The sequence below is a fragment of the Lactuca saligna genome, chromosome 7 (genome assembly GCF_052625555.1).
Source record: "Lactuca saligna cultivar CGN05327 chromosome 7, ASM5262555v1, whole genome shotgun sequence".
Lineage (NCBI taxonomy): Eukaryota > Viridiplantae > Streptophyta > Magnoliopsida > Asterales > Asteraceae > Lactuca > Lactuca saligna.
Window position 1 is genome coordinate 85,285,786 of NC_136423.1, and position 72,089 is coordinate 85,357,874.

General features: G+C 37.2%; 2 protein-coding genes across 2 annotated transcripts; both read left to right on the forward strand.

The window, feature by feature from the left end:
• The first annotated feature begins 15,497 nt into the window (after positions 1 to 15,497).
• On the forward strand, positions 15,498 to 16,058 carry LOC145007102 (uncharacterized). The gene has a single exon (XM_078966091.1). It carries the CDS (start codon positions 15,498 to 15,500, stop codon positions 16,056 to 16,058), a length of 561 nt encoding a protein of 186 aa, XP_078822217.1.
• A 3,426-nt stretch (positions 16,059 to 19,484) lies between these two features.
• Positions 19,485 to 20,531, forward strand: LOC145007103 (uncharacterized). The gene has a single exon (XM_078966092.1). It carries the CDS (start codon positions 19,485 to 19,487, stop codon positions 20,529 to 20,531), a length of 1,047 nt encoding a protein of 348 aa, XP_078822218.1.
• The last annotated feature ends 51,558 nt before the right edge of the window (positions 20,532 to 72,089 follow it).

A 72,089-nucleotide genomic window follows, 5' to 3' on the forward strand; every position in this document is an offset into this window, starting at 1 on the left:
GTCATTGTCCTACCCGTTCGGCTAACGACCCTCCACCGATGAAGGAAGCGGTGGGTGAGAGTGGACACCTATTAAGCTGCCATTTTATAAGCAACAACCTTATACCCCCTTATAGACCGACTTCGTGAATGAGGCCTACTAATGGTAGAACAACTTATTCTTATACATATATATAATAATTAACCATTAATCTTATAATATAAGGGTAGAATTTTAACTTTTAAAACTTCTAGGGTATGGAATTAAAGTTTGTGTGAGACTTTACAAATTCCAAAACTTAAGGGAATGTTTTGAACAATTCAAAACCTTTTGAATATTCATAACTTATGAGTTTTAATTAAGTGTTTAAAACTTTTAATGAAGAGTCTCTTGGAAATCCATAACTTGAGGACAAGTTATGGAGTCCATAAAAACATTTATTAGAAAAAAAAACTCTTCAAAAGTGTAACTTATGACTTCTTAAAAAAGATTTAAAAGAAAAAACTTTTGGAATTCCATAACTTCAGGACAAGTTATGGAGTTCATTCAATGTCATGAAGATCAAGAATTATACTATCAAACAATTTGCACATAATTCCTATGATCTATCAAAACTCATAAGTTCATGCACATTCATAATCAAAAACTTTCAAGAATCATGTAAGCATATACATAAACGTGAAACATTGATTGTAACTTTGAAATTGGTCCACCATCATCATTACCACATCAAAAACAGGTTTTATAAGTTTACAACCCGAAAATCTGCACTCAGGCCTGCCAACTCGTCGAGTGCATGAACTGACTCGAAGAGTTGGTTGAATATACACATGGACTCGGCGAGTACCATGAAGGACTTAGCGAGTCAACTGTGCAGAATGCAATTTTTCGATATTTTTCAGCAATTTGCATCAAGTATTCAAGAAAACAAGCCTAGGCTCTGATACCAATGTTGGGTTTTCAGCATTCTAACACTCCTAAGTGTACATGCAACCTTAATAAACCTTGGATCTATGTTTTTTCTAAAATACATGAAAATAATAATTTCCAAGGTTTACATCCTAGCTAGCATTGCATGAAGAACTAGAATCATAAAACACTAGAAGAATGACACACCTTTTGATAGTGATTGATTGCTTGGAGTTTGAGAGCCTAGCACCAATAATATGAATGCCTCAAGTGGAATCACAAATCACCACAAACTTGGAAAAACCTTGAGAGAATAATATGCTATATAGAAATCGGCCACCACAAAGTCTCACACAACTAGTTGCCATTTCTTGGAATATGTACATCTTTATATAGTGTGGAGGATTGGGGTAAACCTTAATAATCCATATCTTTTCCTTTCCAAGGATCCATGGGTTAAAAGCTCCATGGATCATCCATGGACCCCCATGCATGTTTAGCCCATTCCTAATGAGTTTAAGCCCACATTATATAAAATGCAATAGCCCATGTTTAATTAGTCTTCCTTTTAATCACTAAATTAATTCATAATTAATTTAAGACTAAAACTAATTAAATAACATGACTTCGTATTAATATATTATAACTTATAATATATTAATAAATCATAAACATACTAGTCTCATAAGATTATCCATATAAATTGTACGGGTGAAGTGCAACCCAAATGGATAATGCCGGGTCGGGTCAAGTATATACCAAATAAGTTATGGACTTAGACACCTTATCCAACAGAATTCAGTTCCTTGCATGGTGTTCCAACGGAACTTTGCTATTGGTATTTGACTTTGCTCTTTTGGTTTCCCTGTCCATGATCCCCACATGTTCCTCTTTGGGATGTAATTTCTCGTTTACCTGGATTTCGTCAAGTGGGATTACAAGAGTTCTAGTGGTCAGACACTTCTTAGGGTTGGGAACGTGGAATGTGGGATGTATGATGATGAGTTTTTGTGGTAACCGAAGTCTATGGGCTACCAGACCGATCCTAGCGAGGATCTCGAATGGTATAATGTAAACTGTGTACTTGATACCCTAGGGTTAGTAACTTTAGACGTTGAGACGAACACTATTACCACTAAGGGTTAAGGTTGTGTAAGGTACAACTGGCCTTATGAATCTTAGGGTATCTTGGGAGTTTCTTCCTATGGAATTTTGGGCTAGTGGTATGTTGACCTTTTCTTATTCCTTGAAGTCGGTCAAATAGGTAGTTGATTCAGAATAAGGGATATTGATCCTTGATGATGATTTGATTTGACTTGGTAGTCAAAGATCCTATAGACAATTCGCGCTTCCTCTTTACAAGTCAGACGAACGAGCTTTGAGGTTAGAGGCTCGGTCTAATAATTTCCTTACTTGTTAGTGTTGGGTTTTAAGTACTATAACACTCATATGGTGCACATACAACCCTAATAACTTTGGGTCTATGTTTTCTCTAGTTATACAAATACCATACAATTTTGACATTAAAATCATAAAATCAAGTTAGAAGAATACCTCTTTATTGTAGCTTGTAGTTTTGGCCTTTCAAGAGCTTAACACCTCAAGTGTGATGCCTCAAATGGTTTACAAACACCATGAACAAATAAAGACTTTAAAAGAGAGGCTAGACACTTCAAAATTGGCTATATCTCTTCCTAGAAGACTTAGGGCCGATTTTAGGTTGAGGGATAACACATATATAGTGTAGGATTCCAAGGGTCATGTGTAAACCCTAATCCATACACATAGGCTTATGATCCATAACTCATGTGGACTAACTCTTCATTACTCTTGCATAAACTTAGTCCATCATGGATCAAAAGCCCAAAACCATATGTATTACTAACTTACATAATTAGTCTCCATTAATTTAATTATTCTCTTTTGATCACTAAATTAATTCCAAATTATTTCTTGATCAATACTAATTAAATACTATGATTTCTCAATTAATATATTATACTTATAACATATTAGTAAATCATAAATAGCCTTTTTCTCAAATATCCATCCAATTCAGATTGTTCTGTTGAAGGCAACCCAAATGGACCATGCTACTCTCATGTAAAGTACATATAAATTATAGTTATGGTCCTAGAAACCTAATCCAGTAGTCTCCCACTTGGATAACTCTAATAACTATAATTGCAAGTATGGCTTCAAAATCCGACTAGCAATCGTAGCTCTCAAAAGTTGCTATCGAACTCTAACATAGTGAATGACACGTCCATTAGATAAGGGATCATATATTCCTCCATTCTAGATATCGTATGAACTGAGACATGGATTATAATCATTGTCTTTGTTCATGTGTTGTTTCCCGAATTCTAGTTTATGACGATTGACTAGTTAAACAAATTAAATCAGTCCAGGCTTAGCCAAGCGCTTAGGGTTGTCATCACTAAATTCGACTTATATGCTTGCTCTTTTTACTCATCAAATCACACACAACAATGAATTTTATAACACCAAGTTACTGGTGTGTTTTCATATCATCAATGTGGAAACGATTTGTAAACTACAACTTATATCTCTCCATTTCAAGAATATAAGATATTATCATCTCACAATCACTCATGATAAAATCATGAAGTGATTCAGATAAGCGTAGGTTTAGTCCAATACTCAAATCTTATTACAGGAGTACTCATGAATACTGCAGCAAACTTGATCTATATCTAACACTTTAGACAATCTACAGGCAGATTCATGACAGTCTTGCCTCAATACCTATTTCCAAAGTATGACCGACTATGGATATTTGAATAATCTTATTATTCGGGAAGTCAAAACATACGAACTGAAAGACAAGAATAATTGAATCCAATATGGTCTCAAAACTATTACATATAAATAAAATACCTTTATTTAATCATCATACTGATTACACATTATTCATTGTATAATGTTTCGATTAATCAACTTAATACTTGAGTTAAAACAATAGTCATCCCATGCTCCAAGCATGCACACTATGTTTACCTATGGTCCTTACTATGTTTACCTATGGTCCTTACTTTGTGAAATAGATAAACTGTAAACATTTTCGATGACACTCATTTCACAATTCTAAATCCTTATCATAAGTGTGAGTATACCAAGTCCTTTCCACTTACTGTAATCGGTTAGATTCTAAGCTTATATGCAGTGATCCTTTTGTAATGACTATGTACACAAGTAATAGAGACTTTTCCAATTACAAAAGTTTCCATTGGAGATTTTTATAAGACTATTCCATAGATACAAAGTCTTAAATTCAAAACACATTCCTTTGAACATCCTTCTTGCATAAAAGTTTCTAACATACTCATAGATTTCTGATATCCAACTCCCATTATGGAAACCTTTCCATAATGGCCATATGACTTTACATTCTTAATAGAATCCTATCTATTCAGAATTATATCAATATGGTCCATTCATTACTATACTTTCAACTATCCACAAGCAACCAATACTTGGTAAACCTCATATTGTCATCGACGGTTGCTTAATAGATTTAGTCATATCCGGTTCTGGTCCTTTTTCCATCTTAATGCCCTAGGCATTTGTAAAATTCAGAACACATAAATATTATAGCATATGCAATCGATCCTATATCTGAAGCAAGTAGAACAATACATAATGTCTTAAATAGAGGCACGATGCTTGACTAGTCTTTTGCTATAATATTTCCATATATGGAATTTCCTTATCTTGAATCATTTCAACATAGCATTCACATATGTTTATGACAGAATTAAAATTTCAATCCAGGCTTTTAGATTCAAATTGAAGTATAAGTATCCTCTCCCTTACTATAGCGAAATAACTTTTCAAATTCTATAATTTTGCAAAATTCTTACCCTTTGTTTCTTATAACTAGTATTGCTAACTTGCAATACTTCACATAATAATCATGCTTCGACTATCATGATAATTATATTCTAATTAGCATAACACTTATGCTCCCACTAGCTTTGGCATGTACTCAGAAATCAGTTGGACTTCTAGAAATATGTACTTATTGACTTTCTTACCAAAGTTTAGATTTCTGATACAAGATGATTTGATAAGCCTTTATCTAAGTTTATACACCTTTTATTATAAAGCTCATATGTGTGTCTAAACTATTCAGAACTTACAACAATAAGTTTCGAATGTTCAAACTATTTTCCATTTCTCATAATTCGAACTATGAAGAGGGATGTTGTAATCATAATCAAAATTTAGAATGAAAATATCACAATAGCTAACTTTTTAAAATTTACTTAGTGAAGGTGTTTCCTCACAATTATTTTCATAAATTAGAGAGAAACTTTATCACACTTAGATTTTTTGGTATATGTGTTCCTATCTATGTGAATTTGTCATAACCATAATCATAAGACAAGGTTAGTGACAAATCCAAACTCATATGGACTGAACTTGGTCAATCTTAATTTCTTGCCACCTGGCAGGACAAGGACCTACCATTGCTTATAATTTGTTATGCAAACAATTGAGTACTCATAGAACTCACACGCATAGTCAACCAACTAGAATGGGCACAAAAAATAAGAATATGACAACACGATAGGTTACAAACCTCAAGTCATGTGCTAGTGATTAACAATAGGTTTACTCTTGATTAGTTCTTGAAACTTTCAAGATCCTTAAGATTCTCACTGACCTCTTCACATATAAGACTCTCTTTGTCATGAAAAATTACTTGACAAACAAATATTCAAGACTTAGTGCGGTTTCTTATCAAGACAAACGCTTTTGACAATCGGTCTTAGTTGATCTTTGTTTTATCCAAAACATCACAACATACCAATTTCAAATGTACAAGAGTAGAAAACATTTTACTCTACATTTGATAATTGTTATAAACCTTTCTTAAGATTATGTCACTCAAGGCACAATCACGGAGTATGACTCTAAGACTTGATTATGGAACGAAGTATGACTCTCGTTAATTGATTTAACTATATCAACAAGTCCTGATACCTCTTCTTAGCAATGAAAATGCACTAAGGTTTCCTTAGAGTATCAATTGTGATATGGTTTTCATAATCATTAAGATGATCATAAAACACGATACTAAAGTACTCTCATTTCCTTTCAGATTGGAGAAACTTTTATCTTTCTGCCTAATTGATTCTTCTTATTCGATCTACTGTACATTGAATCTTTTCCAATGATTCAGAAGTATACTTAATCTTGTAAGCATAACCATATTTACTAAACTTTAGTAAATCATGACGAATAGTCTTATCATTCTTTGTGGTGGACATGACCAATGCACATATATATGTACTAGATCTCCTAATCCTTCACTTGACTCACATATACATGTACACAAGGAATTAGTCTTAATTTCCCAAATATGAAGGTTCTCATTCATCATAAAATACAAGTTGCATGATTCCAAGTTTCTATCCAATTGAAACTTGGGTGATGAGAATATCTCCTTATTTGGTAAATTATTACACTACCACAAACGAAAAAATCAAATCCATTTTCAATATAGCTAACATTATTTAAACACCAATTTTCACAAATTCCATTGTAAGGAAGTATAAAACAAGATAAATTTCAAAATTTTATTTATTTATAAAAATGCAGAAAAACTTTTCCTTACAATGAAACTACAAACTATGTTTCCTAAGCAATCTATCACGATTACTAGCATCAGCTCAAATATCCAATCATCAAACCATGTGATCGAAATCCATCTCTTCGCGATCAAACTCAACATGCTTTTCCTTTAAGCTTCCTTTGATCCTACAAAATATCAAAATGTAATCTTATCACATCATGTATTAAGAATCTTCAAATAGGAACTTAATAGAGTTAGATAGTTAACTTACCTGATGCAGATTCGTACATTTTGATTTTACCATCCTTGTGGTTCTTCAGGTAGATACAGCAGCTTCGCAACCAATGCCCCTTCTCTTGGCAATAGAAACAAACAGATTCTTTTGGAATGGTACACACGACAATCTCAGACTTAGCCTTTCCCTTTCCTTTGGAAAGAGAAATCATTTTTGGACTTCCAAAGTTTCCATTGTCAATGTCCATGTAAGTTTGGGAAGTAGATCTTCCAATCAAATTTACATTACCAATGCGCCAAATCATTGCTGATTCAACAACATTTAGCAAATATATAAGATCGATAACGGACATGTCACGGTCTGTCATATAGTAATCTTTAATGAAATCACCATATAACTCAGGAAGTGATTGAAGAACCCATTCAACATCCAACTTCCTCGAGACAATGATTCCTAACATTCCCAGTATGTCAATATGCCGCTTCATGTCCAAGACGTGAGCACATATGTACTTTCCATCTTGGTGTTTTCTAGCCAATAGGGCTTGAGTGACCTTCAAATTTTCAAGTCTATGAACATGTGGGTTATGAAGAATAATTGGAGGAGGGTTAGGAAGTGAAGTATGATTTCCATTTCCGCGATCAATCGTGCGACATCATCTTCATAAGGAAATCTTTTTCCAAAAGATTCGGGAAGACCATAGTTGTCAGAACTAGACATCTACAAGGGAGAAATTCGAGTTAGTTGAGTTAAGTCCTTAATATAACACCCAAAATGAAATGTTATGGCTAGGACAAAACACAATATTCTACAATTCGGAAGAGGGATGCCCCAATCCAATTGTAAAATATTTTAGGGTAGGTAAATGACGATTTACCAATTTCCACCATGAAAAACAAAATTGATTATTAAGTTTTGAATGAATTAAAATTCCTAGATTCTTTTGAGATTCATTGAACTTTTCAATGACATGTTTAATCTCGATTATACCCTTCAAGTTTGTGAATGGGATATCGATGATCACAAAAAAAGGTGTAAATAATCATGCAAATTAGCTTGGTACTCTCGAAGTGATTTATCACCTAATCAATGTGCTGGTTAACCACACTCACTCCATTGATCTATGATAATCTCCAAGCTACTCTTTTCCATCCTGCATTAGTCTCGGATTAGTGTGCCAGTTAACCACACATGCTTGCATTAATGGGTAATAAGGTGCAATGTGCAATTTCATTTGTTAGTATTTGATTCATATTTTTCCTAAAGTAACCCAGATTGGGAATTTATAAGGGTTTAGTTACTTTATATTTCATTATACTTTTAATGAGGGTTTAGTGTCCCATCCTACCCGTTCGGCTAAACCCTCTACCAGTCAAGGAAGCGGTGGGTGAGAGTGGGGATCCATTAAACCACCATTTTATAGGCAGTAAACTTATACCCCCTTATAGACCGACTTCGTAAATAAGGTCTACTAATGGTAAGACCGACCTTTTACTTATACATATATAATATATTAAACTTTAAAGTTTATATAGTGTAAGGGTGTATTTTAAAATTTTAAAATACTTGATGGTTTAATCTATTCATAAATTATACTCTTAATTTAATTAAACATAAACCATATGATTATGGATTTAATAATAATCTTTTAATTAAATATTTAATTAACTATTAATAAAGTCCATAAGAGTTAATTGAACTATTTAAAAAACATCAAGATGCTAAATCAAATTAAAACTATTTAATTAATTTTATGTTATGAACCCATGAGTTACATTTTTTAAAACTTTTCAAATTACTAGGGTTTTTATGAATTCAATGTTTGTTAATTGAGACTTTTCAACTTTTAAAACTTGAGGCCATATTTTGTAATTCTTGAAAAACATTTGAACTCCATAACTTAAGGAGTTAATTTGTTTTATGAAGATGAGACTTTTCAAGTTTCATAACTTATGGAACTCTTCAAAAAACATTAAGATCAATTTAACTAATATTTATTTGTAATTCCTTAAAAAACCTTTTAGTTCCAAATTTGATAACAAAAATTGCAACTCCTTAAATAATTTAGATCTAACTTTAAACTAATAAAACAATCATCTCATTTTATCTTTTACTAAATTGATCTAATTCAACTCTTGTAGCAAGATGATTCAAAATTTACAAATAATTAGTTTTTCACAAAATCAAGTAATTATCTTAAAATTTTGGCAATCATCATGTTATTGGATGAGGATAATCATTATCATATCAACACCATCAAATTTTATGAAATAAAATTTTTTGTGGTAATGATCCGAATCTAAGTAGTTAATATTGGCGATTTCCAGGTGATTTCCATGTGGGATATCGGTTATCGGTACTTTTCAAAATAGCGGTGTCAAATATCGATCCAAAATATCGGACCGCAAAAATCAGTGACATTTACCGATATTTACAGGCGATTGCCAGTTGGGATATCGGTTAAGTAATTTTACTTGCTTTTTTTTAGTGTTAAGTCATTGCCTTAAGTCTTATGGACTTAACTTAACTCAACTTTCTATTATGTTAAATACTTAATTGTTAGTTTTAGGTCATAGACTCATGCTTTAAGTATTAACCGATCTTATTGTTATGTTAGCTGTTACATACTTTAGTGTTAAATTACTAGTTTCTATGGGTTTGATCATCTTGGTGTGTTAAGTACATAATTATTAAATGATGATGATGAGATTAGAGATGTGGATGATCTAGATAAACTAATTGGATGCCTTGGTTAATGTGGACTTGGTGGAAGATTCCATGGCTCACGTAAAATTATGTTTCAAACATTGCCAGTTTTGAATTTTGACTTTTTATGTTAATTTTATGTATGATTTATGTTTGTGTGCGTGTGTGTGTGTGTGTGTATATATATATATATATATATATATATATATATATAATTACGCATGGTATAAAAATACCGATATCCCACCACGATAACCTATATCCCAAATATCGACCCTTGACTGATATTTGATTTTGGACTGCTATAACTTCCTAGATCCTAATACAAAACAGGCCAAAAACCCAAAAATCCCGCCAACTGATGATCCAGCTCGTCGAACTAGGCTATGGACTCGTCGAGTGCATGACCAAAATCATCCAACTTGTCAGGTCGATTAGTGGACTCATCGAGTTCATGCTAAAAGATTGTTTTTTTCATTTTTCTTCAACTTTGAACAACTATCTATGCATGAATATAACATAAAACTACATATGTCTCTAATATCACTATTGGGTTTTAAGTACTATAACACTCCTACGGTGCACATACAACCGTAATAGCTTTGGATATAAGTTTATTTATACATGCAATAAAATTTTCAAAGCATGAAGCCTACAACTACTATACAATTTTGACATATAAATCATAAAATCAAGTTAGAATAATACCTTTTTATTGTAGCTTGTAGTTATGGCCGTTCAAGAGCTTAGTACGTCAAGTGTGATGCCTCAGATGGTTCGCAAACACCATAAACAAAGGAAGACTTTGAGAGAGAGGCTAGACACTCCAAAATAGGCTATATCTCTTCCTAGGAGACTTAGGGGCCGATTTTAGGCTAAGGGATAACACATATATAGTGTGTTGGATTAGATGTCTAAGCCCATAACTATTATTAGTATGTGTTCAACCCGAGAGTAGCATCGTCCAGTTGGGTTGCATGTCATCATAAAAATTGGATAGAAAACTGAGAAAAGGTTATTTATGATTTATATTAATATATTTTAAGTTCAAATATATTAGTATGAAATCGTATTATTTTATTAGTATTGATCAAGAATTAATTTTGTTTTCAAAAGAGACTAATTAAATATATGTGGATTGATTATGTAAATCATTCATTCTTTTATATGTGGGCTTGTGATCCATTGTCCTACATGTTGTGCTGAACCCATGGATCATGAAGGAAATGGAAAGTCATGGGTTTACATGGTGTAACCCTAATGAGACACACTATATAAAGGACCCCATGGTTCATGAAATGGTGACTAGTGCATACACAAAAGATGGCAGCCAAATTTCATAAAGGGTGAACCAAATAACCTTCTCTTAAGTTATTCCAATTGATGGTGGTGTTGTGTGAACCATTTGAGGTGCAACACTTGTGGCATTAAGTTCTTAAAGGTTCAAGACTTGAAGTTCTATCAAAAGGTATGTCAACTAACTAGAATTTTGTAGTATAGTTGCTTCATAATATGCTAGTTAGGATGATTCTTTGGAATTTTGAATGTATGCGTGTATAATAGAGAAAACATAGATCCAGAGCACATAGGGTTACATGTACACTATAGGAGTGTTAGAATGCTCAAAACCCAACAATGGTATCAGAGCTTAGGGTTGTTTTCAATTATACTTGATGATACTTGCTTGAAAATGCTGTAAAAAATGATTTCCTACTGTTCTGGACAATTGAATCACTGAGTCCACTGATGGAATCGCCGAGTCCATGAAAAAATCCATCCACCTCGTCGAGTTGGTTCATGCAGTCGACAAGTTGGAGCCCCTGAAAGCGTATGTTAGAGTTTTAAGGCTGAAATTGGACTAGAATCATTACCCTAAGCTGTTTTCAACCTATAAACCTGTTTTTGATGCGGTAATGATCATTCTAATCCAATTCAATAGATAATTGTCAAAAGTTTCATGTTTTTTTATAAGTTTAATGGTTAGCCTAATTACATGAAAATTGGTTGATTTGAATTGTCTTGTTCATATGATTAAAATCTAGATCATAGTTTTTCTTGACATGCTTGTTAGTTGTATTGATGATCTTAATGATTTTTAACGGATTTCATAACTTGTCTTCATGTTATAGAAAACCAAAAGTTTTTGTGTCAAAACTTCATTAAAGCTATAGGTTACATAATTGAGAGTATTTTCTCATGAATAGTTTTATAGACTCCATAACTTGTCCTCAAGTTATGGATGTTCATTAAAGTCTTTAAAACCTATATTAAACTCATATGTTATGGATTCAAAAAGTTTTTAGAATTGTTTAAAACTTCCCCTCAAGTTTTGGAATTTGTAAAGTTTCCCCCCATGAATACTTTAATTCCAAGTTAAACCCTTAGAATTTTAAAAGTTAAAATTCAACCCTTATACTATTTTAATATTAATAGTTAATAGTTATATATATATATATATATATATATATATATATATATATATATATATATATATGTATGTATGTATAAGAACAAATTCAGTCTTACCGTTAGTAGGCCTCATTCACGAAGCCGGTCTATAAGGGTGGTATAAGGTTACTACCTATAAAATGGCAGTTTAATGGGTGTCCACTCTCACCCACCGCTTCCTTGACTGGTGGAGGGTCGTTAGCTGAACGGGTTTGACAGGACATTAATTCTACTTTCATTAAAAGTATAATGATAAATATAAAGTAACTAAACCTTATTAAATTCCGAATCTCAGTTACTTTAGGAAAATGTGAATTTGGTGCTAACCCATGAAATTATACTTTGTACCTTACCAAGTCATTGGTGGAGCGTGTGTGGGTAACCGGCACACTAACATGGACTAGTAAGAGTGGAAAAGGGTAACTAAGTATTTATCATAGATTGGTGGAGTGTATGTTGGTAACCGAAACATTGATTAGGAGATAAAAATTAAGGGTACCAATCACAAACTTGAGAGGGCACAACCGAGATTTAAACATGCCATTGAAAAGTTGAATGAATCTCAAAAGATATAGGAGTTTCAATCCAATTAAAACCCTATTAGGTTTTCATGGTGGAAATTGGTGAATCGTCATTTGCCTACCTTCAAATATTTTATAGCTTGGGTTACGACATCCCTCCTCCCAGTTATAAAATATTGTGCTGGGTCCTAGCCTTAAAATCTCATTTTGGGTTTTATATTAACAATTTAAATCAACTAACTTGAATTTGTCCCATTGTAGATGTCTAGTTCAGACAACTATAATCTTCCCAAATCCCTTGGAACAAGCTTTCCTAATAAAGATGATGTCCCGAGATTGGATCATGGAAATCACGTTCTCTTCCTCCACCTCCTCTAATTATTCTCATTAACCCACATGTTCTTGAAAAGTTCAAGGTCACTCAATCCCTATTGGTAAGCAATGTCTATATGTGCTCACATCTTGGAGATGAAGGCACATGTTGAAAAGATGGGAGAGTTGGGTGTCGAAGTCTTGAAGAAGTTAGCTATTGATTGGGTTCTTTAGTCACTACCTGATGACAAATCATGACATGACCTTTATTGATATTACCTATTTTCTTGTTACTGTTGAATCAACAATGATTTAGAGCACTGGTAAAGCAAATTTGATTTGAAGATCTACTTCCCAAACTTCCATGGACACTGACAATGGTGAAATTAGTAGTCTAGAAAATCTTTCTCTTCCCAATGGAAAGGGATCGACCGTGGTCAAGTTGTTTTGTCACACCCCCAAACCGAATTGGCGGAAACATTTGGGGGTGGAGGATGTCATGTACAGTATCACAACAATGCATAATAGTAAACATGCAACAACATCATCCATTGCATTAATAGTATAATTCAATACAAGTGTGTTCTGTGCAATAATAGTAAGGCACCAAAAATGAATACTCAAAATAAAGTTAAGTCTGAAAGTACTCTGCCTTCTCAAGACCTGCCATTGGTTATGAAACGAGACACAACAATATGATATCCCTCCAGGAGACTCTGGTTATGAAACGAGACACAACAATATGATACCATGCCCCAGAGTAGTGGCTCACATTTATGTTATAGTATACTTGTATGTGTATAGTATGCTCTATCTGTTATAGTGTATTGTATGTTCTCTTTGTATCGTATGTAGTATGTTCTCTTTGTATAGTGTATAGCATGTTCCTCCTTGTTTCTCATTATAGTATGTTCTTTTGTTTCTCGCTATAGTATATTTGAATTGACTCGTGTATGAACTGACTCTTGTATGTTTCAATGTACTAGAAATAGTAATTAATAATCTCCTAAATTGTACCTATTATAGTTTGCTAGTAATGTTGCCTGAATGACCATGTGTGTTTGTACACCCTTGTTATCTAAAAGTATAGAACTAATGTAATAAAATTTATATCTATACATATATACATAATATATAACTAAGATTCAAATGATATTCAGACAAACAACTGATACCCTAAGTCCACAACAAAACAAGGAACAAGAAATAAAACGAGTTATCAGTCCTAAGTCCTGTCAACCTTATTTATGTAACTATATCTGAATAGACATGATTTTGACAGTATATAAGTTTAAAAGAGTTTGATAAAGTTTTTTGAAATGGTTGTTTGATAACATAGCTTTGAAGTATAAGAAATCCATCTATTTGATAGTTATTAATCACATGTCATTGATATAATAAATTTAATGTTTCAACTTGTATTCCCCCCATAAAAGCATTTAAAATCATTTAAAAGGGTAGTTAGGGGTATAAACTCACATGCAGTGAGTGGTTAGACTAAATATCGGAAAAGGATGCTGAGTGCTAAGTGAAATCTCGGGCACCAACGGATCCTAATAAGCATATAATGACACATATGTTTATATAAATAGTGTATAAACAACTAATCATGTAAGGAACCACTTTAGGGATAAGGAAACACTTATATTGAAGTGTTACAACCATAAAGGATTGCATGTAAGGGTTTTATGGCCACACTAAGGTATGTACGGCCAGGAGTTTACGGCCAAAGAGGTATACAACCGAGGGAGTGTACGGCCCTTGGTGTATACGGTCCTAAAGTGTATGGTCAAGGAGTTTATGGCTGTACAATCATGGGAGGACTTGCAAATGAGGTGTTTTAAGGTCCTTACTTGCATTCCCAAGGTGTTCTAGGTCCTAGGTTTGGCCTTGAAGGAATTTGAAGCCAAAACATACACCAACACACAAGATTTTACGTCCATGCAAGGATTTATGGCCGTAAACTCTTGATGTTCATATGTTTTATGATGAATCGAAGGCTAAAATCAAGAGTTTAACAAGTCTAACTAGGAGGTAGAAGAGATACTCACGTTTTTTAAGCTTGAAAGGGGGTTCACGGTCCAAGAACAAGTGTGTTATTGGTGAAAGATGAAGAAGACTTGAAGATCTATTAACAGGGCTAAAAGATAGCCAAAAACAAGTCTGACTTTGTGAAGGGCCATGAAATGGTTTGGGCTAGGCTTTGTGTCTGAATTGTTTTGATTATGTGTCTGTATCTTAATTTCTGATGTTTATGGTGTTTAGGGCGTTTACGGCAATAAACCCTATTTGCAGTTCAGTTTAGTATAAATAGTGTCTGTGTTAGTCTTTTGGGGGTTGGTTGCCACTCTGTTTACGGTCTCTATTGAGTTGTACCTGACAATTTTGATATTCAATCGTGTGGAAGCTCTTTTGGTTTATCTTAATGTGTTATTTTAATCATATGTTTGTTTGATTACTAGTTTTAGATCCGTATTTGGACCTAACAATTGGTATCAGAGCAGTAAACTGGTATCAAACACATCTGATCGAGATTTTGGACGTTCATGGAATTTACTGTTGACCGTAAACTTCATTCGAGAAACTGTAATCAGTTAAAACACCATCACCGTAAAACATTTTTGAAGAACAGTAAACTATAAATACTCAAACACCGTAAATTGATTTGATCGTAAACTCCAAAACAACAAACACTCACCGTAAACTCCGTTTACGGCCGCAAACTCTTGTCTTGTCATACCAACCGTAAACACTTTTGGAATTGTTAAAACACTTTAATTTTAAAATGGATTCTCAAGCTCACTTTCATGAACATGATACTGTTATGGGAACTACTAATCGCATTCCGAGGTTGATGTCTGCTGAAGGATTTCCCGAATGGAAATACAGAATTGAGAAGTACATCAAGATAAAAGATTTCAAAATCTGGAGAAGCATACTTAGAGGTCCAGTTAGGGTGACCATGACTGTTGGAGGTCATTTGATTGACAAGGCCATTGAAGACTACACTGATGAAGAATTTGAACTGGTCGAAGAACAGGAAAGAGCTTTAGCTACATTAACCATGGCACTATCTTTTGACATTGCTCAAGGCTTTCGCGAATACACTTCAGCCAAGGATCTTTGGGAAGATCTAATTGAGGTCTATGAAGGAAATGAAGATATGAAAGAAAGTAGGCAGGACATGCTAAGACAAAAGTTTAACATTTTTAACTACATTCGAGGAGAAACTCTTGAGGCTCAACTGCAAAGATTCACTGCTCTCACAACTGACATGAACATTTCTGGGATTTTCTTAACCAAGTCAGAAATCAACAAGAAACTGCTGAATGCACTTCCTCGATAATGGGATATGAATGTGGCTGTGATTAAGAAAACCAAGGATTTGAATCGTCTCACTCTTGTAGAAATTATGGCTGTCATCAACACCTGTGACATTGATGACAAACAGAGAGAAATCATTCATATGAATTCATATTCTACTGCAAATCTTGGTACTACATCCAACAATGTTGCTCTGTCATCCTTCATGACCCACTCAAGTCACGCTTTCTAAATTCAACAACCTCAGAGTCAAACCCTCAATGCCACAACATTGATTCCACCACATCAAGTTCCAAGTGTATCAGTTCAACAAGCTGTACCGGTTTCCAATGTGTCAACCAAAGCCTCATCTTCCAACACCAAAGAATCCGATGAAAATCTCGCTCTAGTCACTCGGCTAGTCAACTGTTACAATGCCTTTGTAGCTGGAGATCTTCCACAACAACTATCTTTTGCTGATCTGGACCAGATACATCCTGAAGATGTGGAGGTAATGGACATCAATTGGCAAATTGCTATGGCTGTGTTCAGAGCCAAACAATTCGCCAAGAAAACAGGGAAAAACAATTGGGCTATGAATGCTGACAAAAAGGTGGGTTTCAACAAAAGCATGCTGAGATGTTTCAACTGTCACGAGCCGGGTCACTTGGCTCGTGATTGTCCAAAACCAGATCGAAGAGTCAACAACAACCGACAGGTGGTTGCAATGGCAAATAACCGTGTGGGAGCTATAACTAATGGAGAGACAGCTATGGTTGCTCAATCATTTGATTGGGAGGATCAGATTCAAGCTTTAAACATCTCAGGGCCAGAGAATGCTCACTTGGTTCAAATTGATGATGCAGATTCAAAGAACAATGATGCTGATCCAGAAGCTGAAATGATGGAGTTGCAGCTTTCCCTGATGGTTTCTACCTCCTCCTAATCCAAGAAAAATGAGGTAATCCTACCTTCTTGTTCTTTTTCTTGCAAGGAATATGTTACACTTCTTCGAAATGAAGTTCAACCCTTACGTAGGCAAGTAGAAGATCTTAAATATGAGGGTTATCAACTTAGGAAGGGACATAAAGCACTCAAAGCTCAACTAGAGGCCAAAATAAAAGACTTTAGAAAAGTACAAACACAATTCAGTAAAAAATGTGAAATTTATGATTATACTAAGAGACAACTAGATAGTGTGACCAAAGAACTTGATGAATTGACAATTAAAACTGGAAAAAATAATGTTAGTTTCAAAAATTACTCTGCTTCCAGTAAAACAATTGAATTTTTATGCGAAACACAATTGATATTAAAAGAAAATGAAAGTAAAGGCCTAGGGTATGATTGTGTTCCACTACCTTTTAATCATAATTACACATCATTCCCTTTGACTCAAAACGAAACTGATAGGGAGTCACATCTTCGATATGGCAAACCAGCCAATTTTGTTTCAAGAGGTTTTATTAACATTAAAAGTACTAATGTTTCTGCTTCCTCTGCAGATCCACTCTTAGATCAGGCCAAGTGTGAAGCTGGAGAATCTGTTTCTGTTATTAATTCTAATTTCTCTAGTGTGAACAAATCTGAGTATGTTAAGATTGAAAAAGTTCCTTGTGTTAGCACATTGTATGATACTGTGGAATTTAATTTTTTTGATATGTTTGATGAACTGTTTGGTAATTATGATGATTGTGAATTTCATGAAGAATCATCAACTCCACAAATCAAAATGACTGAGACACCTTCACTTATCTCACAATCTTCCTCTCATGCATATTCTCCTGAGAAAAGTAAGAGTGTCTGTAAAGAAAATAAACTTGAAAAATTCAATATCAATTCAAACAATAAACATATTTGCTTTAATTGTGGTGTTGGTGGACATATCGCTCGGAATTGTCAAAACAGGATGTTTATGCATTATTTGTCATTTAGAAGTGAAAATGAGTCTCGAGGAAGGTCTTTAACTAGAAAATCCTCAGGGTCTCATTCTCAAAATAATAATGGGAAAGGAGATAAAAACAAAACAAGGGCTATTTTACACAAGAATAAGAATGTTGTCAAAAATAATAAGCATTTTTAAAATTCAAACAAGGCTGCTTCAAAATCGGTTTCTTCAAAAGGTAGCACTGGGTCCTCTAACATCACTGGTAGAAAACCCAAATGCTCATACCAATCTGTTAAGAAACCCATTTCAAAGCCAACTGATTTTTTTGACAAAACCTAATTTTCAATGGAAGCCCAAATCTCTTTCCAGTTTATCCCTGATGTTTTCTGAAGAAAATACAAATAAAGATCATAATTTGAAAAAGATTAAAAGGGATTCAAAGAAACCATGTAGGAAACCCAGGTTTGTGATGACCTGGGTTCCTAAATGTAAATAATTCCGCTCATTTTGCAGGGGCAGTTGCGGAGGAATATCGTCCGTCCATGGTACGTCGATAGCGGCTGCTCCCGGCATATGACTGGAGACATCTCCCAGTTGAGCAAAATTCAAACTTTTAATGGGGGTTATGTTTCCTTTGCGGACGGAGATGGTGGAAAAATCACACAACGCGGAACTCTGTCAAATGGAGTGCTCAGCTTCGAAAATGTCAACTATGCACCCGAGTTAAAGCACAGTTGGTTGAGTGTCTCTCAGATATGTGACAAAGGCTATTCAACCCATTTTACTGATAAGGAGTGTTTGATTCTCAAGCCTGGCATCGTCATTCCAGAAAAATGGATTATAGTTAAATCGAAATGGGATGAAAATGCATACATCATTGACATGAACAGTAACCTACCTGATCAAGTCACTTGTCTATTCTCAAAGGTTTTCGAACACAATGCTATTCTATGGCATCGAAGACTTGGTCATGCTAATGCGAAAAACCTGAATCGTCTTGCGAAAAACGAAATGGTCCGAGGCCTTCCTGTCAAAGACTTTATTACTTTTGAAAAATGTGTTTCATGTGCTCAAGGCAAACATCATTGGAAACCACATCTGCCCAAGCAAATCAACTCAATTAGTCATGTTCTCCAGTTATTGCATATGGATTTGTTTGGTCCGGTCAACGTCCTGAGCATCAAAAAAAGCTCATACTATCTTGTTGTGATTGATGACTACTCTAGATTTACTTGGGTCTTCTTCTTATCCAACAAAGCAGGGGTTGCTGATCTGATAAAGAAGTTTGTTGTGATGATTGAAAAACAAACCAGTAATCAAGTGAAGGCGCTTTGAATTGATAACGGAACTGAATTCAAGAATGCTACTCTTGATCATTTTTGCGCAAAAAAGGGGATTGTGCGGTAATATAGCTCTGCTCACACACTACAACAAAATGGTGTTTCTGAAAGAAGGAATAGAACATTGAAAGATGCTGCGAGGACAACGCTTTGTGATTCCAAGCTTCCTATCTTCTTTTGGGCCGAGGCGATCAACACTTCTTGCTATGTGCAAAATCGTGTCCTAATCAACAAAGCTCAGATGAAGACACCATACGAAATTATTTATGGACACAAACCATCTGTAGGCCATTTCCGTGTATTTGGATGCCCTTGCACCCTTCTTCACTTAGATACCAACCCTAAATTTAATGCCAAAGCTGATGACTGTTACTTTGTGGGATATGCTGCGCGCACTGCATACAGGGTTTACAACAAAAGAACAAAGCAGATTGCTGAATCTTTTGATGTGCGCTGGGTGGAGGAGAATGAAACTGATGCTAGAGTGGGTCCTGATTGGTTGTTTGATTACACATCATTATTCAGATCTCTCAACGTGTTCTCAAATAATTCAAGTGGATCTTCCTCTGGTCTGAAGAATGTTCCTGTAATTGAAGACGAAGATGAAGAAGTTGTCTACAGACCCCAAACGGTTGAAAGGGAATCCTATGCATCACTTGAGGGGGAGTCTTCTGTTTACTTTGAGTGGGAGTTTTCTGAACAACCAATTAGTCCTGTGTCTGAAATTCCACCAGAAACTCCTAATGCTGATGCTACACCTCTAACACCCATTGAGAGAGAGTTCATGACTACAGATGCTTCCGCTGACAATCCAACATTTATGGAACTCCTCTTTCCTGAAGTAATAGCAAATGAGTTTGTAGCAGAGTCTTCTAATCGGACTCAACCAGCAGATGATGGAGGTGTCAATATTCACACTCTTCCTGTTTCTATCAATGAGATTAGCCAAGATATACCCTCCCAGACTCAACGCGATCATCTGATTGAAAATGTCATTGGCCGGTTGGATGATGGAGTCAAGACTAGGAGTCAGAGTGGGGATGTGAATGAATGTCTTTACTCTTGCTTTATCTCTCAAATAGAACCCACAAACATTGAATTGGCTCTAAATGATCCCAGTTGGGTAGACGCAATGCATGAAGAGCTAAATCAGTTTAAAAAGCTTGGGGTTTGGAAATTGGTTGAGTTACCGAAGGGCAAACGGTCTCTCGATACACGTTGGGTATATCGGAATAAGCAAGATGATTCTGGTGTAATCGTTCGTAATAAGGCACGATTAGTGGTCTGAGGGTTCCGTCAGATTGAGGGTCTTGATTATACTGAAGTGTATGTTCCCGTGGCTCATCTAGAGGCTATTCAAATTTTCCTCACGTATGCCTCTTACAAGAATTTCACGGTCTACTAGATGGACGTCAAGACTGCCTTCTTGTACGTCAAGGTCAAGGAGGAAATTTATGTTGATCAACCCCTGGGGTTTGTTGACTCAATGTTTCCTAATCATGTCTACAAGTTGGACAAGGCATTGTATGGGTTACATCAAGCTCCTCGAGCGTGGTATGCAACTCTAACGAAGAACTTGCTCGAACATGGCTATTCTCGCGGTACCATTGATCAAACTTTATTCATTAAGCATATGGGTGATGATCAAATATTGGTTCAAATCTATGTTGACGACATCATCTTCGGGTCCACATGTCCAAAGCTGTGCAAAGAGTTTGAAAGCGTGATGAAGATGAAATTTGAGATGAGCTCACTAGGTGAAATGACAATGTTTCTGGGGCTTCAAGTTAATCAGAATTCAACCGGAATCCTGCTGCATCAAGCAAAGTATGTTGACGATATTTTTGAGATGTTTGGATTTTCAGACACGAAGCCTGCTTCAACTCCCATGGCTGAAAGACCCTTGATGACTCTAGACACTGATGGTGAATCCGTAGATCAAACACATTACAGATCGATGATTGGTTCCTTGATGTATCTCACTGCAATTCGTCCTGACATCATGTTTGCAGTGTGTCAATGCGCTCGCTATCAGGCTAATCCTAAGCTTTCACATCTTATTGCTGTCAAAAGGATTTTTTGGTATATCAAAGGCAGTCCTCGACTGGGTCTTTGGTATCCGAAAACCCTGAATTTGATTTATATGCTTTTGCTTACAGTTATTATGGAGGTTGCGAGCATGACAGGAAATCAACATCAGGAGGGTGTCAGTTCCTTGGTGATAGACTAGTATCGTGGCAATGCAAGAAACAGCATACAATATTTACTTCTACAACATAAGCGGAATATGTTGATGCATCGGCGTGTTGCTCTCAAGTTATCTGGATCCAACATCAGCTGTTGGATTACGGTTTGAATTATCTAGAAACCCCAATTCATTATGATAATGAGGCATCTATTCAAATAACTAAAAGTCCAGTCCAACATTCCAAGACCAAGCACATTGACATCAAAATTCATTTCATCAGAGATTGTTATGAGCGCTTGCTCATTTGGCTAGAACAGGTCCCCACTGCTAATAATGTGGCGGATCTATTCACCAAGCCGTTTAACAAAGCTCGATTCGATGTGCTTGTGGAATTTTTGAAAATGATTCATTTTGAGGATTAATTAATTTTTTTTGTTCTAGGATAGTTTAAATTTGCACATTGTCTTTTTGTTTCTTTCCTATGCACAAATTTAGGGGAGAAATAAAACCAAAACAAAAAAAAAATCCAAAAACATTAGAAAAACAGAAAATCCAAAAACATAAAAAATTCAGAAAAATACAAAAATATGATATGTGTTTGAGGGAACTGGTTGGGGAAGTGATATGATAAAGTGATAACAGGCAACCTGAGTCTGCGTAACGTACCCGAAGTTGAAGGGTCTATGCTCTGGTTTGATGCGTCGGTAGGCACGAAAAATTTCCAAATGGACTTGACTAGGCAGAGTTGAACTTAGGAAATTTATAGACTTGACAAATCATTACCTAGTTAGACCCGTTCAGCCTGACAATAATTGAATCCGTACTTGGAACCGTGGCTCAACTTTTCCTCGATGTGCGGATTTTGTCCTTAATTCCGGTTGGATGGAGCGACTGGTAAATTCCGATAAATTAGGTCCGTAGAAAATTGTTTTCTTTCTTTCTATTTGTTAGTCATATGTTGTCTCCTTTGCGTGACATCAAATCCAACCTGGTAGACAACATATGCAACTCTATTTCTCTGGAAGTTATATATGTGTGAAATACTTCTTATCTGTTAGCCATATGCTGTCTCCTCTGCGTGACTTCTAACCCGACCTGGTACACAACATATGCAACCTTCTACTTCTCAACCCCTCTAAAGTAATAAGTAATAGAATTCTGAATCTATCCTCTCTGTGAATGGTTGTCTGCTCACCCGGTGTAAGGAGTATTCTGGAAGTTCTTGATGGCTGGGGCATATCAGGAAGCGGGAAACACATTCCAGTACACTTAAAATTGAACACATACAGATTGTCTATAGATCTTGTTGCTCAATTTAGGTGGACAACAATATCCCTGGTTTTCGCCAGAGGAATGGTCCTTAAGATATAGTATCTAAGGAATTAGGATCAGATATAAATTTTAGGATCTTAAGTTCACCTGTCTTGTAACAAATAGTATGTCCTAAAGAAGTTACAATTTTTCGTGTTTAAGTGGACAACAATACCGGCGATCGACCAGACAAAGATTTGAATATGGAAGGTACTGATAAGTGGATAAAGATTGTCTAAAAACTATGATCCCAACACGTTTTTATTTACTCGTATTATTTTGTTAGTTTTATTTTATTTTATTTTATTTTATTTTTTATTGAAGTCAAATAGTATTTTTTCTTTAAATTTTATTTTTATTGTTATTTTTATTTTTATCTCATTTTTATTTTAAATCCTCAAAAGGTTTTATTTTTGAAAAATTCCGAATGAATTTGGATTTGAGTAAAAACCGTGTTTGCGGTAGCTGAAGAGTCAAAGGCATATATATATTGATCTTTACCGCAGTAAACTACTACCCTTGCACTATACCGTAAACTGATTCACTAGGAGTAAACGCTTAGACCGTAAACTCAGAGAGTAAACGCATACACCGTAAACCTATAAGGAGTAAATCCTTAGACCGTAAACCCATAGACCGTAAGCTCATAAGAGTAAACTCATAGGCCGTAAACTCGATCATGAACATGACACCGTAAACCTGGTTTTTGGACTTATGACAGTAAACTCGGTTTACGGTCCCTTCATCAACTTTAACCATAAACCATGTTTACGATTCATTGACCTAATTTGAGAATAATTTCTGTAAATTGTCCATTGAGTATTCACTGATTTCTTTTACTTGGTTTGTTTAACACAGGAAAAATGGCATATCTCAAAACTGCCGAGATGCACAACATTGCAATTGTTTTGGATGATCCACTAGCAGCTCACAGAGATTTCGTGTCTATGATGTATCGTCTCTGCGAGTGCTGTCTAGCCTATGCAATTTCTGTGAATCCAGTCATTTATGAAAGCCGCATTCAAGAGTTCTGGAAAACTGCCAAATTAACTAAAAAGAATAAGGAAAGGATTATTGAGTCAACTGTGCAAAACTGCAAGGTCAGAATCTCAGAGCAATACATCAGAAGCACTTTGATGATCCTTGATGAGTCAGACTATCCAACCAAGGCTGTAGCTGAAGAAGTATCCCGGATTCTTGAGAGAATGGGATATGAGGGATCTTATCCCCCCACTGTGAAGAAGCTCCTACCTCCTTACTGGCGCTTTTTGGCTCACGTGTTCATTAGCTGTGTGTTAGGAAGGAGATCGGGAGCTGATGAAATTTCTATCAGGAACACTGGAGCCTTTGTCTCTCTTGCAGCTGGAAACAAATACAATTTTTGAAAGTATATCTTCGATGAATTTCTTATGAACATCGAGGCACTGACTCGGGGATATAGAGATGCCTTCTTGATGTATCCTCGATTTATTCAGACTTTTATTGATGATCAGTTTCCTGATATGGTTAAACCAAGCGATAAGCTGGACAAAAAATCCTTGGGTCCTCATACCGTTGGGCTTATTAAACAGAACCAGATGGGAAAGTAGTGTTTCAAGGTCTACATCCCTTGGTGAAATTTGGTGCCTTTGCTGAAATCAATTAGTCTTCTGATTCTCTAGAATCTTCTGAAAAGACTGCATCTGAGCCAACCTCTTCCGGAAAAGTGTCCTCTCAATTTATAATCAATGTTTCAGATCACGAGGACGATGAGACTCCAACAATTGAAACTCAAGTAAATGTTGAACTGGATCTATAGAATGTTCAGGCTCCAGATGATCAAATTGAAGAGTAAAGAAAAGAAATGTTGATCTCACGGGATTTGATCAAGATGTTTTCCCGATGAATTTTGATAACAATGACACGTTGTCTGATGTAGACCTTGACAAACTGCTTGACAATGTTGATGATGTAGTTCCTGTAACTACAGAGGCATGGGAAAAAGAAGACGTTTCCGTATCAGCTCCATTATCTTCCAATCCAGAGGCAGAAATAACAACTCCTATGGTGACAGTGTCAGGGATTCCTCCCCTTGACACTGGATTACCTACATCATCGCCAATGGAAAGAGATCTCTCCACCACCCATGCAACCTCTCCTCCAAAACATCGAAGACTTGTTCTGAGATTTGCATCCAGAAGCTCTACAACACAAAGTGCTACAGCTCCCCCATCAATCACACCAACCCTAGTTTCAACTGAACCTATAAGTGAAGGTCCCAACACAGTATTTGTTGTTGGTGGTTCTTCAAGTCATGCGATTCTTACTCCCCCAAGAGTAAGCAAAGAAGATGCCTCAGTCAGACTAGCTCATCTATTGACTGAGGAACAATTCTCGACACTACCTTCCCGTGGCAAGCGAATTCACATTGGAGATGAAAATCAATGATTTTTCTCCTTCATTCCAAAGCCAGATTGATGCTATCAAACAAAAGAACATTGAACTAGACCATAGGAACATAGAGCTGGTAATCAAAGTCGCTGATCTTCAATCAGAGAACACCGAGCTCAACATCCAATTATCTGAACTTAAAGAAGAAAATGATCTGAAAACAAAGCAAATCTCTAATCTTCAAACTCAATATGAAAGTTTAGCTGCAAATTTTCTTGAATTGCAAAAGAAACTTGAGGACAGATTTGGTGATGATTTCAAATCAACTGTTGATGCATCTCATATCGATTCTCCAGCTCCAGGTTCTCCAATAATTGATACCACCATAGATGATGCTCCCGTAGCTGATGTTGCTGCCTCTTCTCAACTAATCCAATCTTCCATCATTATTGATCGCTTTGATGTGGATCCTGAACTGTCATCACGGGCGGCAAAGGCCAAAGGTACCAAAAGAAAGAAATTTGCTGCTCCTGAGTCAACTAAGAAAAGTAAATGGTTGTTTAAAAGAAATGTAAACTTCAAGTCTCCATGGGATAGACCTCACGTCATGTTCACTAACCTAAGCACTCAAACCTTCAGAGATGTTTATGGTGATCGGTCAGGGATCGTGTCATGGGGTTTTCACGATATTCAGAAGATGTTCATTGTGAGAAGGAAGAGCGGAAACAAAGAACTATACAAGGATGCTCATGACTTCAACTCTTTCACTAAGGTTGATCTCATTGAGCTATCCAAAGTTCCCTTTTCAAATCCTTCAGGAAATCCAACTGCAAGCCAATTCAAATCATTTCTGGAAGATCAAGTGGCCAAAGGCTTTCCTTCAATGAAGATTGCTGAATCCTTCGTTGAAGTGCATAAACGCGTTTTTGATCCAGCCACAAGTGAACCCATTCGTGCAGTGATGTGGCCTGCCACTGCTCAAGTCAAACACATTCCGGTCCCTCAAAACTGTCATGATGGAACTCTACATTCGATGCTTTATTGGGTGTATGATGATTCATCAGATGCTACAGTTATCAAGCTGAAAGAAGATTGTATTTGCTTGTATGACAAGAGGGACCTTCGTCAGTTCGGTGAAAGGGATATTCATCAGCTCTCAACACATCAAATTGTCGTTGCTGATGATCTTTTTCAGCCTGCAGCAAAAGAATACACAAAGATGGTGGCCACTATTATCGATAAGAGAATATGGAACGGAGCGATGGGGAGATGTGATGTGATGATGGTTGACAAGGATTGGTCCCAAGCCTGCTCCAAACCAAGGGGGAGATTGAAGGGCCATGAAATGGTTTGGGCTAGGCTTTGTGTGTGAATTGTTTTGATTATGTGTCTCTATCTTAATTTCTGATTTTTATGGTGTTTAGGGCGTTTACGGCCGTACACATGTTTACGGCAGTAAACCCTGTTTGCGGTCCAATTTAGTATAAATAGTGTCTCTGTTAGTCTTTTGGGGGTTGGTTGCCACTCTGTTTACGGTCTCTATTGAGTTGTACCTGACCATTTTGATATTCAATTGTGTGCAAGATCTTTTGGTTTATCTTATTGTGTTATTTTTAATCATATGTTTGTTTGATTACTAGTTTTAGATCCGTATTTGGACCTAACACTTTGATTGAATCGAATGGATGTACAAGATAGGAATTTCGGGTTGTCACATCATCCTCCCGATAGAGGAAATTTCGTCCAGAAATTAGATTTTAAGCAAGTACAAATAAGTAAGTAAAAAGATGAGGATGCTTTAATTTCATTTGATCCTCATGCTCCCATGTGAATTCGGGTCCCCGCTTGGGATTCCAGGGAACCTCCACTATTAGGATACGACTTTGCTTCATTTGCTTGACCTTTCGGTCCATGATCTCTACTAGTTCTTCCACAAAGTTGAGGCTCTCATTGATCTCGATCTCGTTGAGTGGGATTACAAGAGTCTCATCGGATAGACACTTTTTCAAGTTTGAGACATGGAAAGTAGGGTGTACGATACTAAGTTTGCGAGGTATTTTGAGTTTGTAAGATACATGGCCGATTCTAGCGCTAATCTCGAAAGGCACTACGTATCTTGGATTTAGCTTTCCACGCTTTCCGAAACGTATCAAGCCTTTCTAGGGTGAGATCTTCAAAAGAACATGGTTGCCCACCTAGAATTCCAAGGGTTTCCTTCGTTTGTCTGCGTAGGTTTTCTATTGGTCTCTAGAGGCTTTCAATCGTTCACGAATCTGAATGATCTTCTCTATCGTTTCCTGAATGCTCTCCGGACCTGTGAGAGTGCTGCCAGGAACTTGTCCTTTAGCTAACTGCGTGTCACCCACCTCAGCCCAACAAAGAGGGGATCTGCACTTTCGGCCATATAGGGCTTCAAACAGAGCAACCTTTATGCTCGTGTGAAAACTATTATTGTAGGAAAACTCCACAAGGGGTAGATGTGTATCCCATGCCTTCCTGAAGTCTATCACGTAGGCTCTCAACAAGTCTTCCAAATTCCGGAAAGTCCTCTCACTTTGTCTGTTGGTCTGTGGATGGTAGGATGTACTCATGTCCAGCCTAGTTCCTAGGGAACTTTGTAGCGACTGCCAGAACCTTGAAGTGAATCTACTATCTCTATCAGAGATAATGGATATAGGAAAACCATGCAGTCGTATGATTTCCCTAATGCATGTTCTCATTAGTTTCTCCATATTGTAAGTCTCTTTGATAGGCATGAAGTGTGCGGACTTTGTTAACCTATCTACGATCACCCAAATGGTATAGAGACCACCCGTTGTCTTGGGCAACATGGTTATGAAGTCCATCGTGATCCACTCCCACTTCCATTCTGGTATCTCCAGTTGTTGTAATAATCCTGAGGGTTTTTGGTATTCGACCTTAACCTTGGCTCAAGCAAGACACTTACTCATGAAGGTAGCAATTTCTGCTTTCATATTAGGCCACCAATATAACTTTTTGAGATCCATATACATTTTATTTGAACCAAGGTGGAAGAAATATCGTGTGTTGTGTGCTTCGGTCATGACCAATTCTTTGGTGTCCAGATCCGGTCCATGAGATATAAAGCTCTGCCACCCTTAATTTGCAAATTTTTATCCATCCCTCTCAGGGTTTCACCCGCCACATTTTCAGGTTTCAAGGCTTCAAGCTGAGCCTCCTTAATTTGTGTGGACAGATGCGAATGGATAGTCACCATCAAAAATTTGACTCTGCGACTAGAATATTCTTTCCGACTTAGGGCATCATCTATTGTGTTGGAATTACTAGGATGATAACAAATTTTGCATTCGTAGTCATTGAGTAGCTCGACCCACCATCGTTGTCTCATATTGAGCTCCTTCTGGTTGAATATATGTTGCAGGCTTTTGTGGTCTGTAAAGATAGTGATTTTCATACCATACAGGTAGTGTCTCTAGATCTTTAGAGAAAATACAACTGCTCCTAACTCCAGATCATGTGTGGCGTAGTTGACTTCGTGTGTCTTCAGCTGTCTTGAGGCATAGGCGATAACCTTACCTCGTTGCATCAGGACACAGTCGAGCCCTTGGCTGGATGCATCATAATAAACCATGAAGTCTTCTATCCCTTCTGGGAGGGATAGTATTGGTGTGGTGTATAAGGCTCGCTTTAGCTTTTGGAACTCTTTTTCTTGTTTCTCTTCCCAGTCAAAGGTCACGCCCTTTTGGGTCAATCTAGTGAGCGGTTTCGCAATCCTAAAGAAGTTTTGTATGAACATGCGATAGTAGCCAACAAGGACTAGAAATTGACAAATTTCTGTAGGCGTCTTCGGTGCTGACCAGTTCTCAATGGCTTTAATTTTTGAAGGGACCACATGAATTCCTTCTTCACTCAAAACGTGACCCAAGAATTCGATTCTTTAGATCCAAAATTCACATTTAGAGACCTTCTTGTAGAGCTTCTCTGAACGCAGTGTTTCTAAGATCAGCTGTAAGTGTTTACTATCCTATTCCTTACTACGAGAGTAGATAAGTATGTCATCGATGAATGCAACGACGAACTGATCCAACTAAGGACGACACACCCTATTCTTTAAGTCCATGAATACTGCAGGCGCATTAGTCAATCCGAACGGCATCACTACGAACTCATAGTGCCCGTAACGAGTTCGGAAGGCTTCTTCGGAACATCCTCCTCTAGCACCCGTAATTGGTGATACCCGGATCTCAAATCAATCTTTGAAAAGTAGTTCACCCCTTGCAGCTGGTCGAACAAATCGTCTATGCGAGGTAGAGGGTAATGATTCTGGACAGTAAGCTTGTTGAGTTCCCTGTAGTCGATACACATATCGAATGATCTGTCTTTCTTCTTCACGAATAAGACTTGTGCACCCCAGGGCGAGAAGCTGGGTCTAATAATGTCCTTGCTGATCACTTCGCTAAGTTGACCGGGTAGTTTCTGCATGTCACACCCCCAAACCAGAACGGCGGAAACGTTCGGGGGCGGACATGTTTACATAATTGTATTCGTTACATGTTCAAAAGTTAAATACATAAACATCTTTCAAAAGAAGTAATTAACGTCAGTACGTTAATCCCCAAAAGTTGATTTCCAATCTGCTTAGCGGTTCCCTGAGAATACAAGTTATTTCAAAGAGAAAGTGTCAACAATTAAGTTGGTGAGTTCATGAGTATTGTTTTGAAAAAATGTACGCCATTCGAAAGTTCGTGTATGTTTTCCAGAAAACGCAGTATTTCGAATGTAAAGAGTTATGATTTGTTGTGTTGAAAATGAATGTATTAGATCCAGAAAATCCCATATTTTCCCTAATGGTTGGGATATGAATTGTTGTGTTTTCCAAGAAAAACCCTGATTTTCTTATAAAAGTATGAAATGCATATGAATGTTTGTGTTATAAGTTGTAAATAATTGCACCAGGAAAATCCCTTATTTTCCTATTAGTTGTTTGGTTAGTATACAGGAAAAACCCTTATTTTCCTAACATAACTGGCAGTCTCTAAGACCGAAAATCGCAAGCAACCGACGTTCTTAAAAGTTGTGTCATAGTTTTATATAATAAAGCTATACAAAGATCGCATTTGTTAGATGAAGAATAGTTTTAATAGCTACTCGTTCATAAAAGCATAACACCATAATAATTGTATATCCGATGAGTTTAATAACCATACTAAACATAATATGCATGTAGCGATGTTCTTCAGGCATCGCAACGTTATGACAACTGTCACCCCAAAGGACAGACTGTAGCTAACAGTCAGGGCGCGGGATCATGAGTTCCCGTATAGATCTATACACATTTGACACATTCTCCGAACGGGAGACTCTGGTTATCGACACGACTTGCAGCATTACTTTCTAATAAAGAAAAGTAGTGTTTGAAAATATACACGTCTCATGGATTCTCAACTAAGTCCGCATTAAAGTGATAGTTTTGTATGCAAAGTTTATCCTTTTTCACAATGTTTGACAAAGCAAAATTCATAAGTTTTCAGAATGTATAAAACGACTTAGCAATGAAAGGTACTTTGAAATCACTATATATTTTATATAAGTCTAATGCACGCAATGTATGACAAGAGTTTTCCATAATAGTAAGGAATTCCAAGTGATTTATTCGATAAAGCAAGTGAAGTGAAACTTTATAAAATACACGATAATAACTGTATGTTTACTTGTATTCCCCCCCTTAAAAAGTATAAAAGCATTTAAAATGTATTTAAAGTGTGTTTGAAAGGGGTATGAACTCACTTGATTGAAGTGGTTAATTTGAAGTAGTCGAGAGAAGAATCGAGCAGAACTTCGATAGGAAGATTTGAAAACGGGGAAAAATCTCGGGATTCTCGGGAATCTCGGGAACACAAAACCTTCCTTCGGGAATTGAAGGTGAAAACCGGGGCTTCGAGAGGGCTTCGGGAGCTTAACTGCAGAGTTTCAACACGAGAGATGGAAGAATGGAGCACCTAAACCCGACACCCCAAGAGTTCTATTTATAGGGGCATTTTTGGTGTGCCACATCGTGGCTAAGGTTGGGCACATCGTGGGGAGAAAGCCTCATGCGCTTCCGTTGATTGGACGCTCTAAGTCACTTCCCGGGTCGCGGCCAAGCTGTGCCATGTCGTCGGGGCTTAACAGCCTCAGATTTTGGACCCCGAACTTGTAAAATTCGTAACTTTCGCATACGAGCTCCGTTTTCGACGTTCTTTATATGCACGCGTAGCTGAAAATGTTATCTACAACTCTCATTTAGACTTCATTGGAAAATTTTGACTTTATTTTTAATTATTTATTTTTAACGGGCCAGGACAACAAAAGTCTGTTAAAAATCCATAACTTCTTCATCCGATGTCCGTTTTCATCAGACTTTTCGCCGCTGCGCTACTAATGTTGAGACCTTAGATTCTAATTTAGGTTTTTTTTGTCAAAAGTATCTCGAGCTCTATTTCAAGTTTTTAGCTATCTACTGCTATACCCGAATATTGGAAAAATCATAACTTCCTTATACGAAGTCAGATTTGGACGTTCTTTTTATGTACGCTCACGGTTTGAGGTTATCTATAACTTTCATTTAGATACTTAAGGCTAAAAACTATTGTATTGAAACTTTGCGTTTTTTGTTTAATCGGTGTTGCCGGTTTTGTCGGAAATCTTAGAAAGGTCATAACTTCTTCGTTATAACTCGGTTTTTCGTGTTCTTAGTATTTCTATAAACCTTGACACATTATCTAGCATAATAGACATCCCTATAGAGACTTTTACACGTTTCATTTTTGAAGTTAATTTCATTATTTCAAAAGTAGCTACAATACTTGACTTTTTAGGTCACTACATAGAGTTGAAATATCGGGTTGTCACATCATCCGCCCGTTAGAGGGAATTTCGTCCCGAGATTTTAATACAAAAGAAAAGTTTAAGGGGCTGAGGAAGAGGTGTGGATACTTCTGTTGCATTTGATCTTCTCGTTCCCACGTGAACTCAGGTCCCCTCTTAGCATTCCATCGGACCTTTACTATTGGAATGCGGCTCTGCTTAGTTCGTTTAACTTCCCTATCCATGATCTCGACGGGTTCTTCCACAAAGTTAAGATTTTCATTTAGTTTGATTTCATCGAGTGGAATTACAAGTGTTTCGTCGGACAAACACTTCTTCAGGTTCGATACGTGGAATACTGGATGTACTTTTTTAAGCTCGATTGGAAGTCAGAGTTTGTAGGCCACTAGACCAACTCTTGAAATGATTTCGAAGGGTCCAATGTACCTAGGATTTAGCTTCCCACGTTTTCCAAAGCGTATCATGCCCTTCCAGGGTGAGACCTTCAGTAGTACACGATCAGCAATATGAAATTCCAAGGGTTTACGTCTTTTGTCGGCATAGCTCTTTTGCCTATCCCGTGAGGATTTCAGTCGTTCTCGTATTTGCACGATCTTTTCAGTAGTTTCTATGATGATCTCCGGACCAGTGAGGGTGCTATCAGGGACTAGACCTTTTGCTAATTGCGTGTCGCCCACTTCCGTCTAGCATAGAGGTGATCTGCACTTACAGCCGTAAAGGGCTTCAAATGGAGCAGTCTTGATACTAGTATGATAACTATTGTTATAAGAGAACTCGACCAAAGGTAAGTGAACATCTCATGCCTTACCGAATTCGATTACACATGCTCGCAACATGTCTTCCAAGGTTTGGATCGTCCTCTCACTCTGTCCGTCAGTTTGGGGGTGATAGGCTGTACTCATATCCAATCTTGTTCCCATGGATTTTTGCAATGATTGCCAGAATCTGGAAGTGAATCTGCTGTCTCTGTCCGAGATGATAGACATTGGCACTCCATGGAGTCGTACGATCTCTCGGATGTAGATTCTCGATATCTTTTCCATTTTATCAGTTTCCTTGATTTGTAAGAAATGAGCGGACTTGGTTAATCTATCGAGGATTACCCAAATAGTATCTTGGCCACCCTGAGTTTTGGGCAGTTTTGTTATGAAGTCCATGGAAATCTGCTCCCATTTCCACTCAGGTATTTCAAGTTGTTGGAGTAGCCCTGAGGGTTTCTGGTGTTCTATTTTTATCTTGGCGCAAGTCAAACACTTGCTCACATATGTAGCGATCTCCGCTTTCATGTTTGGCCACAAGTAGAGTTGCTTGAGATCTTGATACATCTTGTCTGACGCGGGGTGTACGGAGTATGGAGTCTTGTGTGCCTCGCTCATAACTACCTCTCTGAATCCACCAAACATGGGTGTCCATATTCGGTTCACGAGGTAGTGTGCTCCGTGACTCTGGATTTCTAAGTTCTTGTCCATTCCCCTAAGGGTCTCACCTGTCACGTTTTCGGGTTTCAAGGCCTCTATTTGAGCTTCCTTGATTTGTGCTGATAGGTGCGAATGGATCGACATGGCTAATAGACTTCACTCTTCGGCCAGAGTACTCCTTATGACTAAGGGCATCCGCCACAACGTTTTCCTTTCCCGGATGATAGCGAATCTCAGAGTCGTAGTCGTTGAGCAATTTGACCCAACGTCGCTGTCTCATGTTTAACTCTTTTTGGTCGAAGATGTGTTGGAGTCTCTTGTGGTCTGTAAAGATAGTGCACTTGGTACCATATAGGTAGTGTCTCCAAATTTTAAGAGCGAAGACCACCGCCCCAAGTTCTAAGTCATGAGTGGTGTAGTTGCCCTCATGCATTTTCAGTTGTCGTGAGCCATATGCAATGACTTTTCCCCTCTGCATTACACACAGCCCAACCCTTTCTTCGAAGCGTCGCAATACACCACAAAATCTTCGGTCCCCTCTGGAAGAGAAAGGATGGGTGCACTGCAAAGGGCCTGTTTCAAAGTCTGAAATGCAGCATCTTGCTTTTCTCCCCAGTGGTAGGTCACACCTTTCTGGGTTAAAGCGGTAAGAGGCTTTGCGATGCTGGAGAAATTCTGAATGAACCTTCGATAATAACCAGCAAGACCTAGAAATTGGCGAATTTCTGTTGGTGTAGTTGGTGCAGACCAGTTTTTGATAGCCTAGATTTTTAATGGATCCACATGGATTCCTTCCTTGCTGACCACTTGACCGAGGAAGTCCACCTTTCTAATCCAAAACTCACATTTTGGGAATTTTAGATAGAGTCTCTCAGTCCGTAATGTCTCTAAGACTTGCCTCAGATGTTGACTATGTTCTTCTTTATTCTTTGAGTAAATGAGTATGTCGTCTATGAATACTATCACAAACTTAACCAAGAATAGACGACATACCCGATTCATTAGATCCATGAATACGGTCGGGGCAATGGTTAGTCCGAACGGCATCACTACGAACTGGTAATGTCCGTATCTCGTTCGGAAGGCCGTCTTGGGAACGTCACTCTCCAGGACTCGCAGCTGGTGATATCCCGACCTCAGATCGATCTTGGAGAAGCAGTTGGCTCCTTGGAGTTGGTCGAATAAGTCATCGATTCGGGGTAGGGGGTATCGGTTCTTGATGGTAAGTTTGTTGGGTTCTCGATAGTCGATGCACATCCTGAATGATCCATCCTTATTTTTCACGAACAACACGGGTGCTCCCCATGGCGAGAAGCTCGACCTGATGAATCGTTTTTCAAGTAGCTCATTCAGTTGGCTGGATAGCTCTTGCATCTCTGTCGGGGCTAATCGATAGGGTGCTTTGGCTACTGGGGTAGCTCCGGTAACCAAATCGATTCTAAACTCGACTAGTCTTGCGGGAGGTATTCCCGGAAGGTCCTCGGGAAAAATGTCGGGAAAATCGCATACGTCGGGCACATTCTTGATGTCCTGGACTTCGCGTTTCACATCTACAACATGTGCCAAAAATGCATGACACTCCTTGCGTAGGCACTTCTGACCTTGGATACTTGAGATGATACGAAGAGGGGGACTGGGTTTGTCGCCCAAGACAATGAAAGTTTCGTCGGTTGGCAGATTAAGGCGAACGGCCTTATCGTAACATAAAATGTCCGCATGATGAGAACTCAGCCAATCCATGCCAACGATAACATCGAAACTCTTAATCGAGACTGGCATGAGGCTGATTGAAAAGGGATTATCGTTTAAAGTTAGGGTGCAGTTTAAGTATATCTCCTTAGTGCCTTCGGTTTTCCCGTTGGCCATTTCTACTATGAATGGTTCACTTAATGATTGTGGTATTGATTTTAGCAGGCCTTTAAAGTCGTGACTCACAAAACTCCTTTCCGCTCCACTATCAAACAAAATGCATGCATACGAGTTATCGAGAAGAAACGTACCCGTAACAACATTATGGTCCGCAATGGCTTCATCTTGTCCCATTGCGAAAACTCGGCCCCTTCCGCCGGTATTCCGGTTGTTTGCCTTTGGCCAGTCCCTGTGGTAGTGCCCCGTGTCTCCGCACTCAAAGCAGGCACGGCTTACTCCGGTATTAGCAGTGGGGGCAGATGGTTGGGTTTGCTCTTTGCAATAGCGGGCTGTATGTCCCTTCTTATTGCACCTGGTGCATTGAAGATCATGGCAAGGACCGTGGTGGTGAAATTTGCATTGGTTGCACTTGGGAAGTTTCCCATTACATGAGCTTGTGGGGGCAGGGTTGGCAGGTACAGTCATAGCGCGGGTCGCTACTACTTGTTGTTTCTTGGGGTTCTCCTGGAGGGTTTGTCCCCTCCTCTTGTTCCAAGGCCTACTCTGGCCCTGAGTCTCCTTAGATTGATTTGCGGTTGCTGCAATGGTACCCTGTTTTACTCCGTGGTCGATGAGTCGCTGAGCCAGGCGTTTAGCGCTATTGTAGGTAATAGGGTTGGAAGCTAGGACATGCCCTTGAATCTGGGGTGACAACTCCCAAATGTACCTTTCGACCTTCTTTGATTCTGGGTTGACCATGGTAGGGCACAATGCAGAGAGGTCGTTGAACCTAGCTGTGTAGGCGACTAGGTCAGACCCAGTCATTTTCAGATTCCATAGCTCCTGCTCAAGCTTTTGCACTTCGCCCCTTGGGCAGTATTCTTCCAGCAGTAGAACCTTCAGATCCTCCCAACTCATGGCGTTGGCGACAGTGAGCATCACCGAATTCACATGGCTTTTCCACCAAGTGAGGGCTCGATCTATGAAGGTGCAAGCAGCGAATTTAACCTTGCTTGTTTCTTGGCATGAGCAGATCTCGAAAACTGTTTCGGTCTTTTCGAACCATTGCATTAGCGCAATGACTCCTCCAATTCCATTAAAAGTTTTTGGCTTAGTGTTAGAGAACTCCTTGTAAATACATTCTCTTACTTGACCACGACCAGTACCATGATTTGAATGATTCGTGCTGCTACCTGCCCCTCCATTTCCATTGGAGTTTATTTGCGAGAGGGCTGCAGTTACTGCTGCTGTAATAGAAGCCTGGACCATGGCTGGATCATACTTTGGTGGTGGAGGTGGTGGTGGTGCCGTGCCCGGTCTGGGCCTTAGGTTTGGACGAGGAGGCATCACGCTGCCAAAAGAAAATGAAAGATTTATAACTTTTGGTAGTTCAGAGTTGAATGATATTGAGTTAACTTTTAATAGTTTAAGAAATTGGGTTTTGCCAACACAAGGTTTTGAGCTTAAAAACAAAGTTTGAATAGATGTACTTATGAATTGAACGAACTACACATAATTAAAACCAGAAAGGGATATGCCCTTATATATATTAAACATATAGTTGTGTTACATCGGGGTCTAGACAAAAGTTTTTGACCTTTCTAAAGGTCTCCGATACAGAAAATTTTTAAAAAAATTAATACTTTTATCCGAAGTCCTAATTTATAACAAAAATCGAGAGTCGGGCAAGTACTACTTGCGGTGTGGTTTGCGCTTGGAGCTTGACTCTGTGTCAGACTGCTTTGACTCCATGAGGCGCCTATCAAACGCGACTTGTTGTTCTCTCAATTCTGCGAAGGCTGCATTTGCTTGTGCTTGGAATGCTTCAGCGCGAAGGTGGATGTCGTTTTGTAACATCTCTAGGCAGTTGATATCGGCCGTGTGGATTGGTACTTCCACGGTGACCTGTCGGATTCGGTTGGCTTGCACTCCGGATTGATAGCACTGGTTGGAGAGTTTGCCAACCATGACCGGAAGTGCTCGGTCTGCTGATCCCCCGCCTCTAACATCATAGAAGTCTCGGCACATGCCGTAGGGAGGGCGTAAGCTTTGTTGTTGGCTCCAATGGTGGAGGTGACTTCCCCACACATGAGTGGGTCCTTGGAAGTTCCTTATGTGGACGGGAGGTTGTTGGATTGGTGGATTGATAATTTCTGGCTCCGAATCTGTGCCAGAGTCATCTCCTTCCTCCAACTCTATAGGCTCTTCGTCTTCTTCAGGATCTTCTTCGATCCATCCTCCATTACCTTGGTTGGGGTAGTAGGGGTCATTGGGGTGATGGAATCCCGCCATTAAGTCTATACAAGAATAGGGTTAAGAATTGACTATAAGCTAAAGCACATGAAACTTACTCTTAAGTTTAATGGTTGATGACAACACAAAAACTCCCTTAGTATTATGTAATGATGTGCTTTTGGTAAGTTTTAAAGTTGCTGTCCACTGCAGGCACTCCTTGGCATACGTTAGTCGTCTCTCGGACAAATATAGTTGATCAGGCTATATTCTTCCCAGTTCCGATTACATGTCTCAAGGCGTACCTGCACTGCACAACTTATTTATAATACTTCTAAGGTTATTCGATATGAAACTGGTATTAGTTATGAAATGAGTGCATGCTTACCTTAAAACTAAATAAATTTAATTTCAAAAGTATGACTCTTCTCAGAGTGTTTTTGCCCAGTTGAGTTTATAGCTGTATATCAAAGAGAAATGGTTTTGATATACTTAATTCCCTATAAACAAAGCTCTGATACCAATCTGTCACACCCCCAAACCAGAACGGCGGAAACATTCGGGGGCGGAGGACGTCATATTCAGTATCATAACAGTTCATAGAAAGGAAAGTACACACCACCATATATATTAAACTTTCCAAAATGTTTACATTATTGTATTCGTTACATGTTCAAAAGTTAAATACATAAACATCTTTCAAAAGAAGTAATTAACGTCCGTACGTTAATCCCCAAAAGTTGATTTCCAATCTGCTTAGCGGTTCCCTGAGAATACAAGTTATTTCAAAGAGAAAGTGTCAACAATTAAGTTGGTGAGTTCATGAGTATTGTTTTGAGAAAATGTACGCCATTCGAAAGTTCGTGTATGTTTTCCAGAAAACGCAGTATTTCGAATATAAAGAGTTATGATTTGTTGTGTTGAAAATGAATGTATTAGATCCAGAAAATCCCATATTTTCCCTAATGGTTGGGATATGAATTGTTGTGTTTTCCAAGAAAAACCCTTATTTTCTTATAAAAGTATGAAATGCATATGAATGTTCGTGTTATAATTTGTAAATAATTGCACCAGGAAAATCCCTTATTTTCCTATTAGTTGTTTGGTTAGTATACAGGAAAAACCCTTATTTTCCTAACATAACTGGCAGTCTCTAAGACCGAAAATCGCAAGCAACCGACGTTCATAAAAGTTGTGTCATAGTTTTATATAATAAAGCTATACGAAGATCGCATTTGTTAGATGAAGAATAGTTTTAATAGCTACTTGTTCATAAAATCATAACACCATAATATGTGTATATCCGATGAGTTTAATAACCATACTAAACATAATATGCCTGTAGCGACGTTCTTCAGGCGTCGCAGCGTTATGACAACTGTCACCCCAAAGGACAGACTGTAGCTAACAGTCAGGGTGCGGGATCATGACTTCCCGTATAGATCTATACACATTTGACACGTTCTCCGAACGGAAGACTATGGTTATCGACACGACTTGCAGCATTACTTTCTAATAAAGAAAAGTAGTGTTTGAAAATATACACGTCTCATGGATTCTCAACTAAGTCCGAATTAAAGTGATAGTTTTGTATGCAAAGTTTATCCTTTTTCACAATGTTTGACAAAGCAAAATTCATAAGTTTTCAGAATGTATAAAACGACTTAGCAATGAAAGGTACTTTGAAATCACTATATATTTTATATAAGTCTAATGCACGCAATGTATGACAAGAGTTTTCCATAGTATTAAGGAATTCCAAGTGATTTATTCGATAAAACAAGTGAAGTGAAACTTTATAAAATACACGATAATAACTGTATGTTTACTTGTATTCCCCCCCCCCCCCCTTAAAGTGTATAAAAGCATTTAAAATGTATTTAAAGTGTGTTTTAAAGGGGTATGAAGTCACTTGATTGAAGTGGTTGATTTGAAGTAGTCGAGAGAAGAATCGAGCAGAACTTCCACAGGAAGAGTTGAAAACAGGAAAAAATCTCGGGATTCTCGGGAATCTCGGGAACACAAAACCTTCCTTCGGGACTTGAAGGTGAAAATCGGGGCTTCGGGAGCTTAACCGCAGTGTTTCAGTACGAGAGATGGAAGAATGGAGCACCTAAACCCGACACCCCAAGAGTTCTATTTACAGGGGCATTTCTGGTGTGCCACGTCGTGGCTAAGGTTGGGCTCGTCGTGGGGAGCAAGCCTCATCCTATTCCGTTGATTGGACGCTCTCAGTCACTTGTCGGGTCGCGGCCAAGCTGTGCCACGTCGTGGGGGCCTGATAGCCTTGGATTTTGGACCCTGAACTTGTAAAATCTGTAACTTTCGCATACGAGCTCCATTTTCGATGTTCTTTATATGCACGCGTAGCTGAAAATGTTATCTACAACTCTCATTTAGACTTCATCGGCAAATATTGATTTATTTTTAATTATTTATTTTTAACGGGCTGGGACAAGAAAAGTCCGTTAAAAATCCATAACTTCTTCATCCGATGTCCGTTTTCGTCAGACTTTTCGCCGTTGCGCTAATAATGTTGAGACCTTAGATTCTCATTTAGGTTGTTTTGGTCAAAAGTATCTCGAGCTCTATTTCGAGTTTTTAGTTGTCTACTGTTATACCCGAATCTTGGAAAAATCATAACTTCCTCATACGAAGTTAGATTTGGACGTTCTTTTTATGTACGCTCACGGTTTGAGGTTATCTATAACTTTCATTTAGATACTTAAGGCTAAAAACTATTGTATTGAAACTTTGCCTTTTTCGTTTAATCGGTGTTGCCGGTTTTGTCAGAAATCTTAGAATGGTCATAACTTCTTCGTTATAACTTGGTTTTTTGTGTTTTTAGTATTTATATAAACCTTGACACATTATCTAGCATAATAGAAATCCCTATAGAGACTTTTACACCTTTCATTTTTGAAGTTAATTTCATTATTTCAAAAGTAGCTACAATACTTGACTTTTTAGGTCATTACATAGAGTTGAAATGTCGGGTTGTCACACTGCATCTCAGCTGGTACTAGACGATAGGGCGATTTGACTACTGGAGTAGCCCCTAGAACTCAGTCGATTCTGAACTCAACTTGTCGTTGTGGTGCCAATCCCAGTAGTTCCTCTATGAAGATATCCGGAAAGTCGCGTACTTCTAGGATGCTCTTTTGGTCTTTTGTCTCTTGGATCATATCGATAACATGAGCAAGGAATGTGTGACATTCCTTTCGCAGGAACTTCTAGGCTTGAATACTCGAGATGATACGAAGGTTCATGTCGGGTTTGTCGTTGTATATAATAATTGTTTTGCTAGACGGAGGGTTAATGCGAACAACTTTTTCATAACACATGATGTCGGCACGATGAAGACTCAACCAATCCATGCCGATTATGATGTCGAAACTTTTAATCGAGACCAACACAAGGTCGATTGGAATGGAATGGCTATCTAGAGTTAGAGTACATCCTATGTATATACTGCTAGTGCTCTTAGTTTTCCCGTTAGCCATTTCTATAGTGAACGGTTCCTTAAGTGCACGTGATTGTTGTTTATGTAAGTGAGCAATATTTTAATTCACGAAACTCCTCTCCACTCCGCTATCAAACAATATGCATGCATAAGAATTATCGAGGAGAAATGTATGAGTGACCACAGTAGGGTCGGCTACCGCTTCCTTGTGGCATATAGCAAAAACTCTTCCTACTCCTCTCTTGCTCCTTGCCTTCGGGCAGTTTCTTTTGTAATGGCCCACCTCGCCACATCGATAGCAAACTTGTCCCACACCAGCACCAGGGACTTGGTTAAGTCGCCTTGCGGGAGTCTTGCAGAAATAGGCAATGTGCCCCTTTCTATTGCAGTTAGAGCACTGCATTTCCCATCAAGGTCCAGTGACGTGGAAGCTGCACTTGTTGCACTTAGGCAAGCTCCCAACATACTGCTTTATAGGCGTAATAGCAGTAGGTGTTATTGTATTATGAACAACCACGACCTGCAGCTTTTTGGCAGTGTTCTATGCTGCTTTTTCCTTCTTTTTACCCTAAAATTTAGCTCGTGGTCAACGGTCTTCGAAAGTTCCAGGATGCCTGGGGTTGTTGTTGTTGATGGGGTGCAGACTCCGTGATCCACAAGCCACTATGCCAATTGTTTGTCACTATCGAAGGTAGTGGGGTTTGAAGCTAGGACATTCCCCTGGAATGCAGGCATCAGCCCCCAAATGTACCTCTCAATCTTTTTTCCCTCAATAGGGACCATTCCTAGATATAGTGCCACCAGATCGCTGAATCTGGCAGTGTAGGCAACTACGTCGGAGCCCTTCATGGTTAGGCTCCACAATTCCTGTTCAAGTTTATGAACCTCGCCCCATGGGTAGTATTCCTCGACCATGAGCTCCTTTAGAGTTTCCCAGCCCATAGCATTAGCCACTATAGGAGTTAGTGACTTGATATGGCTATTCCACCATGTGAGGGATCTGTCCGAGAAGGTGCAGGCAACAAATTTAACCTTGCTCCCTTCCGGACAGGAGAAGATCTCAAAGATTGAATCCGTCTTCTCGAACCATTGCGAGAGGCAAAAATGATTCCATCGATCCTGTTAAAGGACCTGGGCTTGTAGTTGGTGAAGTCTTTTTTGGATTAATGTCTATGTCCATAACTATAATTGGTGAGACTTGACCCGACCCGGCATGGTCCATTTGGGTTGCATGGCATCATGCATTTGGATAGACTATAAGGAGAGAAATAACACTTAAGGTTTGTTAATATATTATAAGTTCTAATATATTAATAAGGTTATTTAATTAGTATTGATCAAGAATTAATTTGGAATTAATTAAGTGATCCAAAGGAGAGTAATTAAATATATGGTTTGATTGTGTAAATCATTCATTCTTATATATGTGGGCTTGTGATCCAAGATTCCTTATTTTGGACTAAGTCCATGGGGTGACCCATGGATACTCCATGGAGGTTAAAATCCATGGAGCATAAGGAATGGGTAAAGTTATGAGTTACATGGTGTAACCCTAATAGCTACCATATAAAAGAATCCCATGGCTCAAGAAATCGGCGACTAAGTGTGAGAAGAAAAGGCTAGCCGATTTTCATGAAGTGTGATGTTCTCTCAAGTCATTCCATGTGCATTTGGTGTTGTGTGAACCATTTGTGGTGTCACAGTTGGGGCACTAGGCACTCAAGCTTCATGAAGACATTCTACATCAAAGAGGTATGTAATTCTAACTTGATATATTCATATGGATCTATGTTGTTCTGCTAGCTAGGACGAATAGCTTGGAAAGATCATATTTGCATGTATAATAGAGAAAACTTAGATCGAAGGTATTTAGGGTTGCATGTACACTCAGGAGTGTTAGAATGCTCAAAACCCAACAGTGGTATCAGAGCTTAGGCTTGTTTTCTTGTTATACTTGCAAAAGTAGCTGAAAATCGAGTTTTGATGCTGTCTGCACAGCAGGCTCACCGAGTCCATGAATGGACCACCGAGTCCAAGGCAAAATACATCCAACTCGCCGAGTTGGTTCGTGCACTCGACGAGTTGGACCCCCTGACATCATATATTCGCTTGTTTTGGCTGGAATTGGACTAGGAACATTACCCTAAGATGGTTTTTGGACTTTTAAACTTGTTTTTGATGTGGTAATATTCATGCGAATCCAATTTCTATGATAATTGTCATAATTTCAAGATTTGTATTAGTTTGTATGTTCATGCTAATTTCTTGAAGATTGATGATTTGAATTATCTTGTTCTTATGAGGTTCTTAGATTAACAAAAAAGTTGTGTGAAATAGTTGTTTTCAATCCATTTTAATCTAAGAGTTGATTCCAAAGTGTGTTTTTGTAACTTATCCTCAAGTTATATGAAAAGTCACATTTAAGAATCATAAAACTCATAAAAGTTGGCAAAGGTTACAAAATGAAGAGTCTACTTCTCATTAAATGGTTTTATGACACCATAACTCGTGCTCAAGTTATGGAGGTTCAAGAGTCTCTTCATTAAATAATAAATAAAAAAATGTAACCTTAATTAGTTCCATAAGTTACAATAAAAAAAGTTTTTTTTATTAATTAGTTTAAAGTCTTCCATAACCTGTCCTCAAGTTATGGAACTTGAAGAGTTTTTTTTAATTAAAACTACTTTAAACACATAAGTTATGGAATTAATTAGTTTTGAATAGTTTCAAAACTTTCCCTCATGTTTTGGAATTTGAAAAGTTTTCTATGAATACTTTAATTCCAAGTGAACCCTTTAGATATTTAAAAGTTAAAATTCAATCCTTATACTTTATAATATTATAAGTTAATAATATTTATATATATATGTATAAGAGTAAAGTCAGTCTTACCGTTAGTAGGCCTCATTCACGAAGCCGGTCTATAAGGGGGGTATAAGGTTACTACCTATATGATAGTTTAATGGGTGTCCACTCTCACCCACCGCTTCCTTGACTGGTGGAGAGTCGTTAGCCAAACGGTTAGGACAAGGACTATAATTCTCCCTTCATTAAAAGTATTAATGATGAATACTAAGTCACTAAACCTTTTATAAATACCCAATCTTTGTTACTTAGGAAAAGGTGAATAAGGTGCTAACCCATGAAATTACACTTTGCACTTTGCTTAAGTCGTTAGTGGAGCGTGTGTGGTTAATCGACACACTAACCTGGACTTAACAAGGTAGGAAAATGGTAACTTAATATTTATCATAGTATCGGTGGAGCGTGTGTGGTTAACCGGCACATTGATTAAGGGGTAAATATTAATGGTACCCAGTATATTTGCATGGTTACTTCACACCTTGTTTTTTGATCCTCGGCATCCCAATCACAAAACCAGAAGGGCACATTCGAGATTGAAACATGCCATTGAAAAGTTCAATGAATCTCAAAGATCTAGGAGTTTCAAAACCAATTAAAACCTAATAAATTATTTCATTTTTCATGGTGGAAATTGGTGAATTGTGATTCACCTACATTCAAATATCTTATAGCTTAGATTACGGCATCCCTCTTCTAAGTTATAAAATAGTTTGTTGGGTCCTAGCCTTAATATTTCATATTGGGTGTCATATTAAGGACTTTAAATCAACTATCTTGAATATCTCCCAAAAAGATGTCTGGTCTAGATATTTACGATCTTCCCAAATCTGTTGAAACAAGCTTTCCTAAATAAAGATGATGTCCCATGGATATCATACTTATTTCACCTCCTCCAATTATTATCCCTAACCTACAAGTTCCTAAAAGTTTAAGGTAACTCAAGCCTTATTGGCAAGGAAAGTTCTAGGTGTGCTCACATCTTGGGGATGAAGTCACATACTGATAAGCCAGGAGAGTTGGGTGTCAAAGTCTTGAGAAAGTTGGTGGTTCAATCACTTTCTAAGTCACATAGTGATTTCCTTTGAGGCTCCTATGAAACAGACTATGACAAGACCCTTAATGATCTTATCTATTTGCTAAGATCAACTTCCTAAAACTTGTGGACATTGACAATGATGACATTGGATATCCAGTAAAGCTCTATGTTCCCAATGGAAAGGGATCGACCATAGTCAACTCGGTTGACCAAATGGTAAAGAGAGATGCTAAGTCTGTGATAGTCCCATTATCAAGGGTCCATAGGTAACTATTGCCAAAGGAAGGGGCATTGGTTGCGATGATGCCAAATTTACCTAATGATGTTAAAGTCAATAAGTTTGGCTCTACTTCAGGTAAAGTCCATTGTCTAACTCTATTAAGTACATGCTGATTCTGATCGTGAAGATGGATTTCAATCGCATGGTTCGTTGATCAGAATTTTGGGCTATTACTTACGACTTATGATATTTATATTGCTTAGGAATAGATAACAACAAGGTTTTCATCTGGATTGTAAAGATAAGTTTTTCCACAAAGTTTTAAAATAAAAGAAAAAGGTTTTTATTTTATTTATTTTAATTATCCTTACAATGACATTTGTGAAATGTTGTCGCTTATAAGATTCCATTGATAGCAATATTGGAAAAATGGATTTGATTCTTTCGGTTGTGGTAGTGTGTAATATTACCAAATAAGGAAAGATTCTCATTACCCAAGTTTCAAGTGGACCGAAACTTGGAATCATACAAGTTGTACAGTATGATGAATGAGAACTTTCAACTTTGGAAAATTAAGACTACTCCTTATTCACATGTATATGTGAGTGAAGTGAAGGACTAAGGGATCGAGCACACATTCGTGTGCACTGGTCAAGTTCACCACAAAAGATCGATAAGATTATTCCTCATAATTTACTAAAGCTCAGTAAATATGGTTATACTTACAAGCTTAAGTGTAATTCTGACACATCAGAAAAGGTTCCAATGTATGGCGGAGCAAATAAGAAGAATCAAATTAGGCAGAAGGATAAAAGCTTCTCAAATTTGAAAAGATGGGAGAGTACTTTAGTTTCATGTTATATGATCATCTTAATGATTTATAGACCTTATCATAATTCATCCTCTAGGTGCATTCTGATAGCTAAGAAGAGGAGCTATGAATTGTTGAAGTGGTTAAATCAAGAAGATGATTAATACATCGTTCCAAAACAATTCTTAGAGTTATACTCTAAGAATGTAATGTGAGTGACATGTCTTAAAGAAGGTTTAAAACACATGTCAAATGTAAGAGTAAAAGTTTTCTACTCTCGTACATTTGAAATTGGTAAGTTGTGATGTTTTGGATAAAACAAAGACCAACTAAGACCAATTGTGTGAAGTGTTTGACTTGATTAGAATCCACACTATCTCTTGAATATCTGACAAGGAAGTCTTATATGTCAAGAGGACAGTGGGAGTCTTAAAGGTCTTGAAAGTCTCAAGAACTACTCAAGAATAAAAACTTGAAGTTCTTCACTAGCACACGACTTAAGGTTCATAACCTATCATGTTGACATATTTCTGTGCCCATTCCGGTTAAAATTGGCTTTTCATATGAGTTCTCAGAGTTCTTAATTGGTTGCACAACAACTTGGAAGCAATGGTAGGCCCTTGAGCTGCTAGATGGCAAGAAAATAAGATTGAGTCCAATCCATATGAGTTCGAATTTGTCATTATCCTTGTCTTGTGACTATGGTTTTGACAATTCACATGGATAAGAACACATACACTATTAAATCTAAGTGTCATAAGGTTTCTCTCCGATTCATGAAAATGGTGGTGAGGAAACACTTTCACTAAGTAGATTTTAGCTAGATAGCAATTGTGATATTTGCATTCTCAAAGTCGTTAGTGGAGTGTGTGTGGTTAACTGCACACTAACAATGACTTGTGAGAAGTGCCAAACGTCTAAACAATCGAGACTATGATTACGACATCCCTTTTCATAGTTCTTAAAATTGTTTAGACACACTTGTGAGCTATCTAAGATAAGGTGTATGATATTGATAAAGTTTTATCAAAGCAATCTAGTATTAGAAATTTGAACTTTGGTAAGAAAGTCAATAAAGTATTCATTTCTAGAAGTCCAGCTAATTTCTGAGTACATGTCAAAGCTAGTGGTAGCATAAGTGTTATGCTAATAATCATCATGTTAGTGGGAGCATGATAATTATGATAAGTATTGCAAGTTAGCAATGTTAATTATAGAAAACAAAAGGTTTCATTTGGGAAAAAGTTGTTTTACTATAATTAAGGGAGAGGAAATTATACTTCATCTAAAATCTAAAAGCTTAGATTGAGGTTTTAATCGTATTTAGTCAAGAATATATATATATATATATATATATATATATATATATATATATATATGAACGTTATGTTGCAATGGCTCAACATAAGAAATTCTATATATGGGTCCATTATTTGCGTTCTAAAATTCGATTATGATTACGGCATCCCTTTTCATAATTTGAATTATGAGAACTTGGCAAATAGAAATGGAAATGGTATAGCAAAAGACTGGTTTAGTCATTATGTGAGACATCACGAATTGTGTCCTATATGCTTCATATATAGGATCGATTACATGTGCTATATTCATCCTTTCTAAAATTTTCCAAATGCCTGGGGCATTAAGAAAGGGAAAGGTTTAGAATTAGATATGACTAAAAGGATTAAAAAATTGTTGAGGAAAATCTATGGTTTACCAAAGATTGGTTGCTCTAGGACAGTTGGAAGTATAGTGATAATTCTGGAAGGATCATATTGACATAATCTTTAAGGAGGCAACTCTTGTTCATAAGTGATAGTCAAAATAGAATATGAAAATGTTTCAAAGTTAGAAATTATTCAATCTATGTAAGATTAGGAAACTTAATGCAAGAGGAATGTTTCTAAGGATCTAATCTCCTTTATGCATTAATCAAGTCTTTCTGAGTTTATGCATTATCATTACAAGAGGATCAATGCATATAAGTTTAGAATCTAACAGATTTCAGTAAATGGCATGAATTTGGCATTCTTGCATTTCCAGTATGGATTTGGGACTATGAAAAGAGGATGAGTGGAGTTATGTTCAATTGACCTAATTCACAAAGTAAAGATCATAGACAAACATAGTATGCATACTCGGTGTATGGCATGACTAGTGTTTAGAAAACATAGTGTACATGCTTGGAGCATGGGACAACTATTGTTTTAAATTCAAGAATAAAGTTGATAGCTGAAACAGTATACAATGAATAATGTGTAATCATATGGTGATAAATAAAAGGTGTTTTATTTATGTTCATAGGTTTTGATACCATATTGGATTCAATTATGATTGTGTTTCACTTTGCATGTTTTAACTTCCTGAAGAACTAGGTCATTGTTCTGGATGACTAAGTTATTCGAACCATCCGCAGTCGGTCATATGTTGGAAGTAGATATGAATTAAGACTGTCATGGGTTGGCTTGTAGAGGTCTAAGATGTTTGACGAAGGGCTACAACACTCATGAGTGCTCATAAGTTCTGAGTATTGGATTCAACCCGCGCTCATTAGAATCACTTCCTGGATTTTATCACGGGTGATCATAAGACGATAATATCTTATATTCTTCAAACCTAGAGATATGAGTTGTTACTATGAGTTGGTTGTACATTGATTGCACAAAAACGCATTCGGTAACTCGATGTTATAAAACATGTCTTTGTGTATGATTCAATAAGTAGTAGAACAAGCCATATGAGTTGAAGTTTATCCATTCCTTTTACCTTCGGGATAAAAGCTATATCTATGGCCCCTCGATGATTTGGCGATGACAAATGTAAGTGCTTGGCCGGGCCAGGATTGATTTCATTTGTTCAATTAGTCAGTCGTCATAAATCAGAAATCGGGAAACAACAAATGGACAGAGAGAATGATTATAATCCATGTCTCATTCCATATGATATCTAGAATGGAGGAATATATGATCCCTTATCTAATGGACATGTCATTGACAAACGTTAGAGTTCATCGACAAGGTCAGAATTCGATAGAAGCTTTTGAGAGCTATGATTGCCAATCGATTCTTGAAGTCATACGCAATAATAGTTTTAGACTTATCCAAGTGGGAGATTGTTTGATTAATGTCTAAGTCCATAACTATAATTGGTGAGGCTTAACTCGACCCGACATGGTCCATTTGGGTTAGATGGCATCATGCATTTGGATAGACTATAATGAGAGAAATAACACTTAAGGTTTGTTAATATATTATAAGTTCTAATATATTAATAAGGTTATTTAATTAGTATTGATCAAGAATTAATTTGGAATTAATTAAGTGATCAAAAGGAGACTAATTAAATATGTGGGTTGATTGTGTAAATCATTCATTCTTATATATGTGGGCTTGTGATCCAAGATTCCTTATGTTGGACTAAGTCCATGGGGTGACCCATGGATACTCCATGGAGGTTAAAATCCATGGAGCATAAGGAATGGGTAAAGTTATGATTTACATGGTGTAACCCTAATAGCCACCATATAAAAGAATCCCATGGCTCAAGAAATTGGCGATTATGTGTGAGAAGAAAGGGCTAGCCGATTTTAATGAAGTGTGATGTTCTCTCAAGTCATTCCATGTGCATTTGGTGTTGTGTGAACCATTTGAGGTGTCACACTTGGGGCACTAGGCACTCAAGCTTCATGAAGACATTCTACATCAAAGAGGTATGTAATTCTAACTTGATTTATTCATATGGATCTATGTTATTATGCTATTTAGGATGAATACCTTGGAAAGATCATATTTGCATGTATAATAGAGGAAACATAGATCCAAGGTATTTAGGGTTGCACGTACACTTAGGAGTGTTAGAATGCTCAAAACCCAACAATGTTTATATGAAGACTCCCTAGCACACACTGGAGCATCATCTTGAGCAAATTGAGCAGCAACACCACCCCCACTAGTGTCGTTGGCGCTTAATTGCGGTAAGGCTGCCGCAACAGCCGCATATACCACAACTTGGAGAGTTGTAGAATCATATTATGGAGGAGGTCGTTGAGTTGGAGTTATCGGAGGGTTACACCTTGTCCCTCTTCTTGGAGGCATTATTTGACTGAAAGTTGATAAAGATGATGATGATAGTAAGAGTCATTTGAGAATATAATGAGAGTGGTCCATGGACTAAATCGCCATAGCCCAACAAAACAGATAAAAGTATGAGTGAAATAGAGATCTAGCAATATAGAGATGAAAGCATGTGGATAAGGATTTACCATAATATTAGATATGTGTCAATAACATTGGCAATAATGATGTAAGAAGTTCAGGGAAAAACGACATAAATGTAGGTCTTACATCAAACCAGAATAAGAAAATTTTGACAGCATGGAAACCTACTAGACTGAAAGTTCAAAGTCTTATCATAGACAGGAAACTAAACTAGAGTTGTTACATAGACTTAAATTATACCCAAAAGAGAAGATATAGTAGGCTCTATCTGCGACGAGAGTTATTGGAATGAGGCCTTGATTATGCCAGGAGATGTTCCATGTCTCTCATGCGCCTTCATAGGTTGCTTGACGGGCTCGTAGTCCCCCGGCTTCATCTTGGGTGGCAGTATGTTCTCTCTGCAGGACTGCATTATGGTTCAGGGTCCTTCCTTGAGCAGATTCTAGATGGCGAATTTGAAAGGTAATGACTCCCACATCGGCATCATCCTCCACGACTCGATCGACGGTTGCCCTTCCCTGTTCCGCATTGCAAGCAATCCTGCAAAACAGAATAGGCAGGACTCTGTCTGCTGAGCCTCCCTCACTCAGATTGTAGAAACTTCGGTCTCTGTTGTAGGGTAAGGATTGACCCTGTTCGTGACTCCATCGATTCAAGTTTGTTGCCCAAAGAGGTGTGGGGCCTTGAAAGCCTGGATGAGGGTTAGGATTTGGGACTGGAGCCACGAAGGGTAGATTATTGATTTCAGGCTCGGAGTCAGAAGCCTCCAAAACGTTCTCCGCGAAGTCATCATCTAATGGGATAGCATAATTCTCTTATGGCTTTGCCTCGAGCCATCCAACATTGCCTTGGTTGGGAAAGTACGGGTTGTCGGGGAGACGGATTCCAACCATGGTATGTACGCGAGAATAGGGATAAAAGAGATAGTTAATAGACATACTACAGAAGATAATTATAGAATTATCCTTACCAGCTACTTCAATACTTACATAGTGCATACCAATCATATGTAACCAAAATAAAAGAGACCTTCGAATCAGTAACCCTAACTCCAACTCCACAACTAAACAAGGAACAAAAAATAAAGCAAATATCAATGAGTCTAAGTCTATGACACCTTAGTCACATATGACCTTAGCTTATCTACTCAATAACAATTGACCTACTAGTAAAGACCTTTTTAGTTTTCAAATAAGTAATTATAGTAACACAAAATATTCCTATAGTATTTTAAGTTTATGTTATATTCTAATGTTTTTATTGTAGTAGTGTTGATAAGTTTTTAAACTTGTTGCAAGACCACAAACATTCTTAGGCACATGCTAATTACTTCTCGAAAAATATCCCAGATCAGGCTATAGTATTTTGGCTGTTTTACAACTACGAATGTAATTGTAAACCACAGGAGGTAGAGCACCTCTTAGTTCACACATGCACCTCTTTTCATTATTCTTCAGTCGTTTTCGTTGTTCTTAAACATCAGTAGATGCAGTGGATGATCCAATTGGTTGAACATTAGCAGGAGCTTGTACTGTTCCATCGATACAATTCCAAAGTTCTTCATCAATTCCATTTAAGTAATCTTCCATTCTATCAGCCCACTGATCATAGTATTCTGGAATTAACATCGGAATTTTGGTTGAGGAACCAAGCAAGTGAGAGAAAGAAGTCATTGTATTCATGTTGAAGTTCGCCATTGATGAACACAGAAAATATCCAAAAACTTCAAAACTTGATGAATTTCAGAATTTGATCAAATGAATTAATCAGAAATCACTAATCGATTATTCGACTTAAAAATTCAAATACAGAATCAATTCAAATCTGAAGATCAACAGTGATTTTCAAAACCAAAAATGCGCGGAAAAGTTTGAGTAAATTTGTAACTCAAAAAGCAAATGATTATTATATGAAAATCAGATCTAAGCAGTTTGAATCCTGCTCTGATACCAATTGTAGTGACAAAGAACATGGTTTGGTATGCGGAATTAAAGCTTGCACAATTGAACATGGTGATTTGGGTGTTTAAGAGATATATTGAATGTATATGGTGTTACAAAAAGGATCTAGATCTAGACTGCATAATTAACACACACTTACACACTCACTTCTACATCTCTCAAGAACACCTCTATAAGTTGTATGAACCCACTATTTATAGAGGTGTTTACAATGTCTCTCTCTCACTCTAACTAACAAATAGGTCTAAAGGCTAAAGCACCACATGCAAGTGGGTTTTACAAAAGTCAAACATTTAAAAAGTCATGAATGAATAACTTTGCACCCCAACACTTGTGTTGTTCAACAATTGCAATAATTTTGTTCTGTCCTAGGCACACTGATTTTAGTATGAATGCAGGTATGTATACTTAGTTAAATATTTTATTATTTAAAAGTATAAAATCTTGGTCAGAGTATTTTAATCTCATTGTGTTTATAGTTTGTATATCTTTTTTGGGTTGATATACTCAATTCACTATAAACAAAGCTCTGATACCAATCTATCACACCCCCAAACCGAATTGGCGGAAACATTCAGGGGCGAAGGACGTCATGTACAATATCACAACAATGAATAATAGTAAACAAGAAATAACATCATCCATTGCGTCAATAGTATAATTCAATTCAATTGTGTTTTGTGCAATAATAGTAAGACACCAAAAATGAATAATCAAAATAAAGACGAGTCTGAAAGTACTCCATCTTCTCAAAGCCTTCCATCAGTACCTGCCTATTGATGACCTGAGAATACAAGTTATTTTCAAAGAGAGGATCAACATTTAAGCTGGTGAGTTCATTAGTATTTAGTGTCAAATGTTGTATAAGGTTGAAGAAAAGTGTTTGTAAATGTTGTAAATGTCTGAAATTGTTTGTAACGAAAGTTTGTTGTAAATGTTCATAGTAAATGTTTGAAATCTCCTAGAAAATCCTATATTTTTTACTAAAATGAAGCCTTCTACCAAGACTTGAATTTTTTGAGTGTTTATTTCTTGTAAAGGTGAGTGTTTTTCCCAAGTGTGACTATCATTACCAAAATATAGTTTTACATTACCATTTATGTGAGAAGATCACAAAGTGAATGCAATGGGAAAATAATAAAGTACTGTAGTATTGTATTTCGTAACTACTATTGTACTAACTACCTTAAATCAATTTTTAATTAAGGTAAAATGTGATATGATCGTAACCATGCTTGATCGACGAGTGGTAAACACGACGCTCGAAGACGTCGAAAAGTTATGACATATGTCACCGTAGACCTGCAAGTCCTACTGTAGATAGCAGCAAGGTGTAGGATGGTTAATCCAGTATCGATTGATACACAAATTCATGCTCTCCCTCCAGGAGACTCTGTTTATGAAACAAGACATAACAGTATGATGCCATGCACCAAAGTAGTGGCTCACATTTATGTTATAGTATTCTTGTATTTGTATATTATGCTCTATCTGTTCTAGTGTATTGTATGTTCTCTTTGTATAGTATGTAGTATGCTCTCTTTTTATAGTGTATAGCAAGTTTCAATTTATTTATCATTATAGTATGTTCTTTCTGTTTCTCTCTATGGTATGTTTGAACTGACTCGTGTATGAACTGAATCTTGTATGTTTCATTGTGCTAGAGATAGTGAGTAGTAATCTCCTAAACTATACCTATTATAGTTTACTAGTAATGTTGTCTGAATGACCGTGTGTGTTTGTTCACCCTTGTTATCTAAAACTATTGAACTATTGTAATAACTTTTATATCTATACATATATACATAATATATAACTATGATTCAAATGAGATTCGGACAAACAACCGATACCCTAAGTCCACAACTAAATAAGGAATAGGAAATAAAGTGAGTTATCAGTCCTAAGTCCTTTCTACCTTATTTATATAACTATATCTGAATAGACATGCTTTTGACAATATATAAGTTTAAAAGAATTTGATAAAATGTTTTGAAATAGTTGTTTTTTAAGATAGCTTTGAAGTATAAGAAATCCATCTATTTGATAGTTATTAATCACATGTGATTGATATAATAACTATAATGTTTCAACATGTATCCACCCCCCCCCCCCGATAAAAGCATTTAAAATCATTTAAAAGGTTAGTTAGGGATATGAACTCACCTGCAGTGAGTGGTTTGACTGAAGATCGGAAAAGGTTGCTGAGTGCTAAGTGAAACCTCAGGCACGAACGGATCCTAATAATCATATAATGACACATATGTTTATATAATTAGTGTATAAACAACTAATCATGTAAGGAAACCACTTTAGGCACTAGAACACACTTATATTGAAGTGTTACAACCACAACAGATTGCATCTAAGGGTTTTACGACCAAACTAAGGTGTGTACGGCCAGGAGTTTACGGCCAAAGAAGTATACAGTCCTAGATTGTACGGTCAAGGAGTTAACGGTTGTACACTCATGGTAGGACTTGCAAATGAGGTGTTTTAAGGTCCTTACTTGCATTCCCATGGTGTTCTAGTTCCTAGTTTTGGTCTTGAAGGAGTTTGAAGCCAAAACATACACCAACACACAAGAGTTAACAGCCATGCAAGGGTTTATGGCTGTAAACTCTTGATGATCATATGTTTTATGATGAATCCAAGGCTAAAGTCAAGAGTTTAACAAGTGTAACTAGGAGGTAGAAGAGTTACTCATGTTTTTGAAGCTTGTAAGGGGGTTCATGGTACAAGAACAAGTGTGTTCTTAGTGAATGATGAAGAAGACTCGAAGATCTATTAATATAAAGATAATTTTATGGATCTTTACTAGGTTAAGTACTGAAATCAACAAGGGAAAGGAAGGAATACTTACTATTATGAAGATCTAGGTGAACACTTGATGAAAGTTGAGAGAAAAATCTAATTTTTTGAGTTAGAGGTGGAAAAAGTGGTGAAGGAAGGATGAATATCATACTTAAGGAAGGTAGTTGACGGCCAAGGAGGGGTTTACAGCCGTTAACTCTTATTTACAGCCGTAAACTCCATGTGGTGGAGTTTTCGGCTTGTCAGCTGCACATTGAACTCATACGATACTTCCTAACACTTTATCCTTAAAGGTACCATGTGACATTCCTAATTTCACGGCCAGAAAAGACCGATTTCATTTACGCTTTTTAAAATAAAATCAGAGTAATCATTTCATTAAAAGTGTTGCGGAATTTGTTCCCAAAGTCAAACATGATAAAATTTATCAAAACCTTGATTTATATATTTTTATTTCATAACAAAACCTCGGGATGTCATGTTCCGATACAGATCAAAAGCATAAACAAGACCTTATAATCCTTAAACCAGTTATTTAAAAATAATGGCCTATAATCCAAAATCACTCATCATCGTCATCAAACTATGCTCGGGGTCCACTACCTATAATCATAAAAAGCTGAGTGGGTCAGGCTTGGAAGCATGGTGAGCATATAGGGTTTTCAAACCATAATACATAAATTTATTATGTTTAAACATCAATCAGTCAACCAAATTACCCCAATTACCCATTCCCGTTATCCTCACCTTACTTCCCTAAAACAACTATCACAAGGGACCTAGCCTAAGGATTTTCATTAGGGGTGACAACATTGTCTTCCTACAACAATTTATGTCAAACAGGCACGAAGTCACATCATCGCCAAGATTTATCCAATAGGCACTACGTCTCATAGTCGCTAGGGTTTACCTAATAGGCACAAAGTCACATCATCACCAAAGTTTACTTAATAGGAACTAACAACATTGGTCCCCACATACTAACTTTAAACAATGATCTTACTAGATCTAGCCTAAAGGATTGATATGAACAACTAACTACGAAACTACTTCAGAAATCCTATAGCAGCAAAAAAGGATCGATAAAGATATTGAATTAATGGACTAAGTTTAACTACGAACCATTGTTCGTAAATGAAAGAACCACAAGACAATTAAGTCAGGGGTAGTTATCAATGCCTAGGCTGTGGTCTGAATATCGTGAGGTATATAACCCCCAGACGCACCCTATCCAACATCGAACTTTTCCTAGGCTGTGGTCTGAATATCCTGAGCTATATAACCCCCAGACTCACCCCTATCCGACATCAGAAAGGAAAACACTGACTAATGCCCAGGTTGTGGTCTGAACCCCCAGACTCACCCCTATCCGGCATCGGAAAGGAAAACACTGGCTAATGCCTAGGCTGTGGTCTGAACCTCCAAACTCATCTCTATTCGGCATCGGAAAGGAAAACATTGACTAATGCCTAGGCTATGGTCTGAACCCCCAGACTCACCCCTATCCGGCATCGGAAAGGAAAACACTGACTCATGAAACTCGTCCGATCACTTCACAAAGGAAACGAAGACTCCAAATCTCTTCAAAATAAAAGCATAGGGAAAATACTAATAAAGTACTCCCATACGCTCCCGTACCCCGACACGTAATAGTGTCAAAAAGAAGAATTAACGGATGAACACAAAGTTCAAAAACACCTAAGGAACATATAGTTCAAGAACACTTTATGAACATATAGTTCAAACATACGTACCGATTACGAGTCTACTAACATTCCATTGGACTATCTAAAATAGTTTGTGGCCATTGTCTATACTCTGTTAGATGACTAGATTATCTTAAACATCGATACCTCTCATCACTTTATTTTATCACACACCAATTATCTACCCATGTTCTACCCAACATATTTGTAGATAAAATATATATATATATATATATATATATATATATATATATATATATATATATATATATATATATATACAGTTTAAAACATGTATAAAATATCAACACAACAGTCTCCTCAAATAAACAATTAATATATTTACACATAACACGTATTTTAAGGTAAATACTTCATATCTATGTGTAAATTGAAAGTGAATATACACTCACTTGATTTGATAATAATCGGGCAGCAATTCGTTTCCTAAAACGATCGTTTTTAATAAAATCGGGAGTTTTATTAATAAACCGGGCTCTGCGAAAGGTCGGGCTTCAAAACCGAAAAGTTAAATTTTTCGGGCCTTCGGGCACTCCGGGATGTGTTCCGGGCATTGGAAATGATCTCCGGGCATCGGGGGAAGCAAAAATGGCTAAAATATAAAAAAAGGGGTGAAAAATGGCCATTTTCCAAAAGTAGCCGGAAGATCTCGCAAGCCCACCATTTATAGGGGAGAGCTGCGAGGGTTCGGTCGAGAAGGAAGAGTCAGCGAGGGCAGGTGGCATCCGCGGAGCGAGGACAGTTGGCGGGTGCGAGCTTCGAAAATACGAAGGGTACGCGGCGCCTTCGGATGGGGCAAACGAGGCTCGGATGATGAGTCAGAAGCGAGGCATCAGAAGATCATTAGACCGCACCCTCGGTACAATCAGCAAGCAACACCCGGGTCGGATCACGTGGGTTGCATGCGAGGATCATGTGGGTACTGTTCATGCGAGGGTGACCCAGCAGATTTCGCCACGTGGCATATGCGAGGCGAGGACACGTGGCAAAAGTGTGACTATGTGAATTTTCTCGATTTTCGCGCCAAAAATTCTAAAATCCATAACTTTCGCATACGAGCTCCATTTTTGTCGTTCTTTATATGCACGCATACCTAAAATTACGCTCTACAACTTCAGTTTATACTTCGTCGTCTAATTTTGAATTAAATTTCATATTATTATTTTTAACAGACCGGGACAGGAAGTCCGTTAAAAATTCATAACTTCTTCATCCAACGTCCGTTTTTGTCAGACTTTTTACCGTTGTGCTCCTAATGACGAGACCTTCAATTCTTGTTTAGTTTGTGTCGGGTAGAAATGGCTCGATCTAAAATTCGAGTTTTTAGCTGTTTACTGCTAAGCTGAAACTTCAAAAAATCATAAGTTCCTCATACGAAGTCAGATTTGGGCGTTCTTTCTATCGAATTTCTCGGTTTAATGAATAATATGACTTTCATTTAGATTACTAAGGCTAAAAATTAGTTTACCAAAAACTCACTTTTTACGACATTCGGCACCGTGCCGGTTTTGTCGCGAAACTTCGACAGGTCATAACTTCTTCGTTATAACTCGGGTTTCGGGATTCTTTATATCCCCAAAATCCGTGTTTCGACGACTACAACTTTATGTAAAGATATCGAGCTTATCTCACACTTTAATTTTGATGCTTATTTTTATTTTTAATTAATTAAACCCTAATAATTAAGCATAAAACACATAATTCACATAAAATTCACATGATTCCTTTTCATTTCTTCTAAATGAGTTAAAAAGGTTAACCTAGACCATTATGTCAATATTAATGCCTAGCCTAGAAACACAAGCGTTAGAACTCTCTCCCCCTTAGGATGATTCCGTCCCCGGAATCACACAACGACAAACAACTACGGGTAGCGACTCACTATGTCACTCTCCCTTTTCCAGGTGGGATTTGGCCGATTTATAAGTTTCCAACGTACAGGCACTAAATCGACTATCTTACGTTACAACTTTTTAGTCTTACAGTTAACAATTGCCTTAGGTTCTCCAATTAACCTCTTGTTCTCGTCTAACCTTAATTCAGAAATGGTAATTATGTCGGGCACACCTCCCGTGAACTTTGTCAAATAACACACATGAAAGGTGTTATGAATACTCTCTAGTTCTTCCAGTAATTCTAACTTGTAATCTTGATTCCAGATTCTCTGAAGAACTTTAAATGGTCCAACAAAACTTCGACTCAACTTTCCCCTTCTACCAAATCTTATAAGTCCCTTCCATGACGAGACTTTAAGTGAAACCGAATCTCCAATTTCGAATGATATCAATTGTCTTTTTCTTGTCAGCATAGGTCTTTTGAGCAGCTAACATCTTTTTGCCTAATCACTTACAACTTTTCAGCAATCTAATGAACTATTTCAAGTCCCATAAACTGCTTTTTCTCTTATAGACTCCTCCAAAACCTTGAGGTAAAACGGCTGTCACAATCGAATACAATCGTTAAGGAAACACTGTGAAGCCTCACACTTTCCTTCACATAAGAATTCACAAGTTTATCCATAGACCATTTCTCGTTGGCTGCTATGAAATGCGTACTCTTAGTGAAGCGATCAACGACCACCCAAATCATGTCGTGACCGTTCCTTGTTTTGGGCAGTTTAGTCATAGAATCCATAGTGATATCTTCCCATTTACCCATGGGTACAGGTAAAGGATCTGAACTCCCTTATAGTTTCTGATGCTGAGCCTTAACACTAGCATAAGTTACATACTCAACCACATAATTTAGCAACTTCGAGCTTCATTGTCGGCTACCAGTAATAGGGTTTTAGATCCCTATACATTTTCGTATTGCCGGGATAAATCAAGTACATGGTTTTGTGAGCTTCTTCCATCAGAAATCCTCTTACTCCTCCCTTCTTAGGTACCCAAATCCTATCTTTGAATACCTTCAGTCTTTGACCGTTTGTATCAAACAATAACGTTTTATCCCAAAGGTTCCTTCTTTCGGTCATTTTTCTCTAAAGCTTCCTCTTGAGCTTTCTTTTATACTTCCCACAATTGTAGAGACAACTTCAATTCACAACGTTCTTGGCCTTTTCTTTTCAAGATTCACCTTCCGACTGAGCGCATTAGCAACAATACTTGCGTTACCAGGGTGGTAAAGTATCTCACAGTCGTAGTCCTTGAGTAACTCTAGCTAGCGTCGTTGCCTCAGTGCATACGCTATCACTTATCCCTTTGGGTCAGAACACATCCTAACCCAACTCCATAGGCATCACTATAAATTGTGAAGTCATCAACTCCTTTAGGTAACGAAAGAATTGGTGCTTCACACAACTTCTTCTTTAACTTCTCAAAGCTTCCTATGCTTCTCATTCCAAGTATAGACAACTCCTTTGTGGGTCAAAGCTGTCAATGGAGTCATGATCAAAGAAAAGCCTTGGATAATTCAGTAATAATATCCAGCTAATCCTAAAAAGATTCAGATCTCCATAGGACTTTCAATTGTAACCTTTGAGTTACAAAAAAAATCCTTATTGTGGACTCCTCCTTCTTCTTGGAATAAGTATTTTCCTTCATTTATTGTAACAGACCGATGGGTCATGTTCTAATGATCTCTTATTGTATACTGCACTACTTAGACTTAGATCTCCTAGTGACAAATTTCAGAAAAATCATACCTTCCTTCATGTTCTAATGTGATACAATCACCGTTAAACATGTATCATTTCTAACTACCAATTTCTTTAACAATGAGTGCGATACTTCTACTGGTCGCTTTGATCATCTTTCATTTCAATCTTCTGGCTTAAATCAAATTTTACATCGAACTTGGTTCTCTGAACTACATAATAAACTCATCGTAGTCGGACTCAATTTGATATGACCTCTAAGGTTTGAATAACAATCATCTTCTTAGTCATTACCGAAACGATGGTAACGACAGACTAGAACAAGACGGAATCAAATAATAGCTTATTGGTAACCTTCTGACTTTCCCTAATCCAAGTGCGAGTCCTGTGCTTCTAGTAGTATAGATCTCTACTACTATTCACACCTACTCATACCCGTCCCAAGTACTATCTCGTAGTCCCCAACTCCTAAAATCACAAAACAATTTAACACATACAAATGTGTCCAATTAATCATAAATTTTTCCTAGACTCTAATAGGACTTCTTTCACGTGTATCTTCAATGATCAACTCTACTTTAACTTGGTTGGTGATGGAAATTTCAGAAAATGCAACAAATTCAAGAATTACACCAATCGTTCCGTCATCCTGCCAATCGACGGTGTACTTCAGACGTAACGTACCCCTCTAAACGTTTCGTTATTTTATTAGACTTATTCTAAAGGCAAGATACCACTCTTACGATATCTTCTGATAGGTGTCATTCACTATCATAAGCCTTTCATTTCCTCCATTTACTCAATTCTCTATGAGTCTCCACTATAACGTTTTGTACACCCAAGCAGACGTTCGGTGTACCAGGCGAGAATTTAAGATAAGAAAGCCTTATTTACGATAGACGTATAAATCTCCTTATCACTCCGAAACGTTTATATGCTAGTTCTAATATCATATTTGTACGCTTAGAATCCTACACATATAAGGTTTCTAGATCCAGTCGGAAACAAACCATAGATCCGAACAAATAATAACATCATTATAGCTATAACACAAAACATTTAGCACATAGAAGCATTTTAGGCATCCTTCCTGAAATAACCTAGTGCTCATGTCTAAATTATGGTAGACACTCATCTCACAATCATCACTTAGCATTCTAAGTTTAAGTCTAGAAATCATAGGATATTTCTTAGTTCGCCTAAACTAATGCTTTGATACCAACTGTGACATCCCCAATTTCACGGCCAGAAAAGACCGATTTCCTTTACACTTTTTAAAATAAAATCAGAGTAATCATTTCATTAAAAGTGTTGCAGAATTTGTTCCCAAAGTCAAACATGATAAAAATTTATCAAAACCTTACTTTATATATTTTTATTTCATAACAAAACCTCGGGATGTCATGTTCCGATACAGATCAAAAGCTTAAACAAGACCTTATAAGCCTTACAACAGTTATTTATAACTAATGGCCTATAATCCAAAATCACTCATCATCATCATCCGACTATGCTCGGGGTCCACTACCTGTAATCATAAAAAGCTGAGTGGGTCAGGCTTGGAAGCCTGGTGAGCATATAGGGTTTTCAACCCACAATACATAAATTTATTATCTTTAAACATCAATCACTCAACCAAATTACCCCAATTACCCATTCCCGTTATCCTCACCTTACGTCCCTAAAACAACTATCACAAGGGACCTAGCCTAAGGATTTTCATTAGGGGTGACAACATTGTTTTCCTACAACAATTTATGTCAAATAGGCACGAAGTCACATCGTCGCCAAGATTTATCGAATATGAACTATGTCTCATAGTCGCCAGGGTTTACCTAATAGGCACGAAGTCGCATTATCACCAAAGTTTACTTAACAGGAATTAACAACATTGATCCCCACATACTAACTTCATACAGTGATCTTACTAGATCTAGCCTAAATGATCGATATTAACAACTAACTACGAAACTACTTCAGAAATCCTCTAGCAGCAAACAAGGATCGATAAAGATATTGAATGAATGGACTAAGTTTAACTACGGACCTTTGTTCATAAAAGAAAGAACCACAACACAATTAAGTCGGGGGTAGTTATCAATGCCTAGGCTGTGGTCTGAATATCATGAGGTATATAACCCCCAGACGCACCCTATCCAGCATCGAACTTTTCCTAGGTTGTGGTCTGAATATCGTGAGGTATATAACCCCCAGACTCACCCTATCCGGCATCGGCAAGGAAAACACTAACTAATGCCTAGGATGTGATCTGAAACCCCCAGACTCACCCCTATCCGACATCGGAAAGGAAAACACTGACTAATGCCTAGGATGTGGTCTGAACCCCCAGACTCACCCCTATCCAGCATCGGAAAGGAAAACACTCACTAATGCCTAGGCTGTGGTCTGAACCCCCAGACTTACTCCTATCCGGCATCGGAAAGGAAAACACTGACTAATGCCTAGGTTGTGGTCTGAACCCGCAGACTCACCCCTATCCGGCATCTGAAAGGAAAACACTGACTCATGAAGCTCGTCCGATCACTTCACAAAAGAAACGAAGACTCCAAATCTTTTCAAAATAAAAGCATAGGGAAAATACTAATAAAGTACTCCCGTACGCTCCCGTACCCCGACACGTAATAGTGTCAAAAAGAAGAATTAACGGATGAACACATAGTTCAAAAACACCTAAGGAACATATAGTTCAAGAACACTTTATGAACATATAGTTCAAACATACGTACCAATTACGAGTCTACTAACGTTCCACTGGACTATCTAAAATAGTCTGTGGCCGTTGTTTGTACCCATGTTCTACCCAACATATTTGTAGATAAAAATATATATACATTTTAAAACTTGTATAAAATATCAACACAATAGTCACCTCAAATAAACAATTAATATATTTACACATAACACGTATTTTAAGGTAAATACTTCATATCTATGTGTAAATTGAAAGTGAATATACAGTCACTTGATTTGATAAGAATCGGGCAGCAATTTTTTCCTAAAATGATCGTTTTTAATAAAACCGGGAGTTTTATTAAGAAACCGGGTTCTGCGAAAGGTCGGGCTTCAAAACCGAAAGGATAAATTTTCCGGGCCTTCAGGCACTCCGGGACGTGTTCCGGGGTTTGTAAATGATCTTGGGGCATCGGGGGAAGCGAAAATGGCTAAAATATTGAAAAAGGGGTGAAAAATGGCCATTTTCCAAATGTAGTCGGAAGATCTCGCAAGCCCACTATTTATAGGGGAGAGCTGCGAGGGTTCGGCCGAGAAGGAAGAGTCAGCGAGGGCAGGTGGCATCCGCGGAGCGAGGACAGGTGGCGGGTGCAAGCTTCGGACATGCGAACGACACGCGACGCCTTCGGATTGGGCCAGCGAAGCTCAGATGATGAGTCAGAAGCGAGGCGTCGGAATATCACTGGACCACACCCTCGGTCCAATCAGCAAGCGACACGCGGGTCGGATCACGTGGGTTGCATGCGAGGATCACGTGGCTACTGTTCATGCGAGGGTGATTCAGCAGATTTCGCCACGTGGCATATGCTAGGCGAGGGCACGTGGCAAAAGCGTGACAATGCGAATTTTCTCGATTTTCGCGCCAAAACTTCTAAAATCCATAACTTTCGCATACGAGCTCTGTTTTTTACGTTCTTTCTATGCACGCATAGCTAAAATTACGCTCCACAACTTCCGTTTCGACTTTGTCGACTAATTTTGATTTTAAATTTTATCTTATTATTTTTAACAGACCGGGACAGGAAATCCGTTAAAAATTCATAACTTCTTCATCCGACGTTCGTTTCCGTAAGACTTTTTACCGTTGCGCTCCTAATGACGAGGCCTTCAATTCTCGTTTAGTTTGTGTCAGCTAAAAATCACTTGATCTAAAGTTCGAGTTTTTAGCTGTCTACTGCTAAGCTGAAACTTCGAAAAATCATAACTTCCTCATACGAAGTCAGATTTGGGCGTTCTTTTTATCGAACTTCTCGGTTTAACGAATACTACGACTTTTGTTTAGATTACTAAGAATAAAAAGTAGTTTATCAAAAACTCACTTTTTACAACATTCACCACCGTGCCGGTTTTGTCGCGAAACTTCGACAAGTCATAACTTCTTCCTTATAACTCGGATTTCAGCATTCTTTATATCCCCGAAATCCTTGTTTTGACCACTAAAAGTTTATGTAAAGATATCGGGCTTATCTCACACTTTAATTTTGATGCTTATTTTTATTTTTAGTTAATTAAACCCTAATAATTAAGCATAAAATACATAATTCACATAAAATTCACATAATTCCTTTTCATTTCTTCTAAATGAGTTACAAAGGTTAACCTAGACCATTATGTCAATATTAATGCCTAGCCGAGAAGCACAGGCGTTACATACTAGGCTTAACACACCCCAACAAACCTTTAACATTGCTAGAAGATAGCGAAAAACAAATCTGACTTTGATTGAATCGAATGGATGTACAACAGAGAAATTTTGGGTTGTCGTACATTTGACCCAATGGTAAAGAAAAAGTCTAAGTCTGAGATAATCTCGTGTACCATTCCCTAAAGTCCATATGTTTCTTTTTCCAAAATAAGGGGCATTTGTTGCAAAGCTGCCTAATTTACCTGAAAGTTCACTAGGATCGTAAAAGTTAATGAATTTGACTATGCTTTAGTTAAAGTCCACTATCTAACTCTATTAAGTTCCTATTTGGAGATTCTGATTACATGATGTGACTAGGTCACATTTTGATATTTTGTAGAATTGAAGAGAGGAAGCTTAAAAGAAGAGTAAGCTGATTCTGATCGTGATGAGATTGATTTCGATCGCATGATTCGAAGATCAGAATTTTGAGCTACTGCTTAAGAGTTATGATAGATTGCTTAGGAATAGATAACAACATAGTTTTCATATGTATTTGCATTGAAAGGATAAGTTTTTTCTGCAAGTTTTAAATAAAAGAAAAGTTTTGATTTATTTTAAATTTCCTTACAATGGCATTTGTGAAACTTGTTGTTTATATGATTCCATTTTGATAGCAACATTTGAATATGGATTTGTTTCTTTTGTTTGTGGTAGATTCATAATTTACGAAATAACAAAAGATTCCCATCAACCAAGTTTCAGTTGGATAGAAACTTGGGATCATGCAACTTGTATTGTGTGATGAATGAGATTTTTCATCTATGGGAAATTAAGACTAATTCATTCTTCACATGTATATATGAGTCAAGTGAAGGACTAGAAGATCGAGTACACTTGGTTGTCCGTTGATCAGCTCCACCACAAAGAACGATAAGGCTATTCTTCATGATTTACTAAAGTTTAGTAAATATGATTATACTTACAAGTTTAACTATAATTCTGAAACATTTGAAAAGTTTCAATGTATGGCAGGACGAATGAGAAGAATCAAGTTAGACAAAAAGATAAAAGTTTCTCCAATCTGAAAAGATGGCAGAGTACTTTAGTATCATGTTAAATGATTATCTTAGTGATTTTGAAATCATATCACAATTGGTTCTCTAAGACATCTTAGTGCATTCGTATGACTAAGAAGTGGAATCATAAGTTGTGAAATGGTTAAATCAAAAAGATGAATCATACTTCATTCCAAAATTGAGTCTTAGATTAATACTCTAAGAATGAAACTTGCATGACATAATCCTAAGAAGGTTTATAACATTTGTCAAATGTAGAGTAAAATGTTTTCTTACTCTTGTACATTTGAAATTGGTAAGTTGTGATGTTTTGGATAAAACAAAGACCAACTAAGACCAATTGTGTGAAGTGTTTATCTTGATAAGAATCCACACTAATTCTTGAATATTTTCTTTGTCAAGGAATGGTTCTTGATAAGAGAATCTTATATGTCAAGAGGTCAGTGGGAGTCTTAAAGAGCTTGAAAAGGTTCAAGAACTAATCAAGAATAAAACATATGGTGAGGAAATGCTTTTGCTAAATAGATTTTAAGTAGATAGAAATTGTGATATTTTCATTCTCAAAGTTGTTAGTGGAGCGTGTATGGTTAACCGACATACTTACATGGACTTGGGAGAATGGAAACTTGTATCTAAAGATTATTATTACGATATCCCTCTTCATAACTATTTAGACACACATGTGAGCCATCTAAGGAAAGGCGTATGATTTTGAGAAGCGTTGATAAAGTCTTATCAAAGCAACTCGTATCAGAAATCTGAACTTTGGTAAGAAAATCAATAAAGTATTGATTTCTAGAAGTCTTGCTAATTTCTGAGTACATGTCAAAGATGGTGGGAGCATAATTATTATGCTAGTAATTATTATTCTAGTGAGAGCATAATTAATTATGATAAGTGTTGCAAGTTAGCAATGTTAGTTATAGAAAACAAAACTTTCAGTTGGGACAAATTGTTTTTCTATAACTAAGGGAGTGGAAATTATACTTTATTTCAATTCTAAAAGCTTAGATTGTGATTTTAATCATATTTAGTTAATATAAGGAAAGTCTATATATATTACGTTCCAAATATTCAATTACGATTGCGACATCCCTCTTTATAGTCTAATTATGAAAACATGGCAAATAAAAAATAAAAATATTGTAGAAAAAGACTGGTCTAGGATCATGTCTTTATGTGAGGCATCATTGTGTCGCATATGCTTTGAGTATAGGATCGATTACATGTGTTATCATATTTATCCTTTCTAAATTTTACAAATGCCTAGGGCATTAAGAGGGGGAAATGGTCTAGAATTGGATATGACTAAAATGATTAAGAAATTGTCAAAGACAATCTGAGGTTTACCAAAGATTGGTTGCTCATGGATAGTTGGAAGTATGGTTTAAATTTTTGGAAAGGAACATATTGACATATTCTAAAAAGAGGCAACTCTTATTCAGAAGTGATAATCAGAATGGGAATACGGAAATGTTTTATAGGTGAAAGTTATTTATTAGATCTATGTAAGATTAGAAAACTTAATGCAAGAAGGATATTCAAAGGAATGTACTTTGAATTTGATACTTTGTTTCCATGGAATTGATCTCCATTGGAATACTCTGTAATGTCTGTTGGCAAGTCTTTGTGAATTTGTGCATGGTCATTACAAAAGGATCAATGCATGCAAGTTTACAATATAACAGATTTCAGTAAATGACAAGAATTTGGAATTCTTACATTTACGATAAGGATTTGGGATTATGAAATAAGAATCATTGAAATTATGTACAATTGATCAATTTCACAAAGTAAGGATCGTAGACAAACATAGTGTGCATACTTGGAGTATGGCATAACTATTGTTTAGGCAAACATAGTGTGCATGCTTGGAGCGTGGCATGACTATTGTTTCAATTCAAGTATTAAGTTGATTATTTAAAACATTATGCAATGAATAATGTGTAATCAATATGGTGATTAAATAAAAGGTGTTTTATTTATATTCAAAAGTTCTCAGACCATATTGGATTCGATTATTCTTGTGTTTCAATTTGCATGTTTTGACTTCCCAAATAACTAGGTTATGCAAACTCTCCATAGTCAATCATACTTTGGAGGTAGGTATGAATCAAGACTGTCATTTATTGGGCTTGTAGATGTCCAAATTGTTTAGACATAGCAAAAGTTGTTGCGACATTAATGAGTGCTCCTGGAATGAGATTCAAGTATTGGACTAAAACCACGCTCATTTGAATCACTTCATGGATTTTATCATGAGTGATCATGAGATGATAATATCTTATATTCTTCAAACGGAGACGTGTGAGTTATACATGCGTGTCGGTTGCACGTTGGCATATGTAAACACAACCAATAACTTCGTTGTTATAAAACATATGGTTGTGTGTAATTTGATGAGTAAGTAGAAAAGAACATTTGGGTCAAAGGTTATCCATTACTTTTAACATTGGAGGGATAAAAGCGATATCTATGGGCCACTTGATGATTTAGTGATGACAAACATAAGTGCTCGTCCGGCCTGGACTGATTTGATTTGTTCAATTAGTCAATCGTCAGAAATCGGAAATTGGGAAACAACAGATGGACAGAGAGAATGATTAAAATCCATGTCTCATTCTAGATGATATCTAGAATGGAGGAATATATGATCCCTAATCTAATGGACAAGTCATTGACTGGGTCAGAGTTTTACAACAGCCTTAAGAGTTATGATTGCTAGTCAGGATCTTGAAGTCATACACAATAATAGTTTTAGACATACCCAAGTGGGAGACTATTGGATTAGATGTCTAAGCTTATAACCGTTATTGGTATGTATTCGACCCAAGAGTAGCATGGTCCATTTGGATTACATGGCATTAGAACAATTGGATAGATAAATGAGAAAAGGTTATTTATGATTTATATTAATATATTATAGGTTATAATATAATAATATGAAATCATGTTATTTGATTAGTTTTGATCAAGAATTATTTTGGAATTAATTTTGTGATCAAAAGAGACGAATTAAATATATGGGGATTGATTATGTAAATCATTCATTCTTATATATGTGGGCTTGTGATGCATTGTCCTTCATGTTAGGCTTAACCCATGGATACTTCATGGAGGTTAAAACCTATTGCTCATGATGGAAATGGAAAGTCATGGGTTTACATGGTGTAACCCTAATGAGCCACACTATATAAAGGACCCCATGGTTCACGAAATGGTGACTAGTGCATACACAAAAGAGGGCAGCCAGATTTCATAATGGGAGAACCAAATAACCTAATCTTAAGTTATTCCAATTGTTTGTGTTGTTGTGTGAGCCATTTGAGGTGCAACACTTTGGGCACTAAGCTCTTAAAGGATCAAGACTTCAAGCTCCATCAAAAGGTACGTCATCTAACTAGAATTTTGTGTTATAGTTGCTTTATAATATGCTAGTTAGGATGATGTTTTGGAAGTTTGAATGTACGCATATATAATAGAGAAAACATACATCCAAAGCATATAGGGTTGCATGTACACCATATGAGTGTTAGAATGCTCAAAACACAACATAGTGTAGGATTCCATGGATCATGTGTAAACCCTAATACATACAAATAGGCTTGTGATCCATAACTCTCGTGGAGTAACTCTTCATGGAATCTTGCATAAACTTAGTCCATCCTGGATCAAAAGCGCAAAGCCATATGTATCACTAATTTACATAATTAGTCCCCATTAATTTAATTAGTCTCTTTTGAGCACTAAATTAATTCCAAATTAAATCTTGATCAATACTAATTAAATATTATGATTTCTCAATTAATATATTATACTTATAATATATTAGTAAATCATACATATCCTCTTTCTCAAATATCCATCGTATCAAATTATTCTGGTGAAAGAAACTCAAATGGACCATCCTACTCTCAGGTCAAGTAATACCAATTTTAGTTATCAACTTAGACACCTATTCCAACAGTTAGGTCGTTCCATCGACCAGAAAATTTATGTATTTATGTTGGTGCTAAGTGACATTGGGGGTTTGTATATGAGAATGGCTCCACGAGTCGAATCGATTCTAAACTCAACTTGGCACATGTGTGGTATTTCCGAAAGAACTTCTAGGAACACTTTGGGGAGTTTATAAATCTTGGGGATACCTTTAATGTCTTTTCCTTCTTGTTTCCTATTTTTGTTGTGGATTAGGAAAAGTTGTGGTACCTCTTACTTAGGTACTTATGAGTCTGGATGCAAGGGAATATTGGAGGTTTGTCATTATAGGTTGAAAGGGTTTCGCTAGTCGGTCAGTTAAGCCAAAGGGTCCCTTCATGGCACATGAAATTGTTATGGTGAGGACCTAGCCAATCCATGTCAAATCGCGACATTAGAACTGCTTATTATAACAGATGTTATGTCGATTTGAAAGGGAGATGATTGTTTGGAACGATGGTGTATTCTTTACAAATATTTTATCCTTGTTATTACTACTGCGAACATTTTATACCGAAATTAGTGTGTATTAACAATACAAGTTCTTTGATAAATAGTGATAGAATTTCGTAGTATGATTCCTACTAGGTCTCTTTTACAATAGTTTGGTGTAAACTAGTCGTATATAATTAATATTGAAAAGACAGTTATATGAGTGACTATGCCCTAAGTCCACAACCAAACAAGGAACAGGAAGTAAGGTGAAATCACACATTCTAAATCTGTAGAATCTTAATTATTTATGACCCTTATGTTTACACTAGCCACCATAGATCACTTCTAAGAGTCGTTAGTTTTTATATGATGGATGTGATTTATTCGGCTGAGGAGAGGCAGTTTATGACTATGAATTATCGCGTTCCGAGATCTATGGTTGATAAACTTTAATTGGTACTTGTTTTAGTAAAAAATTAAAGCCAAAAAATTGATGTTAGGAAGATGTACAAATAGTCACAGGTGGTTCTGGGAGAGTCTTTCCTGCAGTGATCATGAGTACCCTTCCATCATCAGTGACATTCTTTGCCCTTGGATAATCTCTCTTGAAGTGTCTAGTTTCACCACATTTTTAACAAGTCGAGCTTACTCCAATATCGGGGTTTTGGGTGATGGATTGCGTCGGCGTCCTACAGGAACGAGCAGTGTGCCCCTTCTTGTTGAAATTTTTATAGTGTAACTCTCAACAGGTTCCATAGTGATGAAAGTTGCACTTGTTGCATTTTCGATGATTCCCAACATATCGATTGGGGGGGGGGGGTTGTTGGGGTAGCAGGAATAGTAGCAATGTGGACTTCCAGGGTTTGTTTCCTTTTGGCCAATCCCTGAGTCGGACACCACTTTCTCTTGGTCCAAAGCTTTCGTTTCTTGGGTAGTACCTCTCGTTTATCCCAGGGGTCCATAGGTTTGTGATTTGTGGTGTCCTTGAAGGAACACACCTGCTGGTGTCCTTGGTCAGCATCGAGGTTGGTATTGTTGGCACCGCTCTCGTTTCCGTTTCAATTGATAGTGTTAAGTTGTGTCATGATGGTAGACACAACGACTGTTATGGTGGCTTGAAATGTCGTGAGGTCCATCTGTAGAACTAGTGTTTCGCCAATAGGCGGGTTACTTTGTTGTTGTGGCATGATTTTGTTGTATGGCGCGAAACAGGTTCGTAAGTAACTATGGTTGTTGCTAGTTTTATCTCACCTGTATTTATATATATTTATGTATATACACATTTAAATTATATGTATTATTGTATGATTCTCAAGTGTTTCGATCACATTATCAGAATATACTTATGGTGATAAGTAGTAGTAGGTATTGTCCAAACATTAAGTTTACCAAAATAGGACATAAGTGTCAATACATTTTGTTTATTTGGGTTACATGGATTCTTGGAGGGCGTACCTCACTTGATTCACTTCTACTAGTTGTGATGAAAGAGGTAACAACCCAATACATAGTGTGAGTAGTGTAGTCACAAAATAACATGGCTATATAGTCAATCATATGCTAAAATGGCGCACAAGGTGCCTAGCCATTTCACTCATTTCACAAGTGGCCTCTTTTGCTCTCTATTTTGCTAAGGCTGCCCTAGCCTCAGGTTCAATGATATGTTATCTCATATGGCCACTTCCTCCTCTATGAAGTGTAGACGGTCTGTAAGGTCCTCTTTCTCTACTTGTTGGTTCAGTATTGCCCCTGAATGGTCATCTTGTTCTTTGCGGAGGCATCAAATTCTCATTGTCTCATTCCGCGCTTTGCCTCCAATCTCCATTACTTCATGATGGAGAGCCTGAACCTGGGTATCTAGACAGGCTACTTGTGGTACAACTGGAGGTAGTGTTTGATTTGTGATGGTGCTAGGGCTTGGGGTATGGTGTATTGGATGCATGCCTAATGTAGGTTGTCAGCCGTTTCCTCTAGCCCATGCATGCAGCTGGTTTTCCCCTTGAGGAAGTGCTTCTTGGGAGGAGATAGGTAAGAGGGTCTCTTGCTCGCCCCTG

What these genes read in the sequence shown, in the direction of transcription:
- LOC145007102 (XM_078966091.1), top strand. Translation starts at nt 15,498, where the DNA reads ATGGATTCTCAAGCTCACTTTCATGAACATGATACTGTTATGGGAACT.
- LOC145007103 (XM_078966092.1), top strand. Translation starts at nt 19,485, where the DNA reads ATGAAGACACCATACGAAATTATTTATGGACACAAACCATCTGTAGGC.